We start from the raw sequence: 72,089 nt of genomic DNA, 5'->3' as shown, positions 1-72,089 counted from the left end.
ACTCCTGTATGAATCGTCCAGTGATTCATTTGTTCCCAAACCCCTCCTTAGCGTGAAGCTAATCTGCGCTGATTGGACCGATGACAGTCTGTTGCGATTGGTCGACTGCCTTCAGTCAGAGTGAAAAGCCAAACAGCTAATCAGCAATATAAAAGTAATCAGAGTTCATACACGCTCGATAGTGTAGGCGTGGATTTTAGCTGCCAGTGGGTGAATGTAAATACAGACAATGGACTTGAAAATACAGACGACTAACTATTTTATTGAGCAAAAACTCCAAAAACTGTCGAGGAGATCTCCTAGCTTGTTTCACTCTGCTCTTTTCACAGACACACACATACCTCCGGACGACAGCCCACGCGCACACACACTACCCTCGTCCACGGAGCTCCATAAACAAAGCAGCACGCGTCGCGTTTTTAACGTGACTTTGCACGCGATAAGAGAATATAGCCAGTTAACCTGATACAGTACACGCGGTTACAAGTAACAAATCACAACTAAATACATTTGCAAGCTAGAGTCAACGAGGCAACAACTTTAATCGCACGTACTTACACTTGAGAAATGGAGGAAGAAACCCATCCTAATATGTCCAGCAGTAAGTTACTCTTTACTGATCCTTCCTTTAACAAACACCGTTGAAGTATTCTTTGTAGCATGTAGTTTCCAGAAGTTTCCAGTAGTTTCCAACTGCTTGGCTATAATGCTGATGTTTCATCTGTGGGTAGAGACTCGATATAATATCCATCTGCAGTGTGACTTCAATCAACTGGCATGTTTGTGTGCGTGTGTTTGTGGGTGTGTGTGTGTGTGTCAGGGTTTCTGCGTCAGAGGACGGGGCCTCAGGTTTGAAATCTCCCGGGTTAGCGCGTGCACGTGAATAACTTGGTTTCTTTCGTACGTCATGGCGAAACACCTAATGACTCTGTATCAAGGCGACTGGTTTGAAGCACTATGAGTCGACTCTTTTATAGATGAATCAACCGTTTTAAACACTGTACTCTTACAGATTTAAGCCTTAGCTGGATACTTCACTTCACTTAGAGCTGTGTTACACACTACATGGAGGGGGATTTTCAAAAACCCATAATATGGGCTCTTTAACAGCTGTTTAACTGTCAGCTTATGATTTGAATCCAATGCAGAAGAAAGTAGTTCCTCATACAAAAGGGTTTTTGAGACTCACCATGTTTGATTTAGTTTTTATATACACAATTATGCAGTCAAACTGTTGTATAACTGTTGCAGCCTTGTGCCAACGCACGCCTCCCACCAGTGCCGATATACAGCCATATCGCACTGCTACTCGTGTGATATTGCTCATATATATATATATATATATATATATATATATATATATATATATATATATATATATATATATATATATATATATTCATTAATCTATGGTGGTATAGCAGATGTACTGTTTAAAAGCAAATCTGGTACTGTACATTGTACTTTTTTTGTTGATATTCACCAAAAATATTATCTATATTCACTGAGAATTGGATAAAAATATTCATTTTCAAAATGAGATGTACTCATTTATGCTAATAAGCACTGCAATTCATAAATAAATATGTAAAAGTAAATACATTTATGCGTGTGTATTTATAGAGAGATTAAATAGCCTATTTTTAATAGTATTAACTCATCTTGTAGTTACCACAGATTCAATGTCAAAACTAATTTCAATCATATTTGTTTTGTTATCACAGACCTCCCCTTTGACCCCTGCTATAAATTTACTGTACTGGACGATCCGCTGAGATCCACGGGCAATCCATTTCTCTCTGAAAATTCATGTGACTCTTCTATCAGCTGGTTCGGCTGGTATCGTCTCTTCATTAATGGTCAGAGTGTTCAGATGCCAGACACATGTGTTGATATATGGAGTTGTGGCGCAAGTAACCCAATGTGGCTGAGCGGAGGACATCCAACAGTTCAGGATGGAGTAGTCACTCGAAGTGTTTGTGGTTCCTTTAGCTTCGACTGCTGCTTTTACAAGTCCAATCCTATTAAAGTCAAAGCCTGTCCGGGAGGTTATTATGTCTATGAGTTAGTTAAGCCGTTGACCTGCAGTTTGGGCTACTGTGCAGGTAAGCAGATTTTGTATTTGATCATACATGTTTGTGCAATGCCAAACTGCACCATACCTCTATGTGTGAGACAGCTTTTTAGTAAATCAGAGGCAGTTCTCTATAATCCTCTAAAAAAAGTGCTTTTATAAAACATAGATTGTCATGTGTGTTTATTTGCTCTTTTCAAAACCTTCAAAAATGGAAGTTAACTCTATTGCCGAAATGGACAAGAGTCAGTTTTTCAATGGATTTGAATTTGGTGAGGCTTGGGAATATTAATCTAATGTTGTGTTTCAATACAAAGCAATACAGCAGCAAAATCCATTTACTTAAACTTTAGACGTAATGCTCAAATGGTCAGTGTCTGTAGGGAGTGTGTTCACTCAAAACAATCCAAAAAATCAAAACAGTCATCAAATACGCCTTAAACACACAAAAAAAAAAAGTATATTTTGTCTTGGATTTAAAGTCTGGTTTAAATGTATGACACATCTGTATAAATTGTGTGTTTAAACTTGTACAATTAATTAATATATATATATATATATATATATATATATTTATATATATATATATATATATATATATATATATATATATATATATATATATATATATATGAAAATGGAGGTCTTATTTTAAAGTGGGAAAGGAGGTCTTTTTATATATTTCTGTCAATACAGAATAAAACTAAAGTTGAATAATAAAATAAAATGAATTATTTAAAAAAAAAAAAAAAAAAAAAAATATATATATATATATATATATATATATATATATATATATATATATATATATATATATATATATATATATATATATATAATCTCTACCAAGCAGGGTAACACTTAATAATAGCTACACAATATAAATAATTTATTAAGCATTAGCAAATAGTATATTCATTATCTGTTAAGCATTAACTCTACATTAATAAGTGTTAAGCAGTTTATAACTGCAGCTACAAATGCTCTATTCTTGACTTACAAACATATTTAAAATGTGCTTAATAATTGCGCTTTCATACTTTGTTAATGTTTTATTTTTCATTACTAAATTAAGTATCGCATTATTTACAAACCATTTTTATTTACGAGTAGTTAAGGGTTTTTAGGATAATTTAGATTGGGTTAGTAAATGATTAATAAACTATTGAAATAAATGTTTATATGTTTTATTATTCAGGCACATATTAATAGTTAACTTGTATGTTAATAAATGCTTTATTAACTCAACTTCATCAAGTTTTGTGACCTAATCTAAAGTGAGGACTATTCATGCTTTATAAATCCCTTATAAATGACAAATAAAGGCTCAGTTATATTCTAAACAGGAAAAATGACATTATTCATTCCAATTCATTTAAAGATACACAAATGAAACTGTACTTCAAATGAAAAATAAATCTTTGCAATCTTCTCTAAAATAAAATCACCGTAGAGTTTAAACATTAAATCTTATTATATTGTTAAATTATTATATAGTTGGTGTTTGATCCAGTTTTATGACGTATTTTGACACTTCTGTTATTTGGCAATGTTTAAACTTTACAGTAATTTTATTTTTTTTTTGAAAAGATTGCAAAGATTTATTGTTCATTTAATTCTGAGCCTTTAATTGTCATTTATAAGGGATTTATAAATCATAAATAGTCCTCACTTTAGATTAGGTCACAAAACTGCATGAAGTTGAGTTAATAAAGCATTTATTAACATATTAGATAACTATAAATATATGCCTGAATAATAAGAATTTTAAATGTTGCTTTCAATAGTTTATTAATCATTTACTTACTCATTCTGAATGATCCTAAAAACCCTCAACTACTCTTAAATGCAACTGGTTTGTAAATAATGCAATACTTAATTTAGCAATGAAAAATAAATCATTAACTAAGTATGGAAATACAATTATTAACCACATTATATAGGTGCTTATAAGTCAAGAATAGAGCATTTGCAGCTGCAGTTATAAACTGCTTACTAACACTTATTAGAGTTAATGCTTAACAAATAATGAATTCACTAGATGCTAATGCTTAGTAAATGATTCATAGTGTGTAGTTATTATAAAGTGTTACCGGACGTTTCAACCAATGTGCATATGTGGTGCTGTGGTTTAACTTGTATCGCGACAATAATAAAGGCCAAGGTATGTTTCTCACAATACAGTCTATGGTAACTTACATTTCTATGGCAACTTCACGCACGTAAATTCAATCATTCATAAGTGGCGTTGGCAAAAAGAAAATAATCAGTAAATTGTCCTTTCTTCATGCATTGTGATGCTTCGGTTTATTTTTGAGTTGTGCAAGGACAAAAATACACCCCACTTGCCTCTTAAAAAATGCATTTGATTAAAAAAAAATACAAAATCTGAAATGGCTCTTTGCCGAAAAAAGGGTTCTGACCCTATAAGCCAATGTAATGCGTATGCCTAATTTGTTTATGCATGTATTTTAACACCTGTAATTCACTGAGAGCATTTTGTGTGTCTATTCTCTGAGCCCATAGCTATGACAGTGTTGTGATTTGATGTCACCTCCAATAAGAAATATATTAAAATGCTCTTTAAAATTAAAATTTAAAATAGCACCTTATTTTGCTTTTAACCTAATATAAGCCTTTGCAAAAATGCATGCAAAGCTACATGGAAAGGGAAATCAGTGAAGGGTGTTGTCACGTTCAAATAAATGTTCGGATAGATCCAATAGCGAGTGAACAAAGGAATTTATTAGACACAGTCAAACTCAAAAACAGGTGCAACAAAAGAGTGCGGTGCTAAGGCTAGGGGAACAGGACAGGAATCAAACAGGAAATCAGGCTCTAGCAGAAACTCCTCACGGTCCTGAGCACAGACAGAAAGACACACATGAGCACACGTAACGAACTGACAATGAACATTAAACACGTAGCACTTAAATAGTCACGATGATGTATATCAGCTGGCGAAAAATCAATCCAGCAAAGTGACGTAAGGCCACGTGACCAAAACAATACACGTGGGCCACAAAAGCAAAACAAACCCACATGATCACACAGACATTCCGGAAGAGCGCACAAACCTGCAACCGTGACAGGTGTTGTATTTTTGTTATAGATTTGATATTTCTCAACGAGAGTTTCGTATTCTACTTTGTTTCTTCATGAATATTTTTAAAAGCATATAAAGATTAGTTATGTAGTGAATAAATATTTTACTGTCACATCTTTCACCACCAGAGGTGACCATTGTCCCGCTACTAATCAAATCAAACATAAGTTTCCTAAATCTGTGAAATGTAAACATACATGTAAAGAGTAAAAGTTTTCTGTGTAATCTCTTAGCAGGAACAGGAATTTTCTACACATTAATTTCAGGAGCAGGATACTCAACAAATCCTCTTTCCGATGATGGAAGCTCTCCTGTTATTCCACTGCTGAGTCCATTTCAGTTCTTTAGCCGCACATACCAGCAGATTTACGTAAGAATTTGATTATGTTGTGTTTTTAATTGTAAATGTGATTTTTGGATGCTTTAAAAACTCATCTGTGAAGATTAAAATCTCTGGTTGTGATTTTGACAGTATTTCCCATGTTTCAGGTTAATAATAATGGCTTCCTCACATTCAGCCAGGCTTCTTCACAGTATGTTCCCGACTCATTTCCAGCTAATGGAAGTCAAGATATAATTGCTGGACTCTGGACTGACCTTGATAACAGCAAATTAGGAGTCGTGTCTTATAATCAATACACCAGTGGAAGTGTTCTCACTCGTGCCACTCAGGATATCAACAATTATTTCCCAAATCTGAACTTCACTGCTTCTTGGGTCTTTGTTGCAACATGGAATAAAGTGTCTTACTACAGCTTGATCAGCACAGTAAGTTTCATACATCTGAACTGTAACTGTGATAAATGAATGAAAAAAGCCCATAAAAGGGGTACAGGGCAAATCTACTCTTTTTCTTTTTGGCTTTGTGACTGTTCATCAAGACGACGACAAGGTTTGTTTGAGCCCGGGTCGACCATGGCTCATTATTATATTTATTTACACTGTAATCTCGGCTCAGTCGGCTGTGTATTTTAAACATTGCGGCTCTTTTGTTTCCATTCTGGCTTGTTGCGTAAGCGAATGACATTTTTCTCTAAACCAATAGCGTTCAGCTGAGAGTCTAGCTCCGCCTTTTGGGACCCTTTTTCGCATTTGGTACCATTTCGAAAGGGTGCCAAAAAAGTGGTACGGTATGGTTCAGTACGCCTTTTGACAGTGGAAACGGCCACAAAAGCGTACCAAACCGTACCATACCCCTCAGTGGACACGGGCCATTAGTATTTGAATGATTCTTTTGCATAGTGTAGATATTGTAATGTCTAAGTGATGACCAAAGAGGTGATTCTGCTCACATTTTAACATTATAAGGCTGAAGAGAAATGAAATGCCATCAGGCTACCGAGATCTATCAGTATTTCTATGTTGCAACCAGGGTTTCACAAAATTAACCCCCCAAAAAAAGTCGTTGTGTGATTCTCCCCCATTCGTGACATAAAAACAAAACCACAAAACAAACTAGTGCCATCAAGTGTCCAACATAGGGCATTGCGACAGGTGTGACATTAATAATTAATTTTACTGTTGTTTTAAATTTAAGAAAAACACTTTTTTTCTCCCCCTAAAGATAACTTTAGATAGTAGAACGTCAACCGTCAATTTCTTTGCTCTTTACTTAAAATTCCCATCAATCTGAAATTCCAAATCTCTGAAATAATGCAAACGTATATTCTAATGGGCACTATCCTTATAAATAAACCAACCCAGGCTCATTGTGGAAACGTAGTCCCGCGGGCATTTCTGGAGACCGTGGAATACGTCCCGGCGGGTACGCACGGCTGCAGTTTTTGTTTTCGCAAATGCGCGAGAGGCCGATGTTGCACGATTTTTCGCACCTCAGACGCTTCTCGCGAGTGAGGTTCGCACCCGCGCTGTTCTCGCGTGAACCCACCGGAGGCCGCTGTCCAACTGACTGGATGATTGACTGCGGGACCGGCCAATCGGCCGACTCGTCCTCCTCCTTCCCCGAACCCAACCAATTTTACCGATCGACCCGCCCGCCCCCTCGCTTCCCTAAACCCGAGCAACAGTTCACAAAAGCCGTCCAAAAAAATAAAAGCCCTGATTTGTTTTTATTCCACCGTGTTTTCGGATTTCGCCACGTTCTCACCCGGTCACGAAACTCGTTCACTTAATTTTTGGGATTCTGTTTTTGTCTTACCTGATTGCTGGAACCGCTCTTCCCCGGACTCGAAACCGGTCGCCGTGGTCGACCCCTCTCCGCATCTCAAGCCTGCCGACGTACACGCTGAGCTGAGTGCACAAACGGGTTGCAGCGAGGAAGCCCTCCACAAGGAGGTAAGGCAAGCGCGAAAGGGAACAGCGTCACACTGCTCCGCAGCGTTCGCTTGAAAAAATAAATAAACGCGACCGTACGTACCCCCCCGGACGTATTCCGCTGTCTCCAGAAACGTCTGCGGGACTACGTTTTCAGAATGAGCTTGGGTTAAAATAAACTGCATGTTTGCAAGCTAAACGACTACATTCTCATCTCACAAGTACATTATGTTGTCCAACGGCAGCAATTGTCCAACTGTAGTGCATTTAGTCCTCTGCTTGGCATTCATGTGGGCAGATAAACACACAAGCGTGAAGAGGCTGCAGGAGTGCTGATATTACAGAATATTGCACGGCTATCAGCCAATCAGATTCGAGAACTAGACAGAACTGTTGTATAATATATTTTGTACAATGTTGTAAGATGCTGAATGCCTTTGTGCAAATCTTTGAATGAGTGCTCTGAAGTGAAATAAAGGATTCTTGTGTTCATTTAGAGAGAATGCATTAGGGAACAATGGACACTGCATAGGGACACTTCAGTCAGAAAACAGTCATTTAACTAGCTGGTTATCTAAATCAGCCGAGTTAAACAAGAGAAACATGCAAAATATGCAGATCAGTGGGGTGTGAGGACCAGGATTGAGCATTGATATAGGGGGGAAACAAATACTCTGGATGTCACTAGCTATGTTTCCATCCAAAAATGCGAATAAACTTTATGCGCAAAACTGGATTATCGCATAAAAGTTGTGCGAATGAAGCATTGTTTCCATCCAACGAGTCAAAGCTTAACAAAATCGTCACTTCCTGATTAACTGGTGCCAAATATCAACAGTAAAAACTGCATTTGCTGCAGTGGGAGAAGCTGCATAAATATTTTCTAAATGAATGCGCCTCAGAAGACAATCCTGACAAGCAGTGAGCGCGCAGTGGCGTTTGAAGGTGTCACAGGCGCTCTTGATTCTGGAGGTCATTAATAATATAATAACAATAATACTGAAATGGTAAGGCGTTTTATAATGACCAAAACAACATTTCAGATGTTTTATATTGTGCTCAGCCTGACGTTTTATCCATTCACACACATTTTAAGTATCACATGATCTCTTTTAACAAAATCACATGACCTTTTTTAATGCGCATGCTGGAGTTTGTGCCGTAAAAGTGTTTCCATCGCAGTTTATGCGCATCTTTTCTTATCAAAGAAAAAGTTTATCCTACCCAGTTAGGCACATAAGTTTTTTATGCGCATTTTCAAAATTTATGCACATCATGGCGTTTCCATCAACTTTTTTTTTATGCACATATGAAAAAAAATAGGTGGAAGGAAACATAGCTAATGATACAGATTTTCAGCTTTCTTTGTGTGCAGAAGAAGAAAGAAACTCATAAATGTTTAAAACAAGTGACAGGTTGAGCAAATGATGACAGTTTGAATTTAAACTATCACTTTAAGTTGATTTGTATTTTTCAGGAATCATCATTTCAAGTGGTTTTGATTTCAGGCGGTAATTATTCATTTGTCCTGATGAATTATGGGGACATTGCTGAAACAGGACATCCAGTGAAGGTAAAAGAAACACGTTTTTGTTTGCTACTCTTTAATACACACTTATATGAATAATATTAAATAATGTTCAGTACATTTAATATTATAATTATAATTTTAGGCTGGTTATGACACAGTCAACTCTACAAACTACTTTGTGATTCCTGGATCAGACAGTGGAAGCTCCATCTCAAATCTCAAGACCTCCAGTAATGTGAATGTTACAGGCAGATGGGCCTTCAGGGTGGACAGTGGACCAAGAAACATCATCTTGAAAAGTAACAGTTTAATCTTTCATATATGTTTTGACAATACATAAGACCATGGTTTTGTTTTGTCAAATAATAAAAATGAGTATTTTGTGTGTTTCCCTTCAGACACTGTTGCTGGAATTCAAGTGAGTTTTTCCTCAGTTTTGGACCTCACACAGAGTGGAAACGTTCAATTTGTTTTACAGCGAGTAAGTCATATCTACTACAAATACTCATACTTTAATATATTATTTATTGATTATTTGTTTAATGTATGATATGTGTGTTCATGTCCATTGTTTCAGGTCAATCAGGAGCTGGTCAAATATGGTTTGCCAAACAACACAGTGCTGAAATTAAGAAAACTGCTGAGGATATATCCGTAAATAGGCTCCTTTAAAAAGGAGACCATTTAAAAATAAATTTATATATATTATTATTTATATATATAAATCCCGTATTTCAGACCAGTCTCCCGCAAAACATCCTGTTTTTATTTCCTTCTAGAAAAACTCCCGTAATTTCACCTACCCCTCTCTTTGGTACAGTCTGTAAAGTAAACTAAACACCCCCGGGTTGCCAACTTTGGTACAGTACCTGATCGAAGCGGCCGCCCAAAACCCGCTGCATCCTGTTTTCAACCTCACCCCCGGAACATCTCCCCCCTATATATATATTCATTCATTTTCTTTCAGCTTTGTCCCTTTATTCATTAGGGGTTGCTACAGCAGAATAAGCCGCCAACTATTCCACTATATGTTTTACACAGCAGATGCCCTTCCAGCTGCAACCTAGTACTGGGAAACACCTATACACTCTCACATTCAAACTCATACACTATGTCTAATTTAAGAGAGAATTAGCAAACTCCACACAGAAACCTTCTTGCTGTGAGTCGACAGTGCTAACCACTGAGCCACTGTGCCTCCCTATACTGTATGTATATATATATATATATATATATATATATATATATATATATATATATATATATATATATATATATATTTTTTTTTTTTTCTTTCATCAAGTATCCCAAATTCTGTTCCAACGATGATGCTATTGCTATTTTTTATATTTATATTATATTATATTATATATTACACAAACAACCATAAATGTGATCCTTTAGTAAATGTCACTGATTTGATTTTTTCTGTTTTCATAAAATGCATTATTGAATCTAAGCTACAGAAGCAGAAACTAATCTTTAAAATCATCTTTGCTGAAAATAAATCTGTCTCATTAAAACAAAGTCAAGTCCTCTTTATTGAAAATATTTTCTCTCTCTCTCTCTCTCTCTCTCTCTCTCTCTCTCTCTCTCTCTCTCTCTCTCTCTCTCTTTCAAATTCAAATTCAAATTCAAAGAGCTTTATTGGCATGACTAAAACAAATCACAATGTTGCCAAAGGAATAACAAAACACAGAACATTCATATAGATAAAAGAAATATAAGTAATAATAAACAAACACATATATATATTGCTCAAAAACAATAAAGAGAACACTTGGCGTTACATTGTGTTGTTCAAGTGTTCCTATTATTTTTTAGCAGTTTTATAGGAATTTAATAAGCTATATTATATTTTTGCTATTGAATTGATTGAATTTAATTATTTTATCTACTTAAGAGACTTTAAGTTGAGACGACACATAAACAGTTTATACATTTGTATATTTTTTCACTTTATATTAAAAATACGAATTAAATAATGGGTAATTTAACACTATTCACCTTATTCTACTTGTACGAGCGGGCACAGCCATCTGAATCTTTTTGGCTCGAGACCTCTGGTTCCATTCTCTTCCATTCATTTGTATACGTCTTGTTCTGCTGCTTGATGTAGCAAACCGATATTTTCTTATGATGCTATTCTTCTTTGCATAATCATGGAAAAACTTGTTTGTAGACCAAATAGTTTGATCGTTTTCTTATGCTTGTTATCCCTAGTGATCTCTCCTATATGAAACTGAATCAGAAGTTCTAAACCAATCGCAAAATCGAACGCACTTTAGCATTGAAGAATAAGATCAACATTGTACCTTAAAAGTTATTTTGCTGTATTTCTGTCATTTAAAGGGACATTTATAACATTATTATTCACATGATCCTTCAGAATTTATTCATAAATGCTGATTTTTTTATTGTTATTATTTTCGCTTGAATTTTACTTACATTTTACTGTCATTTACAATTGAAGTCAGACTTATTAGACTGATTTTTTTTCTTCATTTTTAAATATTTCCCAAATGATGTTTATCAGAGCAAGGACATTTTCACAGTATGTCTGATAATATTTTTTCTTCTGGAGAAAGTCTTTTTTGTTTTATTTTGGCTAGAATAAAAGGAATTTTATAAAGCTTTTTACCCCATTTTAAGGTCAAAATTATTAGCCCCATTAAGCTATATTTTTTCAGATAGTGTACAGAACAAACCATCGTTATACGATAACTTGCTTAATTACCCTAACTTGCCTAGTTAACCTAATTAACCATAGTTAACCCTTTAAATGTCACTTTAAGCTGTATAGAAGTGTCTTGAAAAATATCTAGTAAAATATTATTTAGTCATCATGGCAAAGATAAAATAAATCAGTTGTTAGAAATAAGTTATTACAGTTTTTTTTTGATTGTTTACACACAATTTTAAAAACCGGGTTCTTTTTTTCAAAATACAATTACAATTATTCAAACACCACAAATGCAAAATGACACACTACAGTCAAAACATACACATTTCAGTCAAAACATACACACATATGTGTGAAAATGCTACTAGTTTTCATTTTACCAACACAATTCTCAATGATCAGACACTATTGCAGACAGTTTCACGCTGCTGTGATAAATAAAAAACACATTTGTAAAAAAAAAACTGATTTTAGGAAATAGCATGTGCTAGATTTTTTGGCAGACATTGATATGTAAAGTTTCATTTTGATGACAAACAAAATAATTACAAACCCACAACATGCCTCCTGATTAGTTTAAGATATAGGGAGAATGTACACAAATAGGCCTACTATAAACCTAACAAGCACTGCACAACACTGATGCTACAAACTGAATATTTCAAGTATTTATAAAAAAATAATAAAAAAGTATTTCTGTTGAGATTTGGTTGAACTCTTTGTCCAGCATCCATCAGTGTCAGTCCATGATTTCTAATGTGGTCAATTTTTTTTTTTTGAGTGTAAACAATTATAAAAAAAAACTGTAAAACTATTGTGTTTAGAAATGTGTTGAAAAATTTTTCTTTAAGTTAAACAGAAATTGAGGGAAAAAAATTATCAGGGAGGCTAATAATTCTGACTTCAACTGTATATAAATGTTTCCTGTTTCAGAAAGTATTATGAGATAATTAGTATCCTCAGACATCCAGAGAAAGGATGAAATGACTTGCATTTCATTAAAAATATTGAATGTTCCAACATTTTATCACATTTTACTGTGCAGTCTATAGTGAAAAATACACACTGCATGTACAGTATATTACAATTAATTCTAAGATTAAGAAATAAAGTTTAATAATGAAATATAATTTTATATAAAATGTTGGTTTTATTTATTTTTAAATAGCTGAAAATAACATTTGTACTCTTTGGATTAAGATATTTTATTCCAGAAACATTTATAATAGAGCATTAAGTTTTAATAATGCGCTCTGATCACAGGAGAAGGTCTTGCACATTCTGCTGTATATCTCTGATGTCATCACCATGAGATTATCTCAAGCTTCATCACATCTTCTGGTATTTTTTATTGTCCTAGCACTGGGTAATACCTTTAAATGATACATTTTATTAGTCTTCATATCACAAGCCAAAAAATATGCATGTGTCTTTCTGAATTTAACCGTCTTCCTTTTTTATTAGTCAGACCACAAACAACCGGAAAGCCACTGGCAGGTAATTACACAAATTTACATTAATAGTTGGTTGCAACAGGCTCATTGTGAAAATATACCCCTGTATACATACCTGGAGAGTGCTCATTATGTTGCCAGAGCTATGTATGGCTGCATTTTGTCTTTCAAACAAACGCTACAGGGTGGTATCATGCTGCCCACAGGTTCTGTTTCTTTTCGCGATACCAGCTGACTTCTTACCTCAGTGTGGACGGCTTTTCTGTTGTTACCAGTTTGCCTAGTACAGGGGTGGCAAACCCTGTTCCTGGAGGCCACCCTCCTGCAGATTTCAGTTGCAACCCATATCAAACACACCTGCCTGTAATTATCATGTGGTGTTCAGGTCCTAATTAATTGGTTCAGGTGTGTTTGATATGGGTAGCAACTGAAATCTGCAGGAATTTGGCTCTCCAGGAACAGGGTTGGCCCCTGGCCTAGTAGCTTGCCGTGTACGTCAACATACTTGAGATGCAGAGAGGAATTGACAGTGATGACTGGGTTTGAGTCCTTTGAATAACGTTTCTAGGAAGTGGGTAAAATAAAAACAGTAAAAGGCAAAAGGTAAAACAAACAAGCAAATAACAGGGTGAGAATGTGGTAAAATCTGAAACTGGGGTAAAAATCAGGCTGCCATGAGGGCTTTTCGTTTTCTGGATTGCTTTTGAAAACTCTATTATTGGGTTAAGGGAAGGGGGTGGGTGGGCATATCGGTCAGTCAGTAAGTCAGTCAGTCAGTCAGTCAGTCAGTCAGTTGACAGTGGCCTCTGGTGGATTTATGTGAATACAGCTGCCATAAATGGCACTTGCTGTAAAAATTTGAGATCTGAAAAAGCATACACAGCAGCCTCTGGTGGATTTACAAAAACAATAACTGCTAAAAAAAAAAAAAAAAAAAAAAAAAAAAAAACGTAGCTCCTGCAACGTATTTTGCATTCTTCAGAAATGTATATGTGGTACGTTCCAATAATGAGCCTGGGTTGGTTGATTAATTTGTTAACTTATTAATTTAACAACTCGTTAATGTGCTTTTACTCATGTAATATTCTAGGTTAAATTGTATGCGTGTACTATTTTCACTTGTTTGCACACAATCATCATAATTGTTCATTCTAAAAGTCCATTTCCCTTAAATTTAATGAATAAATTTCTCTGAGTGATCACAATTGATGAAAAGTTTAAACTTAAAAAAGATTTTAAATGTGTATTAGTAAATAAAATATAAACAAATATTCAATCGAGTCACCTTTACAGCGTTTGGCTTAAAGATAAATCTTTTTCCCACGGTTTCACAAACTAGGTTTAAGGCTAGTCAAGATTAAATTGCGTGTTTGAGCTGTCTCAACTCGAAATAACTTTCAGTGAGATGTCTTAAAATATATTAGTGTCATTTTTTTTTATCCTGGTGCACACTGGTAATATATTTTTCCAAGGCCATTTTTATAAATTTGGCTTAAATAGCCTGATTTCACTAATGCCTAGTCCTGACCTAATCTAAGCCCTGATTATGAAACTGGGCCTTTATGTTTACGTTAATGTAATGCACAATAGTGATTTATAATAAATATTATTAAGGACTTACATTTATTTGTGGATCATCAGTGTGGTATAAGCACTGGGACTTTTAATTTTTGTAAGCCAAGCGTTTCTTGTGATCTGTCATGCCGTTACAAATTTACAGCATTTAAGATCTGAATTTATTTATTTATATATATATATATATATATATAGGTGTTTAGACACTTGTGCAATTCATTCATTCTTCATTCATGTTATACATTATCATTTTATACTCTTATAATTTGTTTAGGGGCAACTCAGTGGCACAGTAGGTAGTGCTGTCGCCTCACAGCAAGAAGGGTTGCAGGTTCAAGCCTTGGCTGGGTCAGTTGGTGTTTCTGTGTGGAGTTTTCATGTTCTCCCTGCGTTCATGTGGGTTTCCTCCAGGTTCTCCAGTTTCACCCACAGTCCAAAGACTAAGTTGTGAATAGTGTATGAGTGTGTATGGATGTTTCCCAGAGATGGGTTGCAGCTGGAAGGGCATCTACTGTGTAAAACATGTGCTGGATAAGTAGGTGGTTCATTCCGCTGTGGCGACCCTGGATTATTAAAGGGACTATGCTGAAAAGAAAATTAATGAATGAAAGAATTAATTTTATTGTCACATCCACATGGTTTCACCACCAGAGGTCACCATTGTACGGCTATAATCAAAGCTAAAATCAAACATAAGCTTCCTAAATCTGTAAATCAAAAGGAGTCCATGTGTAATCTCTTGGCAGGATCAGGAATCTTCTACCCATTCGGTTCAGCAGCAGGGGAGGAAAATCCTGCTCTTGATGATGGAGGCTCCTCTGTTATTCCACTGCTGAGTCCATTTCTGTTCTTTGGCCGCACATACCAGCAGATTTATGTAAGATTTTGATTACATTATGTTTCTAAGTGTAAATCTGATTTTTGGATTCTTTATAAACTTAAAAATGGTGGTTGTGATTTTAATTGTATTTCTCATGTTTCAGGTTAATAATAATGGATTCCTCACCTTTAAGCAGCCATCTTCACAGTCTGCTCCCAACTCATTTCCAGCTAATGGAAGTCAAGATGTAATTGCTGGACTCTGGACTGACCTTGATAACAGTAAGACAGGTGTCATCTCTTACCATCAATACACTAATGGAAGTGTTCTCACTCGCGCCACTCAGGAAATCAACAATTATTTCCCAAATCTAAACTTCACTGCTTCTTGGGTCTTTGTTGCAACATGGGATAAAGTGTCTTACTACAGCTTGATCAGCACAGTAAGTTTCATACTTCTCAAAAGTATCTGTGATTTAATGAAATGTGCAAGTTTCTATTGGCATTAACATAATATTGCAAATGAAGTGACGAGTAAATAATACAAATAATTAATGATTTGAAAGCTAACTTCTTCCACCATTTATTTACATCTGCAGCTGACCGTCAGAACCGCAGAAAACATTGCCAATCACAAACATTATTTCAGTATTTGAATGATTTTCTTTCATAATATAGAGTATTGTATTGTCTAACTGATGACAAAACAGATGATTTTACTCACATTACCTATTTTATAAAGATTTCTTCAGCTGTTGTATTAAAGAGCCCCTAGTATGATTTATAAAATGTCATATATTGCTTTTGGGTATCTCTAATAACAGGCTGATTTGCAAACAAGGTCAAAACACTTTTATTGTCTTATAATATGCATTTATTTTTGCATAAGTATCTCAACGACTCCTATTTGATTTGATTAATGATTTATTCGTTCCAAACCCCTCTTTTGCATGAAGCAGTGGTTGGTCTGATGACCCAGTCTGTTGTGATTGGTCGACTGCATTCAGCACAAGACAGAAAGAAATGCCCACCGTGTTCTTGAAATAGCCCGAATACAGAGTATATGTTTGAGGCCAAAATTAAACACCAGCATATCGCTCTATTGTTAACCATAACCCAAAGTATTAACAATGACAGACATTTAGTATTAACCCACACAGTGGCAAATGTTGAATTATTTTGAAAATTGACTAGACAATTTTACCAGACAATAATCTGCTCCTTAACACCAACAAGACCAAGGAGCTCATTGCAGTCTTCAGGAAGGGACGAACAGGTTCACATGATCCCATCCACATCAATGGGATGACCGTTGAGCCTGTCTCATCTTTCAAGTTCCTGGGGACCCAGATCTCAAAAGACCTTTCCTGGACCACCAACACCTCCAGCCTGGTCAAGAAGGCTCACCAGCGCCTATTCTTCTTAAGGCAACTTAAAGGTTCAGGACACCCTGGAGAACTTTTTTTTTTTTTTTTATATTAACAGATTTGAGTGTGTTGAGCATCAGTCAAGACAATGTTAGCACCTGTCAGCTTTAATTGTGGGGAAAACTGGATAATTTTGAGCTTTTGTCAGCTAATTTCAGCTTCCAGGTTTAAAATGATTTTTGGGGCGGGATCAAAATTGGGCGACGTAGCACAGTACTGCAAGTGCAATGATGACGCGTCGGTTTCTCATTATTATTCATAGTGGAGTTTTCTTATCCTATGAGAAGTTCCGGCATCTTAATTATTCATGAGACCTGCCAGACCTACCAGAGTCAAGCCCGAGCTGTGAGACACGACACGGACTCACGGCACGGGCACACAGTATTTAGCCGTTCATGAAGGCTCATATGCGTTTGTTTCCATGATCCACGCGGTTTGTTGCATGTTTTCCCCCGCGATCTTGTCAGGGCCGATCATACAGCAAAGCTGTGTGTGCTGCTAGCATTTTTGTCAGGAGAGCAGCACGAGAATTGGAGAATGGCGGACGCTGTCTTTTATCAGGAGTTCATTCACATTCAGACACATCGCCGTGCTGCTGTGTTTGCCTAAATCCTTCAGATTACCAGCAGGGCTAACGGTTAAAATAGACAGGTCAGGAGACCTGCTGCACTGAGTCTGCTGGATACGGGGATTGAGGGAGGAGTCCTCATTTATAGGGTTTACATGAACACACTTATCTTTATAATAATATAAATTGTGGTTATGTGTATATGAAATTACGAATAACAAATGTAGCAGGGCATAAATTCACTGTTCATTTTTTTGCATTTTAACTTTGTAAACTATGAACTCATGCGTCTCCTCACGGTTTGTCTCATTTTGTGAGCTAGCTTCGTTCGCTCACGTTCTCCCCTGCTGGCCACGCCCACTCCTGCCCGATGCTCGCGGAGCTCCACGCCCATTAATCATGCATCTTTTGAAAAAAATCTGAAGTAGACTTTAACCGAAAGTGGGGGGTGTCATGGCCCTTTAAGAAGAACCAGCTTTCATCAGCCGTCCTGGTGAACTACTACCGCTGCACAATAGAAAGCATCCTGACCAACTGCGTCACAGTCTGGTATGAAAGCTGCTCTGCTGCTGACCGTAGGACACTGCAGCGGGTGGTGAAAACTGTCCAACGCATCACAGGGACCACACTGCCAGCCATTAAGGACATCCAGAGGAAACACTGTCTGCGCCAAGCACGCAGTATTCTTAAGGACACCCTTCACCCCGCTCACAGACTGTTTTCTCTCCTGGCACTTCTGGCTCCCCCGGACAAAAAACCAGCAGACTGAGGAACAGTCCCACTTTCACCACAGTGATATGTGACCATTAGCCCCATAAAGATTTAACCTGAGAAATGCATTACAAGCCGCATGGAGTGATTACAAGATACAACACACAATTAAACAAATATTGCAAACTACAGAAAACGAGGCAACCATTTTAATCACACTTACAGCTTGTAATCTGGAAGAAGAAGAGAACAGTCCATATATGAACTATGTATTGACAATGTTCTTGTCAAGGTCTGACAAAGTCCCATACATTAACAGTCTTTTCTGATCCTTTATTTAATAACAAACAGCCAAGTAGGTTATTGTATCAATCATCAGAAAAATGACAGCAACAAACAAAGCACAAGTTCGGCTATACCGTGGCATTGTTGTAGAATTGAACTTTAATAATTTATTCCCCAAAGTCGCATCTCTGGTCATCTGTTAATGATAGTAATTTTCAGTCATGATCAATCCCATGATCCCCCATGCTCCACTAGTGTTTGAAGTGAAGGTGCGGGTTAATGTTTTACCAGATCCTGCACTTCATATTTGGCTAGGTTTTGTATCAACGTAGATACGAGCAGGCAAAAAACTAGTACAAAAGAGTTAAGTTGACTCTTTCTTTTGAGAATCATTCAGCATTTAGTTTGTGCTAGCTTTTGCAGCTGGACATTGGGTGAACATTAGCCAGTGGGGGAGTGTCTTTTGTCTCATTAAGTGTGAATTACTTAGGAACATTGTCACTCCCATGCACACAGCTGAGATGATCCAAAATAGACTTTACAAAAAAAAATAATAATTTAGGGCCTCAACAACGACACGATTACATCGATAAAAATTTATTATTAACAGAGTTGTTAAGGAATTTCATAATCGACTCGTCGGGACGTTTGATTATTGAAAAAACATTTTAGTTCAGTGCAAAGTGAACACGGTCTCTCTCGCACACTAATACAGAGTTCGGCGCCTCATAGACAGGGATGAAAAGGAGGAAGGGAGTTCAACAGCAGGGTACATCCCTACAGAATCCTACTTTTGTTTAATTCTGAAGTGAAGACCGTAAAGTCCCTGGGGCTGGTGTTTTTACTCGTTATCCAGCTTGACAAGTGTGACAAGTTAGCATTAGCTCATTTACCCTTAGAGTGGCAACAGAAAAATTCAAACTGAGCTTTGACGTGTTCGCTGGCACTGAGCCAGAGAAAGACGTGTCATAATATCACAGTTATGTTTTAGAAATGTTAATACACACAGGTAAAACAATACATTTAGAGTTTGTAAAACACACAAGGAAGTCTAACATGCCATTCAAATATAATTTGCTGATGTGTTTCATTCATATCAGATACACATTGTGAAAGTAACAATAAAGTTGATTCTATTCTTCTCTAAGTTCACCAGCCACTTGCAAGTATTTTGGTAGTAACTGATGAATTTACATGCTGAATCCTGCGTGTTTAGTCCTGCGACCACAAGTAAACATGGTGACGACGCCCATAGATCACAATCACTTACAGGTTATTGTGAATTTGTAATATCAGGTAGATAACATGATGAGCAAACATTAATATTTTGACATAAAACAGAAAAAATCTAAATAAAAGGTATACATCTGGCATAGAGCGTTATTGTGGCTGCGGTGTGTCAAGTGACAAACATAACGCGTCGCAACGGAAACATTAAGGATGAACCTTTTAAAATAAAGGTTGCCTAAATAAATAAATAAATAAATAAATAAATAAATAAATAAATAAATAAATAAATAAATAAATAAAACTCCTGGTTCTCCAGAATCTTTTAAACTCAACAGTGAAAGAGTTAATAACAGAAGTAAAGGAGCAGTGGTGTGGTTTCTTTGCCCTTTGCATTGCAAGAATAAAGACACATTTTTATTCACTCGCCTTTTTTGGAGAATTACATTTTTCCATTTGCCGTCACGTATAGCTGCTCTGATAAAAAGCTTTTCTTACTTGGTAATTTCATCTTGATTCCAGTCTAAATATCTAAAAAATCTTAAATAAAGAACAGACAAGATAAATGGCACGAGAAGATTAAGTGATGCCTAATTTCTGTTTGAGATTATATCTCATTAAGATTATTTTTCTTACCATATTGCCAAAATTTTTTGCTTGTTTTAAGTAAACAATTACTTTATTTTGAGTTTTTTTTTTTTTTTTTTTTTTGGATATTTGGATTGAAAAACAAGACAAATCTTCCTAGTGTTTCTTAGTTTTTGTATTTTATTATTATTATTATTATTATTATTATTATTATTATTATTATTATTATTATTATTATTATTATTATTATTATTATAACAGCTCAGGGATGATCTTTTTTTGAATAAAGGGTTGGAAATTATTGCTTTTCTTTTTTTTTTTTTATTCATTGATTAATCAAAGAAATAATCAAAAGATTAATTAATTATTAAAATAATAGTTTGTTGTACCCCTAAAATCATTGTAATGTTTTCATTAAATGAGGGAACAAAATTATTTTACATATTCTAGCCCACAGTTTAGTTACTTAAAAGTCTTTTTCTAGCCCATTCAGTGTGTTTTTTGGACCTATTTTCTTTCTCCAAAACCTTCTAACCATGCATTATATATATATATATATATATATATATATATATATATATATATATATATATATATATATATATATATATATATATATATATATATATATATATATATATATATATATATATATACACACACACACACACATATATATATATATATATATATATATATATATATATATATATATATATATATATATATATATATATATATATATATATACATTTATTTATTTATTTATTTCTAAAAAAACACACAAGCATGTACATCATTATTTCTCACATATTATTGAAGCACACTTTGCTGGTTTGTTATGTAGCTGAAATGAGCACAAATGTCAGTGCAAGTCAAAACATCCCAGGGGCCCCAAAATCAATTCAGACTCACAGGGTTAAACATAAGCTAAATGTTTTCATTCACTTGGAAGGATGCATGGTAGGTCATTTTCAAAAACCTCTTTAAATTTACACAGAAATGTTTTTTTTCTCCCCCCAAGAACTTATTATGCGCTCTCTGTCACCATCTTATAGCACAACCCCAACCATTAATCCCTTTGCTCTTTGCTCAAAATGACAGGCTGCCAAAACACTAAAAAATTCCATCTCTGAAATTATGCAAACATATTTTATAATAAGCGCTATATCCTTATAAATAAACGGCATAGTTGCAATCTTAACTACATTCACACCTAAAAAAAAATACATTATGTTGTTCAATAGCTGCAATATTTGTCCAACTGTTGTGAGTTTAATCCCCTGTTTGGTATTCATTTTTGGGCAGAGTAATGCACTATGGTGTTCAACCAATCAGATACGAGAAAAACAGAACTGTTGCATAATATAATATGTTTTACAATGTTGTAAGATGCTGAATGCCTTTGTGCAAATCCGTGAATGAGTACAGAGAACAATGAAAGAGAAGGCATAGGGGAACAATGCACACTACATACAGTAGCGACATTTCAGTCAGTCTTTTTACCAGCTGGTTATCTAAATCAGACAAATACTCTGGATGTCATTGATTACACACTTTCTGCTTTGTTCACAGGAAGAAAGAAACTCATAAATGTTTAAAACAAGTGACAGGTTGAGTAAATGATGACATTTGAATTTGAAATGTCACTAAGTTGATTTGTATTTTTCAGGAATCAACATTTCAAGTGGTTTTAATCTCAGGCAGTAACTATTCATTTATCCTGATGAACTATGGTGACATTGCTGAAACAGGACATCCAGTAGAGGTAAAAGGAACTTGTTTTCTGTCATGAGAATAACAAGTTTCTGTTTGCTACTCTTTAATAGTATACATACTTTCTGTATATGAATAATGTTGAATAATGTTCAATACATTAAACATTATAATTATACTTTTAGGCTGGTTTTGACACTGTAAACTCCACAAATTACTTTGTGATTCCTGGATCAGACACTGGAAGCTCCATCTCAAACCTTAACACCTCCAGTAATGTCAATGTCACAGGCCGATGGGCCTTCAGGGTGGACAGTGGACCAAGAAATATCATCTTGAAAAGTAAAAGTTTAATCTTTCATATATGTTTTGACAATACATAACCCAATGTAATGGTTTTGTTTTGTCAAATAATAAAAATAAGTATTTTGTGAGTTTCCCTTCAGACACTGTTGCTGGAATTCAAGTGAGTTTTTCCTCAGTTTTGGACCTCACACAAAGTGGAAATGTTCAATTTGTTTTACAGCAAGTAAGTCATATCTACTACAAATATTCATACTTTAATACATTATTTATTGAGGATTTGTTGAAAGTATGATCTGATCTGTCTATTCATGTCCATTGTTTCAGGTCAAATAGGAGCTGGTCAATCATGGTCTACCAAACAACAAAGTGCTGAAATTAAAAAAACAGCTGAGGATAAATCCATAAATAGTAAACAATATTAATTATATATATATATATATATATATATATATATATATATATATATATATATATATATTATAGTGATGTGAGATACCACTGATTTCCTATCCGATCAGATATCAAGTAAAATGAAGGCGAGTATCGGTGATACCGATCTGATTCCGATATTGCCCAAAAATGACTGTCTGGGAAATTTAAGTAACAAGTAGTGTACTTAAAAGTGTCACTTTATACTAAATACAAACCATATTACAGGTTATTCCTGTTTATTGTTTATTGACGAAGAATTATCATACAAAAAGCCAACTCACATATTTATTGACAGCATCTGAGCATGCATTTAAATAAAACACATTTATTAAACAGGTATATTTATTAAAATTATATTTTAGTCTCCAAGCATAGTTAGAAATTGAAAGATAAAACAATTAAATTCAAGTAAAATATTGCAGAAAAAAATTACAACCTAAAAAATTTTTTAAAAAAAATCTATTTTCTTTTAGCTTCTCTTAATTTTTCTAAATTTGTATTAAATATTTTTCTATGATATATACATTTGAGAGTACTCATTTTTGGAACAATATGGTAAGTTATTTTGTTAGATGAGCTCAGGATTTGGCTTCAGCACTAACTAATCTAATGTATATGCAAAATATATATTATTGTATAGCTTCCTATTAAAATATGAATTTAAAAGAGAGATTTGTGAAGGGTGTACTTATATATGCTGAGCACTGTATACAGAATATACCTTTTGTCTTTCATCAAATATCCCAAATTTTATTCCACTGATGATGCAAAATTGTCATTTTTTATTAATATGCTCATATACTAAATATTACACAATCATAAAATTGGTCCTTTAATAAATGTCACTGATTCTATTTTCCTGTTTTCATAATGTGTTATTGAATCTAAGCTACAGAAGCCAAAACTAATGTTCAAAATCATCTTTGCTGAAAATAAATCTGTCTCATTCAACCTTATTAAAACCATAACCTGTATGATAACGTGTTTAATTTGATTTGCTTTGACGGAAAGAGTCTGAAAAGCATCAATGTCATTCTCAGTTGGAATTTCTATGTGGAGTTTGCATGTTTTCCCTGTGTTCGCGTGGGTTTCCTCTGGGTGCTCCGGTTTCCCCCACAATCCAAAGACATGAACTGGGTAGGCTAAAATGTGCGTAGTGTATGTGTGTGAAAGACTGTGTATGGATGTTTCCCAGTGATGGGTTGTAGCTAAGTTGGCAGTTCATTCTGCTATGGCGATTCCAGATTAATAAAGGGACTAAGCCAAAAAGAAAATGTGTGAATGAAATGAAAATGATGATATTAAAACAGTAATCAGATTAAATAACATGCCTTACCTGTAGTTCCCAACAGTCAATGCATGACACAAGCCCAATATCATCAAGATTCATTCATTGATAATTGGAAGAAAGGGATCTTCCAAAACAAATCAAGATCCCTGGTGCTTCACAATAATGGATGAGTGCAGATATCGCACGAAGATTACCAACAGAGCCTCTAGAACCTGCCCCATGTTTGATTATCAATGCAAACCAAGTGCTGTCATTCATGGGAACAAGACAATTCATCATGCGTTTCTGGCTCTTTGTTGAATCCTAAGAATTAATGCAGTTCTGAAAGGACGTTCAACCAGTGAAGTGTCAACCCATACTCACCCTAAAGGTGTCAAAATCTGAAGCATGATCCAGCACCTTGAGCGTCAGTATGAGGACACCAAAGATGCCCCTAGGTGTCACTAAACTGATGCAAAAATTTCCCATTGCTTTCATTGGTTACCTCAGGCATCATACAGAGACGCTTTCAGCCTCGTTTTGCATGATGGTACCTGATAATGTAATGGTGAACACTTGTGTCATTATTCTGGAAAAATTCTGCTGATATGTTCTTTCTTTACATCCTCATTCTTTGCAATCTTTCTAAGAACTGTTTGTTCCTTAATTCTACAAATTATTAGTTGTTCTAACTTCCTCATTCCATTCCATATGGTTAAACATATGTTTTGTAATGTAAAATATGTGAATTGTCTAGAAATTGTACAAAAACATTTAATAGTTTTTCTATTTATTTATTTATTTATTCATTCATTCATTTCTTTTATTTTCGACTTTGTCAATCTGGGGTCACCTCAGTGGAATGAACCGCCAACTTATCCAGCATATGCTCTTCCAGCCACAACCCCATCACTGGAAAACATCCATACACTCACATACACTATGGACATTTTAGCGTACCCAATTGACCTACAGTGCATGTTTTTGGACTGAAGGAAACCGGAGCACTCTTACAATACAATATAAAAAAAACCTGCAATGCATTTTAAATTATATTATATAATACAGTTTATTATGTATAATCACTGTAATTTATTTATTTTTTTATTTAAATTTTTGTAATAATACTATATTAGGCACCTATAGGGTCTGAGTAATGTCATTTCCATTCTCTGTATGTCCTGACTGTACACGTGGTTGAATTGATAATAAACCTGACTTTGACTTTGATATTATTGAACCTCAAAATAATTAAAAATTGAAAATCTATTTTAATTTATCCAGTGAATCAGATAATACTTCAATTCCCCATTTTTATGAAACAACTGAGACTGATCTCTTTAAAGGTTTTTGTTTTGTCTGATGGAGTTTAGGTTCCCCATCAATGTTGCCTTTGGCTTGCTTTATCTGGGAATTTAACAATTAATATTTAGAAATAGCATTGATTTCACAGCTGTAAAGCTGGCGGGAGTGTTTGAACAATCAAAAGAGAACCAAACTTGAACTAGAGTAAGCTAATTAATTGTATTGTTATTTGTTTTATGACTAAAGTTGTGTTGTTGGATCTATATTAAAGTCTGTAAACATTGGAGTTATTAAAAGGTTTTGTATGTGTATATTTGTTAACATTTTATTTTGATAGTTTATTTGAGTATTGGCAGACTGTCTGCTTAAACATTCAACAGACATTTAACTGACTATAAAAAAACTTTACAAGAACATGTCAACTTACACTAACCCTAACCCTAACCTAACAGTCTACTTTTAGTCTAATGAGAATTAGTTGGCATGTAGATGAAATGTAGTTTAACGTCAACAAACGGATCATCAAAATAAAGTGTGATCAAACACTATATATACAGTTAACGTCAGAATTATTAGCCCCCTTTTGATTTTTTTTTCTTTTTTAAATATTTCCCAAATGGTATTTAAAAGATCAATTAATTTTCACAGTATGTCTGATAATATTTTTTATTCTGGAAAAAAAGTCTTATTTGTTTTATTTAGACTAGAATGAAAGCAGTTTTGAATTTTTTAAAAACTATTTTTGGGACAAAATTATTAGCCCCTTTAAGCTATTTTTTTCTCTCGATAGTCTAGAGAACAAACCATCATTATAGAATAACTTGCCTAATTACCCTAACCTGCCTAGTTCACCTAATTAATCTAGTCAAGCCTTTAAATGTCACTTTAAGCTGTATAGAAGTGTCTTGAAAAATATCAAGTAAAATATTATTTACTGTCATCATGGCAAAGATAAAATAAATCAGTTATTAGAAATGAGTTATTAAAACTATTATGCTTAGAAATGTGTTGAAACAATCTTCTCTCCATTAAACAGAAATTGGGGAAAAAATAAACAGAGGTGATAATAATTCAGGGGGGCTAATAATTCTGACTTCAACTGTATATATATATATATATATATATATATATATATATATATATATATATATATATATAAATGTGTGTATGCATGTATGTATGTATTTGTGTACGTGTGGAAACATATGATTAGACTGTTATGACCTTTCGGTCATATTCATCTAGAAACTGTATTAAGGCATTAAGAAAACACTGTATTTTGCATTGAGTTTTAGGAATGTAACGGTGATTGTGTGGATGTGTATAAGCTGTAATGTGAATCTAGAAGTGACTTGAAATTGAAAAAAAAAGGCTTGATTGACAAAAAAATAAAAACGACAAACCATTGGGTTATACATTTCCCTCTTTTCCACTATCTTAGAAGAAAGAATTGACCTTATAAATGATTCAGGAAAATGTGTAGACATCATAGCTTTTCATCTCCTCACACTTATTTGCCAAAGTTGGCAAATAAGTTGGTTATTGTTATTACCTTGATAATAGAAAATATGAGCTAGGCATCATGTATGACCGTTGCCAAAGTGAGATATATGAGCTATATAGGAGACATATAGGAGACTATATAATGTATGTACATATAGGGCTTATATGTGGATATAAAGAAGCAATACAGTATACATATTTGGCCTGTATATGCACATATATGCACCTCAATTTTGCCTATATGTGGCATACACACACACACACACACACACACACACACACACATATATGTATATATATATGTGCATATAAGTTCTTTCCATGTGGGGTCACTCAACAGGAATTGTTTTGTCAGCGTTTGTCTCACACACAGATACTTAGGTGATGAACAGTTTTAGTAACAAAGTAATTGTGGTAAATTGATTTTGTAACCTTTTTTAACTGTTGGTTAAAATCAAAAATAATAAATAGGTTAAAGTGCATGAAGTACATTTTCATTGCAGCGAGGAAGACTGTATGTGTTCAGACATTCACAGACATAAACATAATCATAGACATTAGATAAACTCCTAATGTGTGAACTCAGAGTTTATTTAAATTATAAATAAATAGTTATGTTATAGTCTTTGTCTTTTGTGTTGGGTTAGTGTGTGCGTGAGAAAGAGAGAGAATTACTGACATTGAAAGCTTCTTTTCTGGTTCTCTTCCATTCCTGGGAATCTTCATGGAAACTTTTACCCTCGAGCAAAACCATACCTAGAAGAACAAATAACTGTTTTTGTTGCATTTATCCTGTTTACGTTTTCTTATAGAGTTGCTGTTTCATATGGTGGATGTATAAAACCCAGCTATATGGAAAAAAAAAAAAAGTCATTTTTTCACTTATGGGCAACAAAATGAACCATATACTGTATATGGATTCAGCGTAAATGAGTACACCGTCTTTTGAAAATCAATATTTGTATACATTTTTCAGTGAGTATAGCCAATGTGTTCCAGCGCAGCACAACATTGCTTCATTAATGTTATCTTGATTTTGTCCTGTTTATAAAATTTTCCAGCATTAAATTAATTTTGGTGTATTAATTTTTGGATGGTGATCTTACTTTTTGTTGTTGTTGTTAAATTAGTTTCAGTTTTAGCTTACTGACTAACCTGTCTCTAATCTGTCTAATATGTATATGCACAAATATAATATAATATAATATAATATAATATAATATAATATAATATAATATAATATAATATAATATAATATAATATAATAAAGCATCCTATTGAAAATATTCATTTAAAATAGAGATCTGTGAGGACTCTTACTACTTTATGCTGAGGACTATGCGGTGGTGTAATGGTTAGCATCATCACCTAGCAGCAAGAAGGTTGCTGGTTTGACCACTGGCTAGGCCAGTTGGCATTACTTTGTGAAATTTGTATAATGTCCTCATGTTGGCGTGGGTTGCTCCCGTTTCCACCACAGTCCAAAGGCATGCGCTATAGGTGAATTGAATAAACTAAATTGGCAACAGTGTATGAGTGTGTGTGTGTGTGAGAATGAGACTGTAATATAGGTTGCAGCTGGAAGGGCATCCACTGCATAAAACATATGCTGGATAAGTCAGTGGTTCATTCCATTGTGGTGACCCCTGATAAATAAGGGATTAAGCCAAAGGAAAAGGAATAAATAAAAAGAAATTATATATATATATATATATATATATATATATATATATATATATATATATATATATATATATATATATAGTAGATTAATATTGATAATACTAATATTAATATTAATATTGATAATACAATAAACCACGTCAAGTAAATACTAAAATAAATGCTTAAATATCTTGTTATTTATTGATTATTGTTATTGATTATTTTTATAATGAATGTCTATGCTGCATATTACTTATTCTAGTTTTGTTTACCTGTCAACAAAAGCAGCTGTCAGAGCTTTTACATGTTGTGATATAATCTTCTTAATATCTAAATGCTGGTTGACAACTTAAGACAAGCATACCTGGATGTGTTTCCCCACCTACCTGATTACAGAGCAGCGACACTTTAAAACCTGTGAAACTCCCTGATAACCCACAGTATCAAGTCTGTGGTAAGTACAAACCTATTCTATAATCTTGCTTTATACGCTTTATCTTGATTTTATATATAGAATGAATTGGAATAAAAACATGCAAAACAAAAAGTTTAATGCTTTAAGGATTTTTCAAAACCAAAACACATTATACAATAAATAACTATGTGTAATATTCTTATTTTTTCCTCCATAAATCATTCTAATATGCTGTTTCTTTGGTGCTACAATATAATCTTTACTCTCATTTTTAAATCAATTTTAAATGTTAAACGCTCTGTGCGGTAATTGTTCGTTTTGCCTTTTATATATGTTTTTTACCTGTTTTGGACTTCCTCCCATACCTATCCAACACCACCAGTTGTGCGGAGATTGGTCTTTGATTTAAACAATGGATAGTTTTACCAATTAACAAAATTTGCAAACATTACAGAATTTGTATTTGCTGTAACAAGCATGCTATCAAAGTGTACTTGACTAATGGAATGAAAAGTTCCTTAAAATGGTACATTACTTTATATTGTTGTGCAAATTAAAATGCGTGTTTACAAGCAAGCATACAGGTTTAAATTGTTGAGAATATCCCTATGGATTTTAATCATCTAATTTTTTTAAATAAAGAATTTTATCAAGATTAATGAAACAATTTTATTCATTCATTTGTTGACACATTTGTTTGGAATTTCCAGCTCAAATACAAATATTATATTCAATATTCAAAATCAAATACTGGTACATTAGTGCAAGAAGAATTTAAAACACGGTAAAGTACATGCTGTTCAAAAAGCTTAGTTTTGACAGCTCTAAATCATCTGCCTGAGGGTAAGCATGTGAAAAGATGTCAAACCAGATGTGTGAAATATCTAGGTAAAACACAAATTTAACTTTGTAATAATGCATGGAGCTAATAATAATAATAATAATGCTCTCTGATTACAGGAGAAAACCCACATCATCATCATGAGATTGTTTCTGGTTTTACCTCATCTGCTGGTGTTTCTATCAGTGTTTTCTTTGAGTAAGGTTTTGCTGAACATTTGTTTGCTTGATCAGTCCTAATGTGACAAAGCTATTCAAAATACACAGATGTATTTCTGGATTTAACGATCACTCTCTCTTTAACAGCCAGAACACAAACATCTGCTCCATCAACATATGCAGCTACAACACCGGCAGGTAAGTGTAAACTGAGCAAACTTTAGGACTATTAAACCATTATTGACAGTTTTGACAGTTCTTTTTAGCACACAGCGGCAAAAATAACTACTGTATTAAACACGTCACCGTTTTTCTCAGAAAACATATTTTTAGAGGTGCTGTTGACTTGAAATGTTCCTCGTTTGTTGATAGCATAAATATATGCAAAGAAAACAAATCTAATTAGTTTACAAATGAAGTTATGTGTACTAAAATGAAATAAGAGACAGGGAAAACGTATTGAACACATGAAGAAAGGGAGATGTAGAAAGGCAGTGAAAGCCCAGACAGCAGCTGAAATCTCTGTTGTTCTTCAGCAACCCTGACCTTTATCAGTGTAAATGAATATCAGCTGCTTTAGTTGAACATCTACATTAGCATAAGAATAAAGATAAAACCAGGGTGGACATTACAGCAAGACGATGATCCAAAACACATCCAATGGAACTAACAAGTGCTTTCAGAGAAAGAAAATCAAGCTGTATAATAGCCCATCCAGCCACCTGACTTGAATCCAATAGAGAATACAAAATTAGATTTGATAGATGAGACCCACAGAATCATCCAGATTTTTACACTGTTGAAGTCTGTGAAAACATCACACCTGAGCAATGCATGTGACTTCTCCATATGAGAGGCTGCCATCACCAAAAAAAAAAAAAAAAAAAGCCTTTTATATTAAGTATTAGGGTTTTCACACCTGCCTTATTTAGTTCAATTAAATTGCACTAGAGTTCGTTTTCCCTCTTGGTGCAGTTCGTTTGGGCAAGTGTGAATGTAGCAATCATACTGGATTGCGCACCAAAAGCAGACCAAAAAAGCATACCAGGACCTGCTTGAAGAGGTCCTTCACCGTTTGCAATACATTAAAACATAGCCACAGCCGCGATTCATTCTCGAAATGTATAGTTTTTCTATAACTACTAATCTACTAATGCAAACTAACAATGCTTTAAAGAATTTGGGGCTTTAAATGCTTAAGTACTTTTAAAAGGGCTTCTTTTGGTAACTTTTTTTTTACTTTGAGTGATATTTACAACAGATACTTTCACTCTACAGTACTTGTCTTGTACTACATTTTTGGGCAAGTAGTGGTACTTTTACTTGATTATGATTTTCCAGTACTCTTTCCACCAATGGTTTTCAGGCAACACAATTGTATCTTTTTGAAAACACTTTGCAAAGTATATAAAATTGAAAATGCTGTTTTCATGCCGCAGTGTGAACAGTGAAAACAAAGGCTTTAAAAAAATTATGAATTTTTAATCATGTGATTAATTCAGCTAAAACATGGAAGGACACTGTACAGCAGTCATTTTGATGCTTCCCATTTAGATTGTAAACAACTGAGTTTTTTTTTTTTTCATCAGCAGTTACACAAACAACTCCACCACCAACACCAACTCCTCCTCAAACAAAAGCTCCAACAACACCACTGACAGCTACAACTTCTCCAAAAACACCAACAATAACTCCTCCAAGAACAACTGTAACAACATCTCCGACATCACCACTGCCAGGTAATTATGGGTCTCTTAATTAAGGCTGTGTTCATACTAATACATTTCATTTTAAAACTATTTTTTCCACTCTATTTTGGCCTTATGTTCATCTGTAACAACTGTATCTTTTTGTAAACGCCCTACTGGATTAGTTTGAAAATGTTGTTTTCGTGGTGCATGTGAACTTTAAACACAAAGGCTTTCATAAATGATGATGTATTTTTTTTTTTTTTATTTGTGACCAATTCTGTTAAGTGAAGTTTTCTAAACTAATTTCGATAGGAGCATGTGTTAAGATTGATTATGGCTGGCTTATCATCAGTAATCAGTAGGCCCACCCGGAATCTGCGCGCACAGAATTCCACAGATTTTTAGCATATCAATAATTTTGTTCATTTACATGAGTAAATGTGTGTAAATCTATATTTATTTAGTTTTTTACTTAATTTCAGTAATATTATTGACTAATGTAAAAATGTTCATCTGATTTATGTCACTGTTGTGTAGAGGAAAGGAGTGAGGACCCAAATGCAAGGAAATAATGGGTATTTATTAATAAAAATAAAAGCAAAACAACAAAACAAACTACCCTGAGGAGAAAAATATTAATAAAACAAATAAACAAACAAACTAGACTCGGCAGGCTGGCAAACTGGAGAACAGGACAAGACAGGAAACGACAACATATGACGACGAACTGGCACAGGAGAGCAGACATGAAGAGATTATAAGCAGAAGTAAATTGACACAAACAGGGGCCTGTTTCAGTAAGGAGGTTCAAACAACTCAGAGTTTAAACTTGAACTCTGAGTTGATTTACCGAGAGATTAAAAACTCAGAATTTTCGGTTTCAGAATAGCGCATCTGAGTCAATCAACTTTGAGTAGACCAACTCAGAGTTAAGCGCGCACACTGCGACTATAAAAAGGCATTATCAATGGAGCGCAGATATTACGAGTGACCATGGCAACATCTTAAAAAAAGAGATCACCATTTCTTTCTCCAGCTGAACTTGATGTGATCATGCAACGTGAAAGCAAATATGAGTATATATTTTTAAAAAGAAGCAGCCATCAGTGAAACAGAGACAGTTAGCATGGGAAAACAGCTCCTCAAGTTAATGCGTAATTTTACATTTAAAATATTTAAGTATAATATAATAAGTAATGTACTGTGTGATGTTTATACATTTTTCTAAACTTTTATTCACGTTTATCAGTTTTAATAGATTTAACAGTGCACTTGTGTGTCTGCCTTTTTTATTGACCAAGTGATAGAGGTTGATAAAACATTTAGAAGGTAAGCAGTACTAAAAATAATATTTAGAAAGAATACTAATCCCATTAATCTAGTTACAATACAAGGCCAGTGAATTTAAGCTAATTATTTATTGTTCTGTGTGTGACTAAAAGGTAGGTAATATCTATGTTTCCATCCAAATATATTACATAAATTTATGTGCAAAATTGGAATATTGTATAAAAGATGTGAATAAAGCAGCGTTCCCATTCAACGAGTCAAAGAGAACAAAATCGTCACTTCCTGATTAACTGGCACCAAATATCAACAGTAAAAACAGAATTTACTGTGGTAGAAGAAGCTGCGTCAATTATTTGTTTAATAAATGAAGCACACTGAACTGAACTGAAGCACACAACAAAAGCACGTGACCCCAATGTAAACAGAGCCACATGCTTTGACAACAGACGCAAGACACAAGCACATGATAGATGAACACCTTACCGTGCGCTCACACGTATGCAACGTGCATGCTTCATCTCAGCGTCTACAAAAACCGAAACCAACTAGACGGAGATGATGGGAATGAAACAGCTTGATGCTGAGAGAACAAAACACAAACATGAGTAAAAGCGTGCGTCCGAGACACGCAGAGCCCACCCATGACTGTGCACACACAGAGACACACACAATAACAGAAACAGGACAAGACAGAGCTAGTGTCCGGACTCGGCCACCAAAACAAGAATTTACAAGACCAGAGTGACAGAACCCTGACAATTTATGTACAATGCTGTTTGTAAAGTAATATTTTCTGTCTTTTACTAGATATATTATATGGCAAACTTGCTTTATTTACCAAATTAAGTGAATCTAATTGGATTTGCATTTTAAACATTAAATAAAACTTAAAAATATATTATTTTTATTTCATATATTAAGGTTTTAGTTCTGATACTTCCAAAATAATTCAGCAGAAATCCAAAGTCCTTTATCAAAATTCCCTGCAGAAATAGCAAAAAACGTCCGCAGATTCCGTCTGGCCCTAGTAATAAGTAATAATCCAATCAGAATGATCCAAGCTTACAATAAAAAGACTGATTTCACCCTACTGCCTTATCTTCATTTTCGGAAGAATCCCCCCCTTCCACCCCATCTCCTCATTTTCCTCCCTTTACCAGGAGGAGCTCTCGAGACCTGAAAAAAAAACCTGAAATGTTTGTTTTTTTTCTTCTGTCAGCACCACAAATCTTTTACCCGTTCGGTTCGGCAGCAGGAGACTCAATAAATCCTGCTGCTGATGATGGAGGCTCCTCTGTTATTCCACTGTTGAGTCCATTTCTGTACTTTGGCCGCACATACCAGCAGATTTACGTAAGAATCTGATTCAACTTTGTTTATCAGTTATGGATGCTGTTTAAAGTTCTCTGTGATCAGTAAAACATGCTACTTTGATTTGTTGATTTTTCCGGCAGGTTAATAACAATGGAGACCTCACATTCAGCCAGAATTTAGAACAATATGTTCCCTACGTATTTCCAGGTAATGGAAGTCAAGATATAATTGCTGGACTATGGACTGACCTTGATAACCGTGAGAGAGGAGTCGTCTCTTATAATCAATACACTAATGGAAGTGTTCTCACTCGCGCCACTCAGGATATCAACAATTATTTCCCATATCTGACTTTCAACGCTTCTTGGGTTTTTGTTGCAACGTGGGATAAAGTTGCTTACTATCCCGTTACAGACACAGTAAGATTAACACACTTCAGAAATCTTAATGTTTTGACTATGTATGATTTAAATAATGATAATGACTGTACAAATGCTAATAAATAACTAACCTTGTTCCTTTTAGAAAACATCTTTTCAAATGGTCTTAATTTCTGACAGTAGTAATTCATTTGTCCTGATGAATTATGGTGACATTGCTGTAGCGGGACAACAAGTGGAGGTAAAAGAAAGTCTATTGAGAACACAGTGTTTCTATTCTCCAATGCATAAAAGTGCAGTATATAGGCAACTCTATGAATACAGCAGACATCAATACTGTTTTATGTACTGTTTAGGCTGGTTATGACACCATAAACTCCACAAATTACTTTGTGATTCCTGGATCAAACAACGGGATCTCCATCTCAAATCTCCAGAACTCCAGTAATGTCAATGATCCAGGCCGATGGGTTTTCAGGGTGGACGGTGGACCAGAGACAAACAAAGGTAACTGTTTAACTGTATATTAAATGTCCTGGCATGACTATCTTGTCAACAGAGTCATAGAATTTCTGGAATATCATGGAAATTTACTGTAAAAGGTCTACTCCAGACATTGAAAGACAAATGTTTTGTCATGCAATATCAGGGATTTTTACTTGTCGCTTTGAATTTTAGTTTCTATGTATTAAAATGGAAGTTCATGTATTTTTTAAATTGCACTGTTTCACACCTGGGCGACGCAGTGGCGCAGTAGGTAGTGCTGTCGCCTCACAGCAAGAAGGTTGCTGGGTTGCTAGTTCGAGCCTCGGCTCAGTTGTCGTTTCTATGTGGAGTTTGCATGTTCTCTCTGCGTTCGCGTTGGTTTCCTTCGGGTGCTCCGGTTTTCCCCACAGTCCAAAGACATGCGGTACAGGTGAATTGGGTAGGCTAAATTGTCCGTAGTGTATGTGTGCATGTGTGTGTGGATGTTTCCCAGAGATGGGTATCCGCTGCGTAAAAATGTGCTGGATAAGTTGGCGGTTCATTCTGCTGTGGCGACCCCGGATTAATAAAGGGACTAAGCCGACAAGAAGATGAATGAATATATGTTTCACACCTAATGTTATGCTTAGCATATTTTCAGCTCCATTTTCTTCTGTTAATGCTGATCAACTGGCAACCTCAAATACAGTAACCATACCTGTTAAGGTTAACATGTGAGTATAATACACATTTTAAAGCTTTGGCTTCAAAATGATCACTTAAAGAGCCCATATTATGGGTTTTTGAAAATTCCCCTCCATGTAGTGTGTAACACAGCTCTAAGTGAAGTGAAGTATCCAGCTAAGGCTTAAATCTGTAAGAGTACAGTGTTTAAAACGGTTGATTCATCTAAAAAAAGAGTCGACTCATGGTGCTTCAAACGAGTCGCCTTGATACCGAGTCATTAGGTGTTTCGCCATGACGTACGAACGAAACCAAGTTATTCACTTGCACGCGCAAACCCGGGAGATTTCAAACCTGCGGCCCCGCCCTCTGACGCAGAAACCCAGACACACACACACACACCCACAAACACACGCACACAAACATGCCGGTCGATTGAAGTCACACTGCAGATGGACATTATCGATTCTCTACCCAAAGATGAAACCTCAGCATTATAACCAAGCAGTTGGAAACTACTGGAAACTTCTGGAAGCTACATGCTACAAAGAATACTTCATCTGCGTTTGTTAAAGGAAGGATCAGTAAAGAGTAAGTTAACTTACTGATGGACGTCAGGATGGGTTTCTTCCTCCATTTCTCAAGTGTAAGTATGTGCGATTAAAGTTGCCTCGTTGACTCTAGCTTGCTAATGTATTTAGTTGTGATTTGTTACTTGTAACCGAGTGTACTGTATCAGGTTAACTGGCTATATTCTCCTATCGCGTGCAAAGTCACGATAAAAACGCGACGCGTGCTGCTTTGTTTACGGAGCTCCGTGGTAGAGGTCTGCATTTAAAACCGTTACCGACCGCTCCCGCGATTTATTCGGAAATTTATTCCCGCGCCGCAGAAATCTGATAATAAATAATTATCAGTAATAATAAAAAATAAATAATTATCAGTAATAAATTTCCGAATAAATCGCGGGAGCAGTCGGTAACGGGTTTAATTTGGGACGGGAGCGGGCTGTCTTGCAATATCGCGGATATTGCTATGCGAATTAGAAAGAGAGAGAGCTTTGCCTGTGTGTCTGCTTGGTGCTTGTGTGTGTTAGTGCGCACGCGCGCGTATGAGAGAGAGAGAGAGAGCTTTGTCTGTGTGTGTGTGTGTTTATACAGAAAGCTTGGCTGTCTGGACTGTATAGCTGGGTGATTTTTGGTTTTGTTCTCCTCTGATCGGGCGCGGCGGGCAGAAAACGGGGTGGGTCGGGCACCGGGACAATAAATTCTTAATATAAGCAGGAGCGGTTGGGTTCAGGCTAAAACCTGGCGGGTGCGGGCGGAAGCGGGAGCGTTGTCGTCCGGAGGTGTGTGTTTTTGTGTGTGTGTGGCAGCTAAAATCCACACCTACACTATCGAGCGTGTATGAACTGTGATTACTTTTATATTGCTGATTAGCTGTTGGGCATTTCATTCTCTGACTGAAGGCAGTCGACCAATCGTGACAGACTGTCATCAGTCCAATCAGCGCAGATTAGCTTCGCGCTAAGGAGGGGTTTGGGAACAAATGAATCACTGGACGATTCATACAGGAGTCGCTGGGATAATTAGGTAAAAATAAATGCTGATTATAAGACCATGAAAGTGTTTTTTGACCTTGCATGCATATTAGACTGTTGTTGGAGACCCTTACAACCAAGATATGACCCTATTTCATGTATAATATGGGCTCTTTAAAAGCACACAGTTGTTGTGAGTGTACACAACAAAAAGTAGACACATAACAGATTTGATTGATGTATTGATCTTATCTGTATGATCAAAACTGAAAGTTTAATTTAAGTTAATTTCAGCAGTTTGACAACACCAAAGGTCAAAACGCGTATACGCGGTTTTCGACCCCAGAGGTATAAAAATAATAGACCACAGAAAAGCAACATTAAGTGTAAAGTTTTTTTTAAACTGCTTTAAAGCAATGAAATATGGGAGCTCTTCTTTTTTTCAAAATCTGTGGTAAATTATCCATTGTTGTTCTAATAGAGCTATTAATGTCATGCAAAATATTATTCAATCTAAAACCATTTCAATATGAATTAAAGCTGCCTATTTTTCTGTTCTGTAAATTTATAGATGTCATGGAAATTCCTCTTTTTACTCTGTGAACATGAGAAAAAAGTCAGGTGTATGAGCCTATTTGTTCAGATTCAATAATCAATGTTATATGATGCATTTTACTTTCGAATAGGTCAGACTTTACAATAGGTTCATTAGTTAATGTTAAGTAATGCATTTACTAACATGAACAATACATTTAATACAGTATTTATTTATGTTAGTTAACGTTAGTTAATGAAAATACAGTAGTTCATTGTTAGTTCATGTTAACTCATGGTGCATTAACTAATGTTAACAAGCATGGACTTGGATGTTAATAATGCATTAGTAAATGTTCAATTATGATTAATAAATGCTGTACATGTGTTGTTCATGATTAGTTCATGTTAGTAAATGCATTAACTAATGAACCTTATTGTAAAGTGTTACCTTTGAATATTTTTGTTTTGAATTGTTTGCATTTGGGAACTTGCATTATTCATATGTGTTGTTCAGATGGATATTCTGTGCCTTTTCTATTGAGGATATGTATGCTAAAAATTGTGTGCGGGCTCTTTATGAATTGCGTTTGTTAAGTCTGACGGCAGTCTTTAGAATACAGCGGAGTCACACAGTTCTCTTTACTTTTTAAATTTTTTCATGTATCTCTGAGTTAAGATTAAAAGACGACCTCTGACATGAATCGGACTATATAGTTTCTTGGACACGAAGCGAGTAAGAATAAAACTGAAAGCAAGATGCACACTCACATCAGGGAATTTAATATTTGGATTTTAACCTTGTGTCAAGTTTCATTTTAAAACTTACTCTGTTAGACTACGCTTAAAACTAACATACATATAGAAATTTAACAAATAATTATCATACTGAGTGTGTTTTTCTCTTGTCTGTGTTTGTTTCTGTTTAGAAAATGTTGTTGGACTTCAAGCAGACCTTGTCTCATTTTTGGACCTAACAGAAAGTGCAAACATGCAGATTGTTTTGCAGCAAGTAAGATGCAAACATAACTACAGTATGTGTACAAAAAGCTGTGCTGAAAGACAATGATGAAGTTTGACCTGTCTGTTCATCTTTGTTACAGATCAAGCAGGAGCTGGTCAAGAAAGGTCTTCCTAGCAACATAAACCTGGAGTTAAGAAAAATAAAAAAGATTAATCCATAGAGTCCATCAAAATTTTTTTTTAAATAAACAAAACCAAATGTCCAGTGGTGGTAATGATGCTTTCATATAAAAGATATACAAAACAGACACAAAATAGCATAAATGTAACATATATAAGATAATGTAAGATAAGATAATGTATGTAAGATAATGCTGTTTTGTAATAATCTCTGATCTATATTATTTTTTCTTATGTCATACATATTTATATATGATATATATTATATGTATACATGGGCAAAGCAGTGGCGCAGTAGGTAGTGCTGTCGCCTTACAGCAAGAAGGTCACTGGGTTGCTGGTTCTATCCTTGGCTCAGTTGGCATTTCTGTGTGGAGTTTGCATGTTCTCACTGCGTTTGTGTGGGTTTCCTCCTGGTGCTCCGGTTTCCCCCACAGTCCAAAGACATGCGGTACAGGTGAATTGGGTAGGCTAAATTGTCCGTAGTGTATGAGTGTGTGAGTGAATGTGTGTGTGGATGTTTCCCAGAAATGGGTTGCGGTTGGAAGGGCATCCGCTGCGTAAAAACTTGCTGGATAAGTTGGCGGTTTATTCCGCTGTGACGACCACAGAATTATAAAGGGACTAAGCCGACAAGAAAATGCATGAATGAATGTATTATATGTATACTTAATCATGCTGTTATGAAATATGGGTTAAATACTTTTAAGGGAAATTTAATGAAAGTAAAACTATAAGAATAAAGACACAATGCACACTTTCAGAATACAGACCTGTTGTTTTTGAAGGTTTAGTTTGTGGTAAAAATCAGGAGAGCTGCATGTGAAAAACAAATACTATGGACGTCAATGGTTGCAGGTTTCCAGCTTTCTCCAAAATATATTTTGTTTTCAACGGTGAAGGGAAGAGAGAGCAAATGATGATTTTTATTTTATTTTTTTTCATTTTGGTGTAAATGATACATTTAGTTATTATAATCAGCAGATTACTTCCTTAAAAACATTGTTTTATAGAATCACTTGTATTGTATATCTGTGTATTTTTTCAGGACATAATGTACTAATGTGCAGATTTTGTATGGATGTTTTTGAATATTAATTATTATCAAATATGCACTACAACTAAACATGATATCTGCATATATTTACATTCATGCATTTGGCAATCGTTTGATTTTATTTAAGTTCAAATGCAAATAAAATGTATATATTCCTAATACTTCATTTTTTATGTATTGAATTAGGAATTAATATTAGTTTGAGTAGTATGTTGTGCATGTCCAGTGGTGGAAAGAGTTCTGAAAAATCATACTTAAGTACAAGTACCATTACTTGTCTACATTTTTAGTGCAAGTAGAAAAAAAAGTATCTGTTGTAATTATTATTTAAAGTATGAGTAAAAAGCAGCCCTTTCAAAGTACTCAAGAGTAGTGAGTAGTGGCTATTACTCTGTAAGAAGCTGATGCATTTATATGTAATTTGTGGATGTGTGTAAACGCAACATTCTGTAGTGCATTTAGTTATTAACCAGCAGGCACACAATGCCATAAGACATCTATACTAGGTTAGATGTAGGTAAGGACAGCATTTTTTTGATGTCCAATAATGACGTCAAATGACATTGATATTTGGTTGATTTTAGGTTGTGTTGGAAAGTGACCAACATCCATTATTGTGCCAACATTTTAAACCAATTCTTCAGGGATGGCAACCAAAATGCAACGTCTGATAGACCATAGTGGTAATGTCCACACAACGTCAAGCTGTAACATCATAAGAAGTTGCTTTTAGGTCGACCCTAGGACATTGGCGTCGACCTGACGTTGGGTTCTGATGTCAACTCAATTTTCATTTCCAAAAGAAATGCAAAGTCCCCACAACATTGGGGTACAACATCAATCTGACGTCATGTTAATGTCCTGCGCCTGTGTCTTTAAGACCCTTTCAGTCATCATACAGTAAACATCCGTCATCTTCTCATCAGTGACACCATCTAAACTAGGGGTCACCAAACTTGTTTCTGTAGGGCCGGTATCCTGCAGATTTTAGGTCGAACCCTAATCAAACACACCTGAACAACCTAATTAAGGTCTTACTAAGTATACTTGAAACATCCAGGCAGGTGTGTTGAGGCAAGTTGGAGCTAAACCCTGCAGGAACACTGGCCCTTCAGGACCAAGATTGGTGACCCCTGATCTAAACAGTCTCTGGGTCAATGCGTGTAAAGAATTTAAACATTTTCTCTTGGACACATTTAATGCTTCCAAACAGTTTGATGCAATTATAAATCGCCTATGTCTTGAGGTAATTCATTATGGTAGATTTACCTTCTAGGTGTGATTTGGACAAGAAACATAGGAATGATTTTTCTAATCCCCCTAGACAAGAAATAAACAAAGTAGTGACTGCCGGTTGAAGGAAAGTAGTGGAGTAAAAGTACTGATACAGCACTAAAAATGTACTCAAGGCAAAGTAAGGGTGCTTTCACACCTGCCTTATTTAGTTCGATTGAATCGCACTAGAGTTAGTTTTCCCTTTTGGTGTGGTTCGTTTGGGCAGGTGAGAATGCAGCAATCGTACTCGAGTGCGCATCAAAAGACTAAATAAGCGTACTGAGACCTGCTTGAAGAGGTGGTCTCGGTACGCTTTCAAACGAACCCTGGATCGGTTCGTTTGTGGTGAGAATATGATCCGTACTAAAACAGGTCCAACCACAAAAAGTATTGCGCCTTTTGGACTAATTCAGCTGCCGTAGGCCGATGCACTGTGCATTATGGGATATGGAGGAAAAATATTTATTGACAGCGCTTTACCAGCAGAGAGAGAGAGGGGAAAACACTACCTGATGGATTGTTGGTAATATTTCCGCAAGATGACCATGTCGCAGTTTAGCTAAATTAATTCACGCCTCCTCCCGAAGTGACAAGTGATGCATTAAAACCCTGTTTTCCATCCGTGGCCACGCTTCATTACCGAAATGTATAGTTTGTCTAAAGCAGGGATAAAATCAGTCAGTGCAGTCGTCCCTCCAGAGTAAAAAGCGACATTTTGTGTCTGCCAGTTTTGTTTACCTGCGGGAGTTCATTGGAATTTTCCCGCATGTGAATTCTGACCAATCAATAAGCAGTTTAGGAAATATGTTCAACAACATCTGGCCAATGAGAGATGTGGATTTTGTCAGATGACTGTATTTTGGTTCGTTTCAACTGGTTCGGACCAAAGCCAGCAGTGTAGTGTGAAAACAACCCAAAGATGGCAGAAGATGCAACATTGTATCATTTATTGCCCTTGGTCCGGACCAAGTAAAGCGAATTATAGATGTGAAAGCACCCTAAAAGTACACCTTACCTACTTACGTAGAAAATTACAATTCCTGAGAAAAACTACTCAATTGCTCAATTTGAGTATTTGTAATTTGTTACTTCACACCACTGTGCATGTCTTAGTTCACATCGCATCTCCATTCACCAGCACAGTCACCATGATCAGCTCTGAGGACTACCTTTCCCAGAATTCCACTCCCTCCACTTTCACATTTTACTCCACCATTGTCTGTTCTCGATTCCTCACCTCCTTTTCTAACCTTTATACTACATGCCAGGGGTCCTATTTGACTAATCTAAAGGGTTTGTAGTAAATTAGCATGAAGAATCACACTCAAGGCAGGAGAGCAGTACAGCCAACTTTTTGCAACGCTTTATCCAAATATCAGGATACACAACTCAGTTTCACATCACAGCATTGGTTGTATAGCATTTCCAACCACTGCTTAAGATCCCCATCTAGTGTTCAACCTAAAGAACTAGCATAGATCTCAATCCACCACACTTCTTCCTTCTTTAAAGAAAAACAATCACTCCCAGCCAAAAAATAAAAAAAATAAAAATGCATTAAAATTGGACCACAGGCTGCTCATAACTGAAGAATAAAGATCGAGTATGCTCTTGGGAGCTGTAAGTGAGTGTTTTTGCAAATCTACTCTGCATGTCTTCAAGCCTGTCTAGTTCTTGTCAATACAGTATATGACAGTGGACCTGTATCCCTGTCAACCACTGCGAGAACTCGTTGCAACCTGTAGGCATAATGTGCCACATTAGATCTTTGCTGTTGTAATGCTCTTCTTTCTGTTTCACTTGCTTTCTTTGTACTTTGGTTGCCAGATCTGGTAGAAGCAAACCAATAAAACATTGTCTGTTCAGAAGAAGACAATCCTGTCGTAGTCTGGGGAGTAATCTTACAGTGTAACTAAATCGGAACCTACTCAATCTTATCTAAAAAAAAAAGTTTGTCCTCACATTTTCTTGAGACCATTTTTAAAAGCTAAGCATTTGAGGAAGTGAGCAGTTCTGGTATGTCGATTTCCATTCATATCATGAATGCAGCAAAATCCACACTTGTACAATAAGATCTGTTGTTTGATAACATCTGAGGCATACACTGAAAATCTTAACTTTTATGTAATGAACTGAGAGGTGGCTATACAGGTAGATGTTTGGTAAATATCTATGCATTTTAAATGAGAGTTCACAACAATCAGAAACATCTTCCATTGAAATGGACCCACAGAATCCTCTAATAGAAACACTACCCTAGTAGTAGTAGTAGTAGTAAAAAATTCTGGCCCAGATTTGGCATAAATCTGGCACAGCAGGCATTCATCCGGCACTGGCATACAGCATGTGGGCCAAACATGGCCCGGGTTTGGCAGAGGTGGCACCGTTTTTAAGGCGGCACACAAGATTTGGGCCAGATGAAAAACGTAGTATTTGGCCCAGATTTAAAAATTTGATAAGTGGGCCATGTGAGTTTGGCCAGTCTTGACCCACATTTAAAATACACTAAAATCATTTTTGAGTAAAGAAAAAAAATTATTTTCAATCAGGTCACTTTGAGAAAAAGCGTGCCCATAGTGTGCCTAAAGCGCATCACTCCATGGGATTATCAATTTCATTGCAATCGTGACACACCAACCTATCTGGCCCAGTTCAGGCCCAGTTATGAGTTATTAACTTGGCTGAGAATTGGCCCAGATATGGTCCGTGTTTGGCCCTTGTCTGGAAGCCAGATTTGGTCCAGTCATGTACCGTAATTCACTGCGGCATGTGGGCCAAGCAAAACCTGACTGTGTGGGCCAGAGCTGGGCCAGAGAAATTTTGCTATGTGGGTATGTAATAGAAACACCTGTGTAATAGAAACACTTTGTAAAATAACTTGTAAAAATATCCATTCAAGAAGAATTAACAAACTCTGAAAAGTCTTAAAATGTATAACACCTACTTTGAGCTGTATAACCATGGTATAGACAGAGGCATTTACAAGCTTGGTCCGTCTCTGTATTTGCAGAGACGTGTAATAGAAACACCTTGTAAAATAACTTGTAAAAATAAGCTATTTGCTATGCTATAAGTAATGAACTGAGAGGTGGCTATACAGGTACATGTTTGGTAAATGTCTATCCATTTTAAATGAGAGTTCACAACAATCAGAAACATCTTCCCTTGAAATGGACCCACGGAATCCTCTAATAGAAACACTATGCATTAGTAACACCAGTGTAATAGAAACACTTTGTAAAATAACTTGTAAAAATAAGCTATTTGCTATGCTATAAGTAATGAACTGGGAGGTGGCTATACAGGTACATGTTTGGTAAATGTCTATCCATTTTAAATGAGAGTTTACAACAATCAAAAACATCGTCCCATGAAATGGACCAACAAAATCCTCATGTATTTGGGACCAGGGAATAGTTGGCCATTCTCATACATATTTCACACAACTGAGCCTCCCTTTCCACATCTTTAATCATAATTGGTGAGAAATATAAAATAGAAATTAGATCTGGTTAAGCCTTTATTTTTTAATACACCCATATTCCGTGGCTGCTAGAGTAGTTTTAATAACATCTCAAACGCTCCGCAACTCTCACTCCCCACAACACACAGCCATCCTTGACACTTAGCTGTGTTCTTCTCTGATGAAACTCAGGATCTAGCAGACAGGTGTCAAATTTAGTTCCTGGAGGGTCACAGCTCAGCACAGTTTAGTTCCAACACTAATCAGAGACCTGATCAAACTAATTGATCCTCGATTGGTCTCATGCAATCATGAAATGCGATTTCTCAGATCAGAGTTCCCCAAGCTTGAACTTTGCAACACACAAGCTTGCATTTCTGGTGAGCCACATTGGCATGGATATGAATGGAAGCCTGTACGCTTATTTCACGCGGCCGCCATTTTAAAGAACCAAAGCGAGGCTGCGGTGGGAAGAAACCCGGAAGTATAGGACCAGCACTGTAAACATTGCAGTAACATGCTGTGTACTATAAACTTCCAGCGATATTTCAAAATGCAGAAAAGTGTGGCTTAAGTGTGTTGAAGCAAGGTTAGAACTAAACTTTGCAGGGTTGCAGCCCTTCAGGAACACATGACACCCATGACATCTTGTATTTGTGGCTATCCATTCAAGAAGAATTAACAAACTCTGAAAAGTCTTAAAATGTATAAAGCCTACTTTGAGGTGTATAACCATGGTATAGACAGAGGCTTTCACAAGCATGGTCCACCTCTGTATTTGCAGGGAGTCCATTTGGGGTATGGGCTTCTTTCTATTCCAAAATGTGTGATCCATGCAGATAGTAAAATATCTCCCATAGCTACATCTATTTTTGGAACTTCTGTTAGACAAAAACTGCTGTAAGCTCACTTGTCATCATCAAACCATTGCCCTATTTCCTTTTCCTTAATACCTCATGCGATACAAACTCTCACGCATTGTTTTATCTTCATTTCTAAAATGTGCTGACCTTAACTGTGCATGAGGAAGGCTGGACAGCTCAGTTGGTTGAAAAAATTGATTTTTGTTTACATAAATCACATTATTATAATACCTTCCTCCCCAGCTTGGCACAAACAGCTCGGCTTGTTTCCGGGTTTGATGAAAACCACAACCCTCTGCTGATTGAACATGAGACAGAGAAACGCAAAAGTTACCGTCCAAAAACTATACAATAGGGTAGGGCTGGGCGATATTGCAAAAAAAAAAAAAACATATATACATCACGATATCATGTTTCATATTATTCGATATTGATAATTATTGAATATTTTTAACAATATATTTAGAAATACTCTGATTTTTTTTTATTTACCATCTTTATTTTAACTTACCAGCATTATTAAGGCAAATAGTTTTATAGCCAAAAAAAAAAAAATTGTTAAATGAAATGTCTGATATCTTTATAATAAAATAAAAATAAGTGACAAGAGAGTCTTAAACTTGATAAATAAAATGTTACAAGTGTGTGCAGTGGTAAAGTGTAAATATTGAACAATCAAACCAAACTTTAAGGTGTAAATATTTATGATACAGTAAACCTCAAACTCTGTAAATAGCACAAAGTATGATAATCAAATATGAGCTTTCAAGTAAAGGAACTAACCATCGTTATTGAAATACATATTGCAATACAAATTGTGAAGTTGAATGACTATATTACCCCCGTGCTAAAAACTCTTTCAGATGGAGAGCTAGTGGCTGGGATGCACAAGAAAAGAAACCAAAAAGCTACTCTGGCGACATCATTTTTTTTATTTACAATCTCATCACTGCTGCTATGCAGAACTTATTTACAGGTGCTGTACCAATATCAATATTTATTGACATATTTAAAAGTTACTGTAGTTCAATTTCAAAGCAGCATTTTTGTCAGACCTGCTCCTATAGTCAGGCTTGACGTTTTTATCCTTAAATCTAAAGCTTGGGTGATAACCAAAGTATAAACAATAATTTATAATTTAAATGTCCAAGTCTAATTAACAGCACTAGACGTTTTTAAACTCTTCCTAATGAAACACACCTGAATCACCAGAACATTAGAAGAGACTCCAGAATCTGAAAGTAACAAGTTAAAAAGTGGGAGGAGACTTTCAAAATATTTTCTATTGTTGTGCCTCAGGGAACAGGTTTGGAAAACACTTGAACAGGCACTTAAAACCAGTGTTACCTGCTAACCCACAGCAGTAAGACTGAGGTAAGTAAAAACTTCTCATCTACTGTGTGTGTGTGTGTGTATATATATATATATATATATATATACATACAAACAAACACGTATATACACACACATACATACCAGTAAAATTTTTGAGTCTGCAGGGTTTTTAAATGTTTTAAAATAAGCTTCTCCTGCTTACCAAGGCTTCCTTTACTTCATCAAAAATACAGTAAAAATTGTAAAATAGTGAAGTGCTGTTGCTTTATAGAATAACTGTTTCAAAGTAGTTCATTTTTTAAAAAATAATTTATTCCAGTGGTTTTAAAGATGAATTTTCAGCGTGATTAATCTAGTGTTCAGAATCACATGATCATTCAGAAATTATTCAAATAGTTATTATTAATATCATTTTTATTATTAATACTTATTATTAATACTTACAATAATCATTTTTATAATTAATGATACTAATAATAATATTAATGGTAATAGTAATAACAATAATAACAATAATGACTGGAGTATTAATTTCATTTAAAACTACAAAAAATACGAAAACAGTTATTTACAATTTTAATAAATATTTTATATCTATATATATATTATATTTTATAAATATTTAATAAATGCTGCCTTGATGAACAGAATAATTTTCTTACAAATTTTTTCAAAACTCAAACCCAAAACTTTTGACCTGTGGGGGAAACCGGAGCACCTAGAGGAAACCCACGCAAACGCAGGGAGAACATGCAAACTCCACACAGAAACGCCAACTAAGCCAGCCGAGGCTCAAACCAGCGACCCAGCAACCTTCTTGCTGTGAGGCAGCAGCACTACCTACTGTGCAACTTTTATATATATATATATATATAAAAAACAGTATATGTGGCAATAAATTTCCTCAAAATACTGTATGTTTGTATCACAATTTAAGGTACAGTAAAATATAGCATGTATATACTGTACATATAGTATGTATTTACAACATGTGCATTTTAATAAGTCCTAAGATTATAAAATAAATTTGAATAATCAAATATAATTTAGTGTAAAATGTTTTTTTAATTGGCTGAGAGTAACATCTTAAAAAAGGGATTTTATTCCAGAAACACAGCTTTAACTTTGTATAAACATGCATGAAGCTTTAATAATGCTCTCCTGTTTACAGGAGAGAGACTCGTACATTCTGCTGTTATCTCTGACGTCATCATCATGAGATTATCTCTGCTTTTACCGCATCTGCTGGTGTTCTTTTCAGTCCTGGCACTCAGTAAGGTTTTGTTTACCATTTGTTTAACTGATCATCGTAATTGTATGCAAAGGTAATACAATTGGGCTGAATATAACTGTATTTCTATACTTTTAATAGTCAGAACACAAACAACTGCAAAGCCACTGGCAGGTATGTACTACATATTTTTTTTTTTATGTAATTTTAACTTGTTTGCACTCTAATTATTATTCATCATTGAGATAAGTATCATAGTACGCATCAATGAATAAAGTTTTTACTATAAATATGTAAAAAAAAAAAAAATGTTTCATCTAAACCAAATAAATGGCAACAGTTTGTTGTAACTGTAATTATTATAAATGTCTAAATTTGAACAAATCACCAGTTTATTATATTTTCAAACAGTATATGTGGTATGTTGTTTTTGTTTTATGTTATTTCCGTTAGGAAAAAAAAATACATTTTCTTTGTTATCAATGTTGTTACAGTAGTAATTGTAAAAGTCAATTTCTTAAAAATGTAATTATAGGATTTCCATGAACATTTCAAAATTATGCAAGTTTCAACTTAAGATCAGGTACTGAAAAACATGAACAAATAATTAATAAATGATTTTTAAATACGTTATTGAAATAAAATAATACACTGCCAGAGAGAACTTAAAGCATTGTAACTTAAGAAAACGTACAAATAGAAAGAAGATCTAAAAAACACACTGCAAATCCTCACAACACAAGCACAAATAGAAAAACGAGCTGCAAATACTCACAATGCAAACACAAAAAATGTGCTTCAAATCCTTACAACGCTAAAACAAATAGAAAAATGTGCTGCAAAAATGCATGGCAAATCCCCATAATGCAAGCACAAAGAGGAAATTGTGCTGCAAATCCTCACAACACAAACACAAAGAGGAAATTGTGCTGCAAATCCTCACAGTGCAAACTAAAATAGAAAAAACGCACTTCAAATCCCCACAACATAAACACAAATAGAGAAATTCACTGCAAATCCTAACAATGTTAACACAAATTTTAAAAATGTGCTTCAAATCCTTACATCGCTAATACAAGATAAAAAAATGCACAGCAAATATTTACAACACAAACACAAATGGAAAAATGCTCACAACTAAACACAAAAAGAAAAAACGCGGTGCAAATCCTTACAACACAAACACGAATAGAAATAGGTGTTGCAAATGCTTAGAATATAAACAGAAAAACATGCTACAGTCCTCGCAACACGAACACAAATATTAAATTCGCTGCAAATCCTTACAACACAAACACAAATAGAAAAGCATGCTGCAAATCACTGATCGTCAGTAGTGTCTTTGGCTGCTTTACTTTTGTATAATATGTGTTGTATATAATAGATTTAATAATTTTTTTTCACAGACCCCCCTTTTGACCCCTGCTATAACTACACTGTGCTGGATGATTCATGGAGATCCACCAAGAATATACATACCAGGTCTGATCCATATAAAACAATGTGCGACTATTTTGTCCACTGGCTCGGCTGGTATCGTCTCTTCATTAATGGTCAGAGTGTTCAGATGGCAGACACATGTGTTGATATGTGGAGTTGTGGTACTATTGTCCCATTGTGGCTGAATGGGACACATCCAACAGTTGAGGATGGAGTGGTCACTCGAGATGTCTGTGGTACTGCTGACAATAACTGCTGTCTTTTCCAGTCGAATCCCATTAAAGTCAAAGCTTGTCCAGGAGGTTATTATGTCTATGGGTTAGATGAATGGGCCATTGGCTGTTATGTGGCATATTGTGCAGGTAAGCATATTTTGCATTTGCCAACGCATGCATTTTGTAATGTCTGTTTTTTTTTTTTTACTATCTATACATTTTTGGTACACAGTGAAGGTAAATGCATTGCACAAATTTAATAAGAAATATGTATTTATACATTTTTGCAGATGGTAGGAACATTACTGCCACTCCAGTGACAAGCTCAGCTGGTAATGTAGTTTGCTTTTCTGAATGATGGTTATGGTGGGTCATTAAAAGCATGTATGTATTAGGTGAATGTATATATATATATATATATATATATTATACTGTTGAAGTCAGAATTATTAGCCCCCTTTGAATTATTTTTTCTTTTTTAAATATTTCCCAAATGATGTTTAACAGTGCAAAATTTTCACAGAATGTCTGATAATGTTTTTTCTTCTGGAGAAAGTCTTGTTTGTTTTATTTCGACAAGAATAAAAGCAGTGTTTAATTTTTTTAAACAAAATTATTCGCATCTTTAGGCTTTTTTTTTTTTTTGATAGTCTACAGTTACCCTAACCTGCCTAGTTAACCTAGTTACCCTGGTTAAGCCTTTAAATGTCACTTTAAGCTGTATAGAAGTGTCTTGAAAAATATCTGGTAAAATAGTATTTATTGTCATCATGGCAAAAATAAAATAAATCAGTTATAAGAAATGAGATAATAAAAATTTTGTGTAGAAATGTGTTGATAAAATCTTGTTAAAGATGCTGTTGTTAAACAGAAATTGGGGAAAAATAAACAGGGGGGCTAATAATTCTGACTTCAACTATATATAGTTCCAGACCTTTTACTTTTTGAGTGCCTTTTTTTCTTTTTAAAAAAAGATATTTATAAGCTGGAGAAATCTGCTGCTAATGACATGCATACAGGAAAAACAAATACTTTTGCAGCCAATGTGTCACTGGTTTCTAGTTTTCTTTAAAATATATATTTGTGTTTAGCAGAAGAAAGCAACTTGATTTTAAGCTGAGTCAACTCAAAAATCTCTGCAGCCAGTTGCCTTAAAATTTAAAGTTGCGTCAACTTTTTTTTTTTTATATACAGTGTTTATATTGTAAAATTAAAGAACACCTATAATGAAAATCATCTTTTATAAGCTGTTTGGAAAGAACTGTGTATAGGTATAGTGTTTTCACAGTCATATTGGGGTGACATATTAAATCTGGAAAAGGGGGTAAACTTGGTGCACTTTAAATAACAAAAATAAAACACTTAAAAAATAAATAATTTAACAGTTTGTATTAATTTATAGCTTTAAACTTAATAATATAACAAATATATGTTTGTGTCAGTATTAATGTATGGGTTGTGTATATTGTGTCTCACAATAAATAAGTCAGTTTAAAATTTGTGGCAATTACTGGAAAATGTAAATGGCTTGCACATCTGATGCAACAGAAGTGAAAACCATAACCTGCTATAATGTACAGTTGAAACCAGAAATTAATACACACTGTATAAAAAGACACATAATCATTTTTTAAAAAGTCAGATGTTAATGTGACTAAATTTTTCTCTTTTAGGTAAGTTAGGATTATCACATTTATTTCTGTGCAGCTTAATAGCAGAATAATGAGAGAGATATTTTTGAGAAATTGTTATAACTTTTCTTGAAAGTCAAGTTTACATACAATAAGATTATTCTGCCTCTGACAAAGCTCAGATGATGGTGTCAAGGTTTTGGGAGTTTCTGATTGGGTAATTGATAACACTTGAGTTCATTGGGGGCACAACAGTAGAATAGTATTTAAGGAAAACCTCAAACACACTGCTTCCTTGTATGTCACTGATGAACTTTTGTGTATTACAAACTAGATAAAAAGAATGCACTCTGTACGCTCACAGTGACAACATGGGAAAATCAACAAGCCAGACTCAACAAAAAAGACAGATTACAATTTGCTAAATTACACTGGGAAAAATAATACATTTTGGAGACATGTCCTTTGGTCTGATGGAACTAAGATTGAACTGTTTGTCCATAATGACCAGTGTAACATTTGGAGGACAAAGGGGAAAGCTTACAAGCATAGGAACACCATCCCAAGTGTGAAGTATGGGGGCGGCAGCATCATGTTGTGGGCTGTTTTGCTGCAGGAGGGACTGGTCCACTTCACAACATAGATGGCATCAAGAAGAAAGAACATTATGTAGAAATACTGAAGCAACATCTCAAGACATCAGCTAGGAAATTAAAACTTGGCCACAAATGGGTCTTCCAAACAGACCATGACCCCAAGCATACTGCCAAATTAGTTCAAATTTGCTTTAGGGACAACAGAGTGAATATTTTGGAGAGGCCATCACAAAGCCCTGATCTCAATCCTCAAGAAAATTTGTGTGCAGAGTTGAAAAAGCTTGTGCGAGCAAGACTACAAATCTGACTTAGTTACACTAATTCTGTCAGAGGGAATGGGCCAAAATTCCTGCTAACTATTGTGAGAAGCTTGTGGAAGGATGCCCAAAACATTTGACCAAAGTTTTACAGTGTAAAGCAAAGCTAAAAAAAATACCAAGGAAATGTGTGTACATTTTTGACTGTCTAGAAATTATTAAAAATAAATAAATAAAACTCTCATTATTCTGGCATTTAGCAAATGTAAATAATCCTAATGGACCTTAAATAGTAAAGTTTAGTAGGATTTACCATCAGACATTTTTTTTTTAATTATTATGTTCTTTTTTTTTTAGACTGTACATAAACATCTGGTTTCAACTGTATATCTAGGCTTGATGGTTAAATATTTTAGGCACATTCTCATGAGGTTAAACAGTAATGGATATGTGCTTTTTTTAACACATGGCAGCACCAGGAATCTTCTACTCTTTCGGTTCAGCAGCAGGAGACACAATAAATCCTGCTGATGATGATGGATTTTCCTCTGCTATTACACTGTTAAGTCCATTTCAGTTCTTTGGCCACACACACCAGCAGATTTGTGTAAGAATTTAAATACATTGTGTTTCTAAGTCAAATGTGTGTCATGGACACTTTATGAACTAATGATCTGTAAAACATCTTGCTGTGAAAGTATTTCCCATGTTTCAGGTTAATAATAATGGACACCTCATATTCAGCCAGACTTTACAAACGTTTGTTCCCTACTTATTTCCTGATTATGGAAATGAAGATATAATTGCTGGACTCTGGACTGATCTTGATAACCGTGAGAGAGGAGTCATTTCTTATCATCAATACAGTAATGGAAGTGTTCTCACTCGCGCCACTCAGGATATCAACAATTATTTCCCAAATCTGAGCTTCACTGCTTCTTGGGTTTTTGTTGCAACATGGGAAAAAGTGGCTTTGTGTGCTTTAAGCAACACAGTAAGTTTGATAGACTTCTGAAATGTGAATGTTTACACCTGAATCATGATTAATTTTAAAGCAATTTTATTGTCAATCTTTTCAGGAAACATCATTTCAAGTGGTTTTAATTTCCGGCAGTAATTATTCATTTATTCTGATGAATTATGGTGACATTGCTGCAACAGGACATCCAGTAGAGGTAAACTGAACTTTCTGTATAGAGAACAAAATGTTTCAATTCACTAATATTCCACTTGTTAGGTGTGACGTCATGCGAAGCAGCTTTTGGGTCCAAGCACTCTATCAAACTTCATGGAGAGGCTTAATGGTAATAATACATGTTTACAAAGTGCTGCAATACCTTCCAAAGTCATAAGGTTGCAGTATAAATAACCATCCTAAATATTGGATGGTCAGAAAGTGATTAATCTTTTTTATAAATTGTTAAAATGCTGTCTGCGATGCAGCAAAATCACTTTACTGTATTATATGATTAAAAGGTGGTTATAAACACATGCTCTCAATTCAACTGAGTAGCGGCTTGGACCCGGAAACAGTACTCCATGTCACCACTTACCAAACGCATTGGGAACTGTTTACATGAGTATGGGTTTATATACTTTTAGGCTGGTTATGACACGATAAACTCCACAAACTACTTTGTGATTCCTGGATCAGATAGTGGAAGCTCCATCACAAACCTCAACACCTCTAGTAATGTCAATGTTCCAGGCAGATGGGCCTTCAGGGTGGACGGTGGATCACAGTCAAACACCAGTAAACTTCCAGTTCCAGTTCACACACTAGTATATATATATATATATATATATATATATATATATATATATATATATATATATATATATATATATATATATATATATATATATATATATATATGCACACACACACAACCGTTCTGTCTGGTTCTCAAATCTGATTGGCTGAAAGCCGTGCAATATTCTGCATTACAGAACTTCTACAGCCTTTTTACCCTTTGTGTATTACTCCACACACATACAGCCAGCAAAAAGCAGACAATACAGATCTAACTGTTTTAACAGATGTTTAACTGTCAGCTTATGATTTGAATCCAATGTGGAAGAAAGTAGTTCCTCATACAAAAGGGTTTTTAAGACTCTCCATGTTTGATTTAGTTTTTATATAAACAATTATGCCGTCAAACTGTTGTATAAACACAATATCACACTCGAAGCAGTGCAATATGGCTGTATATCGGCACTAGTGGGGGCACTAACCAGTGCCGATATACAGCCATATCGCACTGCTACGAGTGTGATATTGCTCATATATAAGTCTTTTTAACTATATGTGATACAAATACATAGTAATTAATTTCATTAATTTTCTTTGCATTATCACAGATCTTCCCTTTGACCCATGCTTTAAATATACAGTACTGGACGATCCTTGGAGAACCACAGACAATCGAGAACCTATCGAAATTGGATGTGACTCTTTAATCAGCTGGTTCGGCTGGTATCGTCTCTTCATTAATGGTCACAGTGTTCAGATGCCAGACACATGTGTTAATATGAATAGTTGTGGCACTAATATCCCACTGTGGCTGAGTGGAGGACATCCAACAGTTGAGGATGGAGTGGTCACTCGAGATGTCTGCGGTTCCTTTGACAATATCTGCTGCCTTTACCCATCCAATCCTATTAAAGTAAAAGCCTGTCCAGGAGGTTATTATGTCTATAAGTTAGTTAAGCCTGTTGGCTGCAAATTGGGCTACTGTGCAGGTAAGCATACCATATTTTGCATTTAACCATGTATCTGTGCAATGCTTAAACTGCACGATACATCTATGTTTACAGAGCATTTTGTGAATCAGAGGCTGCTCTCTATAATCCTTCAAAGACTTGTGCCATATACAAGATATATGTGTGTGTTTATTTGGTATCTTTAAAACTACTCAGGGAAGTTAAAGTGGATATATACTGCAAAAAAAGACAATAGTCAGTTTTTAAATGGATGTGAATGAGAAGAGGGTTGTGAGTATAATGTTATAATGCAGCAGCAAAATCCATTCACTTAATGCTAAAACGCCTCTGTATGTGATGTGTCAGTAGCAAGCATGTTTAGATCTAACATGCAAAGAGGAGGCCTTTATATATATATATATATATATATATATATATATATATATATATATATATATATATATATATATATATTTTTTTTTTTTTTTTTTTTTTTTGTCACCACAGAATAAAATGCTTTTTTTTTCAGCACAGAAAAAGATAAAAGTAAAATGTATAATCTCTACAGTATTTCTCGATTCATTTGCAATTTGAGCGGGAAGAGGTGACCAGGATGTGACACTGACCTTACTGGACCTGGTGTATAAACATCTGGAAATGAGTAGTAATCGTGCTAGGCTATTATTTGCAGATTTCTCTTCGGCATTTAATACAATTCGGCCAGATTTGTTGGTTCACAAGCTGAGGATGAATTTTAGTGTGGATGCACAGATGACTGCATGGTTACTGGATTTCCTCACTAGAAGGTCTTAGAGGGTAAGGGTTAACAGTATTCTGCCAGATCCCATTATTATACAGTGCATCCGGAAAGTATTTATAGCGCTTCACTTTTTCCACATATTTTAGGCTAGCTAATCAAGCTCTTACTAGGCTTTGGAAACATTCTTGCAGATGTGTTGAGGCAAGTTAGAGCTAAAATCTGCAGGACACCGGCCCACTAGGGCCGAGTTTGGACACCCCTGCAATTCCCCATAATGACAATGTAAAAAAAGAGGTTTTGAAATTGTTGCAAATTTATTAAAAATAAAAAACCTGAAAAATTGGTGTTGTAGCTATTTTCAGATCACTCCAGAGATGTTCAATAGGATTTAGGTCTGGGCTCTGGCTGGGCCACTCAAAGACATTCACTGAGTTGTTGTGAAGCCACTCCATTGATATGTTGGTGGTGTGCTTTGGGTCATTGTCCTGCTGGAAGATGAACTGTCGCCCCAGTCTGAGGTCAAGAGCACTCTGAAGCAGGTTTTCATTCAGATGTCTCTGTACATTGCTGCATTCATCTTTCCCTCTATCCTGACTAGTCTTCCAGTTCCTGCTGCTAAAAACATCCCCACAGTATGCCTTTGGTATTAGCCTGGTGATGAGCGGCGCCGGTTTTCTCCAAATGTAACGCCTGGCATTCACTCCAAAGAGTTCAGTTTTAGTCTCATCAGACCAGAGAATTTTGCTTCTTATGGTCTGAGAGTCCTTCAGATGCCTTTTGGCAAATTCCAGGTGGGGAGTGGCTTCTGTCTGGCCACTCTACCATATAGGCCTGATTGGTGGATTGCTGCATAGATGGTTGTCTTTCTGCAAGGCTTTCCTCTCTCTCCAAGAACGCTGGAGCTCAGAGAGAGTGACCATCAGGTTATTGATCACCTCCCTGACTGAGACCCTTCTCCTCCGATCACTCAGCTTAGATGACCGGCCAGCTCTAGGAAGAGTCCTGGTGGTTCCAAACATCTTCCACTTATGGATGATGGTGGTCACTGCTCATTGGAACTTTCAGAGCAGCAGAAATTTGTCTCTAACCTTCCCCAGCCGGAGCATTTTACCCCGAGCATTTTACCAACAACAGGCGCTATATCATAATCACGCCCTCACAAAAGCAAGCTCCTGATTGGTTAACGCTGGGCGAATGTCCACTGAAGTTCAGATTTTTTAACTCGAGCGATTCATGCGAAATACGCGACACATGCATTAAGTACAACACTATCGCACTGCAGGGTGTGTTTAAACCTTATAAACATTTGTTATGTAGCAGTGAAAAGGATGGTTCACCCCCCCCCACCCCCCCCCCCCCCCACAGTTTTTATCTTCTATTGAACATTTTCTGTTGAACACAATTGAATATTTTTTGTGAAAAGCAAAAAATCAAAAACAAAAAACAATAAAAAAACAAGAGGGGTCTGGATGCAGTTGCAATCTGAGCTATATGCAATGGGGCTCACCTAACCCCACCCCTAATCCTACCCCTAATAGTGACATCACTAGCTCCATTAAGTGCATTGTGTCTGGCTATGCATCACTGAGAGATGCAATCTCAGCTTGCTTCATAAAAACTTAATCCAGATTGAAAAATCCTATAACTATTGACCTCCATAGTAGGAAAAACAAATGCTATGGAAGTCAATGGTTACAGGTATTCAGCTTTCTTTAAAATATCTTCTTTTGTGTTCAACAGAAGAAAGAAACTCAGTTGGGTTTAGGACAAGTGAAGCCTATGTAAATGATGAATTGTCACTTTTGCCTGAACTATCCCTTAAAAATGTTACTGTCACATCACATCCACATGGTTTCACCACCAGAGGTCACCATTGTCCCGCTACTAATCAAAGCTACAGTCAAACATGAGCTTCCTAAATCTGGTAAATGTAAACAGTAAAAAGAATCTACTTGTAATCTCTTTGCAGGATCAGGAATCTTCTACACATTTGGTTCAGAAGGAGGAGACTCGATAAATCCTGCTGTTGATGATGGAAGCTCCTCTGTTATTCCACTGTTGAGTCCGTTTCAGTTCTTTGGCCACACATACCAGCAGATTTATGTAAGACTCCATTATGAGAGTCCATATGAGAGTCCATTATGTTTCCATGTGTTAATCTGATTTTTGGAAGCTTTATAAACTCATCTATTAACTTAAAAATTGTGGCTGTGATTTTAACAGTATTTCTCCTGTTTCAGGTTAATAATAATGGATTTCTCACATTCAGCCAGGCCTCTTCACAGTTTGCTCCCTACTCATTTCCAGCTTATGGAAGTCAAGATATTATTGCTGGACTCTGGACTGACCTTGATAACAGTAAACGAGGAGTCGTCTCTTATCATCAATACACTAATGGAAGTGTTCTCACTCGCGCCACTCAGGATATCAACACTTATTTCCCAAATCTGAACTTCACTGCTTCTTGGGTTTTTGTTGCAACGTGGAATAAAATGTCTTACTACAGCTTGATCAGCACAGTGAGTTTCATACTTCTGAACTGATTTAATTAGATGTGTCAGTTTCACTCTGTTGGCAGTAACACATTATGACAGGGAAAGTAATACAAATTATTAATTAATAATTAGTCTTTTATGAATGCAATATTTAATACTATAAAACAGTAATTTTACTAAACATTAGTAAAACACTGTTAAAGTTGATTTTTTTTCCTTTCAGGAAACATCGTTTCAGGTGGTTTTAATTTCAGGCAGTAATTATTCATTTATATTGATGAATTATGGTGACATTGCTGAAACAGGACATCCAGTGGAGGTAAAAAAAAAAAAAAAACTGACACTTTTTTTTCAAAATCAAATTAAAATAAAACATACTGTATGTCCGAAACTGATAAAAACACTATTTTGAGGAAATTGTTGAATAATATAATTACAATTTTGAAGTTACTTCACCATGATTAGATCCTTGCATGTGTTCTAGCGACTGGCTGTCTGCATTAAGTGCAACTTAATTTCCATGATAGCTTCGAAGTTTTTACCTGTTAGTGTTCAGACGGCAGAGAGATCCTACGTTGTATTGCCAAAACAAGTGGGAGGAGAAGAATTGTTTGGGTACACAGGTTGTCAGTGTTGGGTTTATAAATGTGCTGCAAGGAAGATTTTGTTTTCATTTCCCATCTGGAAATGGTGAAATCCGGATTTGCCGCTCATCTCCTTTTAAAAAAGACACTGCTCCAGTTGGTGTTGATTGTCTTGTCTCTACAGCTTTGCTAAGTGTGTGATTAATGTTCTTTGTCTGTGTTTATTCTGAGGTAAGAATAGTTCATATCGTTAGCAGTACTATTTCAGTTTTTAAAGTCATACCTTAGTCAAAATCATTTCTAAGGTACTGTTTACAGTACATGGCAAGGCAGTGGCGCAGTAGGTAGTGCTGTCGCCTCGCAGCAAGAAGGTCGCTGGTTCAAACCTCATCTCAGTTGGCGTTTCTGTGTGGAGTTTGCATGTTCTCCCTGCCTTCGCGTGGGTTTCCCCTGGGTGCTCCGGTTTCCCCCACAGTCCAAAGACAAGCAGTACAGGTGAATTGGGTAGGCTAAATTGTCTGTAGTGTATGAGTGTGTGTGTAAATGTATGTGTGGATGTTTCCCAGACATGGGTTAATGCTGGAAGGGCAATCGCTGCGTAAAAACTTGCTGAATAAGTTGGCGGTTCATTCCGCTGTGGTGACCACAGATTAATAAAGGGACTAAGCCTACAAGAAAATGAATGAATGAATGAATGAATGTTTACAGTACGTTAATATCACTACAATATTATGGACTGAAACATCTGCTGTAAATTCTGCTTTCCGAATGTAAACATGTAAACAAATCAGTTAAACTCTTACCGTTGTGTAGAATTTTTGCCGCATTTTGTGACAGAATAGTCTTTACACACACGACTTTCTGACACTACCTACAGAGTGCATCCAAATTAGCAACACAATCTCACAGCAATTCGTAACTTTTTGATTTAGTGGCTAATTCGTATCAATTTGTACGATCTAGTTCGTACAATTTCGTACGATTTGCTCATCCCCCAATGACGGTTGGGTTTAGGGGTGGGGTTAGGTGCCACACCTCCTTTTTAAAATCGTACAGTTTCGTACCACTGAACTCGTATGAATTCGAACAAATTAGCCAATAAAATGGCAAAATGTAAAATACTTACGTTTTCTTGTATGATCAGGCTGAAATTACAGAGGAATGCAGAGGGTTTTTTTTTTCCATTTGCTGTGCGGTATCAAACTTTCCAATATAACTACACTTAGCAGTTCCTGGCATCCAACTTAAACTTTGTCCTATGCTGCCTGTCCTGACCACTCACTGGTGGAAGAGATATTGTATCTCAATGGGACATTCCTGGTTAAATAAGAGAATTAAAAAAAATGACTTTACTTAATTTAAATGTAAATTACGCATGTCTTATATGTGATCTTGCATCTTAAATTGCATCGTTCAGTCATGAAGTGGAAATCTCCATGCATTTTGTGTTCTTACACTTCTTTATTAAAGGGCACAGATAAATAAAAAAATATATATGCATATGCACAGACTACAGTTTTCATTTTAAAACTACTGAAATGAATGAATAAATTAATTAATAGGTAATCTTTATTACCCATTAGTAAGATAAATTATGGAAACAAATAATTTAGCACATCATTCAAAATCTAAGCACTTTTCACATCTTGAAAATGATTAAAATTCAAGCATATTCCAGGATTTCCAGCACCTGTGTAGGAATAGGCTTTAACCCACAGCGGTTCGAACCGTAGTTCATGCCGAGCGAATAAAAAGTGATCAGCATGATGGTAAAAACTGTACATTTCTAGTCAAACCATTCCTCTGCAATCTCATACCAAAAACGGAAATAAGAGCAGTATTAATAGCTTAAAATGTGAAAGAGCATTGATATTATGTGATTGTATTACATTGCAATATGGAGTAATTAAGTGTTGATTTTAAATCAAAAACAATTCTCAAACACTTGAAAATGAGATGATTTAATGACAATAATTCTATATGGTTACAACTGATTTAATTACAAAATAACTGCTTAGAATGATAAAATATGAAATGATAAAATATATGATAATAATTGTACTCAGCTTTAATGTAAAATTAAAGTTACCAGGGGTAGAGGGAGAGACAAAGAGAGCAGGCCCAGAAGTTGTCCTAATTGCAGTAGAGTCAGAGAAGATAGACTCCAGAGGAGGAGAGGAGCAGACCAGGAAAAGACAGGCCAGGAAAGGATACAGAGCGGAGTTTTACACCTATTATGTATCTTTCTTGACCATGTGACTAAAGCCCAAATGCTGAGACATTCAAACTGACCAATCAACATGTGACCACATCATAAAACCCCAAAAGTCCACACACCAGGCTCTGATAATCAGTATCTGCCCTTAGAGTCAGTATGGACCTTCTTGAGTCAAATAGAAATGTTTTGTCATATAAACAAATGCATATGATAGTTTAGCCTCTTACACCTGTAAGAACCCTACTGTATGTAATGAGCAAAAGTTTCTGTTCACTACTGTTTTATAGTATACATACTTTGTTAACACTGTTTAAATGAATAATGATCTGAAGAAGTGTAATATTCTGAATATACTTTTAGGCTCTTAGGTTCTTTAGGTTTACAATCAAAAAAAGAATTAAAGAACCTGGGTGTTATTTTCAATTGTGATCTTAATTTTAAATCTCGTATTAATCAAGTTACAAAAACATGTTTTTATCATTTAAGAAATGTTGCCAAAATTCGTTCTTTCCTATCTTTTGATGATGCCAAGAAATTAATTCATGCTTTTATTTTTTATTTTCTCTCGGCTTGATTATTGCAATGCTATCTATACTGGTCTACCTAAGGGTTCTACAATGAAGTTGCAATTGATACAAAATGCAGCAGCCAGAGTTTTAATAAAATTAAAGAAACGAGAGCACATTACACCAGTATTAATAGAATTACACTGGTTGCCTGTGCACCAAAGGATAGATTTTAAGATTCTTTTATTAGTTTTAAAGCACTACACAATATGACACCTTCCTACATTGCCGACTGTTTAACAAAATATAATCCAAACCGTTTACTACGCTCTTCTAGTGCTGGACTTTTAGAATTTTATCCTGTAAACCTGATGCGATCTGGCAGCACTTCTTTTAGCCATTATGCTCCAAAAATTTGGAACTGTCTCCCCCTTGAAGTGAAAGAATCCCCTAGTATTCATGTTTTTAAAAACCGTGTTAGACACATCTTTTTAAAATTGCGTATGATTAAACAAGTTTGTTAGGTGTACGCATTTTATCTATTTTGTTGTAGGTTTATGTATGTAATGTATGGTGTGTGCCTGCATATGTAAGGACTATTGTGTGTGTGATCATGTGGATATATACTTACATTTTGTGTACATGAATGCTTTTATTTCAGTATATGTGATAAGTTTTTGTGGTCTATTTTAATGCTTTTGTTGTTGTTTGTGAGGCACTTTGAGTTGCATGTATGTTGGAAAAGTGCTACACAAATAAAGTTATTATTATTATTATTATTATTATTATTATTAGGCTGGTTATGACACGATACACTCCACAAACTACTTTGTGATTCCTGGATCAAACAGTGGGAGCTCAATCTCAAGCCTCAAGAACTCCAGTAATGTCAATGTTACAGGCCGATGGGCCTTCAGGGTGGACAGTGGACCAAGAAACATCATCTTGAAAAGTAAAAGTTTGATCTTTCAGCTATGATTTAATATCCTTCATGTAAGGTTTTCGTTTGAGTAATAAATATTTTATTTGTGTTTCCCTTCAGACACTGTTGCTGGAATTCAAGTGAGTTTTTCCTCATATTTAGACCTCACACAGAGTGGAAACGTTCAATTTGTTTTACAGCGAGTAAGTCATATCTACTACAAATATGTATACTTAAAAATAGTACTCATTTATGATTTGTTAAAAGTATGACCTATCTGTTCAACTTTGTTTCAGGTTAATCAGGAGCTGGTCAAATATGGTCTGCAAAACAACACAGTGCTGAAATTAAGAAAACTGCTGAGTATATATCCGTAAATAGGCTTCTTTAAAAAAGGATTTAGTTAATTAGATTAACTAGGCAGGTTAGGGCAATTAGGCAAGTTATTGTATAACGATGGTTTGTTTTGTTGACTATCAGAAAAAAAATGCTTAAAATGGCTAATAATTACGTCCTTAAATAGGTTTTTTAAAAAATTAAAACCTGCTTTTATTCTAGCCTAAATAAAACCAATAGGACTTTCTCCAGAAAAATTATATATATTATCAGACATTCTGTGAAAGTTTCCTTGCTCTGTTAAACATCATTTGGGAAATATTTGTTAAAAAAGAAAAAAAATCAAAGGGGGACTAATAATTCTGACTTTGACTGTATATATGCTCAACATAAATAAGTATACCCTATTTGAAAACGAATTTTTTTTTATGAAATTCTTAGTAAATATGTCATTTATTTTGGTGCATTTGAAGAAAACAGATTTAATAAGTAAACATAATTATTAAAATAGTATTTTAGTCACCGAACATCTTTAGAAATAGAAACTTTATACATTTAAATTTATGCATAATATAAAAAAGAAAAAGAAAAGAAAAAAAATCATTACAAAAGTTTTGTTTCTTTTGAATTTAGCTTTTTTTATTTATTTTTTTACATTTTTATATATTTATCATTAACAGATTGGTGTACTAATTTTGTTATCATTTGTTATCAAGTTATTTTGTTAGATTAGCTCCAGCTTTGGCTTTAGTACTGATTAATCTAATGTATTTGCACAAATATAATATTGTATAGCTTTTGATAGAACATAATAATTTAAATGAGTGTAATGTGAAGGGTGTACTTATATTAATACTACAGTGGACACAAACATATACGTGATCCTTTAGTAAATGTCAGAAATGACATTTTTTCTGTTTTCATAATGTGTGTTATTGAATCTAAGCTGCTGAACCATCTTTTAAACCATGATTAGGGAAAATAATAGTCTAATTTAAACTCATTAAAACCATAATGTATAGTTTAAATTGCTTTGACTAAAATTGTCTAAAAATCTTTAACGATTATCTTCTATCTATGAAATCATTAAAGCATGTATATCTGAATTTAATAGACATAATAAGTTGTTGTTTGACAATAATAAAGTCAAGTCCCCTATAAATGAATATATGTATATCTCTTGTATTATTGAAAAATATGAAGCCTTTTTGTGCCAAAAAGGAAGTGTAAACCTCAGGCTGGAGAGAATGGAGGACACTTACTGTACATCTTGAGGTGCTCGTAGAGCTACAGCTCAAACAAAACTTTCCTGGATTGCATGAAGAATAAGATGCAAAAAATATCAGCACATTTCAGCGATGCATTTGACAAGTTTTATCAACCTTAAGAAATGCTGATTGGAAGTACAGTTTTTACGTTCTACACATCAGCTGCAGGGACGGATTGGCCATCTGGCAATTCTGGTAAATGTCAGAAGGTCTGGACCATTTTTTAAATGTGGGCCGGTCAGTTTTTACATATATATATATATATATATATATATATATATATATATATATATATATATATATATATATAGGGCCCTATCATACACCCGGCAATAGTCTTTTGGTAGTTTCAGCTTAGCGCAAGAGTCGTTTTGAGGCGTTGCGCTACGCTGTTTAAATAGTAAATGCATTAGCGCTCTTTTTTGCGCCCATAGGCGTTCTGGTCTAAAAAGGAAGGCGTTCTGAGGCGGACCGCTAGCGCGTTGCTATTTTGAGAATCTATTATAGATTTTTCATTAGACCAAAACTAACCCGGTCTAAACTCCGGCGGAGAGTTGCGCCTCGCTTACGCACTGCTTAATACGCACAATATTAACAATATTGCAATAGAGCAATAGGCAAATATCTTTATATATGAAAAAATGTAAATATTAAGGATATATATAGGATATAATAAGAATAGATATAAGATATAAATATAAAGGATTAAAATATTACAAAACATATTATTTTCTAGCCTACATAAATATGAAAAACCACTGCTTTTATGTCTTCTTCATCTCGGGAGGCTTTTTCAGTTCATTCATAACAATTTGCTATTGTATAATGTTATTATTATGAGCAGTATAAGTACAATATATTTGTTTTATTAAAAACAAGCTTAGATTTGTCCACCTGTCAGGTTTTAGACCATATGGGGCACAGCATGTGTTTTAGGATATAACTCAGGTTTTTGAGCACATTTTGCTATTATTATTCATTTATTCGTTTGCTGGAAATTAGAGCTGAATTTAGAAATAGTTTTGAAACGAATATTTGCTTTTAACAAACAAAAGTATTTATTTATAGACTAATTGATGTCTGTGCGTAAAGGTTTCCCTATCCAAGAGCGAAAGTGTAAGTGATCCATTATCTCTCATTCTTACGCAGTAGATGCTCTGTTTAACAGTTTTCTTTTAAAAAACTGTTAACTGTGAACTGTTTGCTTGTGAAATGCTCATTTTTTCCACTTAGACTTACTTTGCGTCCTGTAAATAGCGAATGCGCTCTTGGCGCGACGCAGCTGGCTCTTAAAGGGAATGGGAGATGAGACTCTAATTGGTTTATTCTCAAAACACACCTATAACTCATGAAGAAAATAAACTCAACCCTTTTAGAACATGCGCCGCGGCGCAGGGCAGATTTCCCGTCCCTAAATTAGCAAAAACGCGTCCTGACACGCCCTGAAAGCATTTGCGCTCTGCGTTTTGCGCTCTGCGCATGGACCGTCAAAATAGAGCCCATAGTGTTTTTATCTGCAGGCAGCTTTTATCTCTTGCAAAATGTGAATATTATTGTGATGATGATAATAGTAGTAATAATAATAAATGTTAAGCATTAGGCCCAATCAGTGATGGCTGACTGGTTTCGAGATGGACCGACCCAATCAGAGGTTACACGGACCATATCAAAATCTGGAAAGAATGTCAAACAAACAGTGTGCAACACAAGCTAATTTTCAGAGATGGACTGTTAAAAAGGAAAGGCGGTGCCGAAAAGCTCAGAGAAAGCAAAAAAAAAAATAAAAAATGGCTCTAAAATCAGACACTGCCAAATGCAGAATATTTACTGAAATATTCTTGAATGGGCCAATGCAGTGGCACAGTGGGTAGAGCTGTCACCTCACAGCAAGAAGGTAGCTAGTTCATATCTCAGCTGGGCCAGTAGGCATTTCTGTGTGGAGTTTGCATGTTCTCTCCGTGTTGGCATGGGTTTCCTCTGGGTGTTCTGGTTTCCCACTGAAATGCAAACACACGCGTGTGTGTATGGGTGTTTCCCAATGATAGGTTGCAGCTAGGAGGGGATACGCTGCATAAAACATATCCTGGATAAGTTGGCAGTTCATTCCACTCTGGTGACCCTAATAAAGGGACTAATCTAAAAAGAAAATGAATTAATGAAATAAATATATGTATAAATTTGTTATAAACGGCTTGTTTTTGTTCCAGTCACACACGTTAAATGCTTAAATATCTATTACATATGTTACTGTACAAATGTGCATGTCCATGGGTGGGGCTGTGCTGGTGTGGTAATGTGGTCTGGTGTGGCTACAGTGCCAGAGCTGACTTTTCGTCCCAGTTCACCCCTAATCCGCTGTTACTCCTAATTTCTCTCAACACATATACAGAAGAGCTGACAGTCATAAAATGAAAAAAAGACTAATAATCTTGGGGAAAAAACACAATCCATTACTTTACTTGTTACTTAAAAAAGTAATCTGATTACATAACTTGCGCAACTTGTAATGTGTTACCCCCGACACTGGTGCTAACAGATCACTATTTCCAAACATGCATTAAATGAGCTCAAGATCAGTAAATCAGGGCCTCGTTTTGTTTTGTGAGATAAAGTAAGTTATTATGTGGCTGGCCATATGTTCTGGTGTATATCCCGTCTTGGGGTAAACTACTTTGTATAACTGTGCTTGATAATTCACAGTCAACTGCTACTGTCAAATTGCATTCCTAAAAAAGTAACTAGCTGCATAAGAAATGCCATTCATGTGGACTTGTCAAATGCACCTTCAAATATGTAAATGCTCCATACTGCGTCACTGAACTGGAAGAAGAAGAAAAAAGATGCGTAAGAATTACTGATGCCATTCCAATGAAAACATTTTCCTAGAAATGTATTGCCCACAAGCAAATTGCCTAAAGAAGTGTTAAAAACCAAAGTAAGAAAAATCTTCCCGTGCTTGCGTGGGTTTCCCCCAGGTTCTCCGGTTTCCTCCCACATTCCAAAATCATGCACTACAAGTAAATCTAAATTAAGCACTACAGCCAAACTCTCATCCAGCAGCATATCTCTTCATAGCAATAATTTCCTGTCATCAGCTGTTATCAAAAAAGGAGGGGTTCTCGAGACATATCTGAGCTCAGAGCTCCCCTCTCGCCCTGCTAAACGGGAGTGAGCTCAGGGCTCTCTCCCAGGACAGCATGCCAAACTTGCTTATAATCAATCATCAGCTGAACTCCTGAAATGTACATACTATCACTTAATGAATAGGGGACAAAGCAGAGTGACATCACGGCTCCAAAATATTTAGCTTATATCTAATCAAGGAAAACAGACACAGTGTTTGTTTTAACGGCACAAACCAAATCAAGCACAAGCAACCTGTGCTTATTTGAAGTCATTTGAGCAACATGGGGCTGAAAAGTGATGTAACACGGTCAAAAAAAGTAATGCTTAAAATCTCAGACCCCAAACCAGCACAAACGTTCGTTTTTGCAGCACAAATCAGCACAAACGTAGTACAAACAAATGGCATAGTATTGGGGATTATTTATTCTTATGGTGTGCCAACTTCACGGAGGTCAGAAGACAACAGCATGCAAATCAAGGCAAAGGCAGATTCAGCATGACTAGTGTAGTGTAGCATGACTCTCTTATGGTTTTATTGTAATACATTTAAAATAATATACATTTTTTTTAAAAGCTACAATGCATTAGTAAATACGGTTGAAGTAATTTTTGCTATTTATTTACAAATATTATTAAATAAATTAGGCAATTACCCATGGCAACTTTAATGTATTACAGTTCTGTGATACATTAAAGTGACAGAGATGTGATATTTAAAGGGGCCGTTGCAGCATATCAGTTACATTCCTACATAAAACATGCTTTCGAGCATGAAAATGTTGCACACTTCTTATCAAATTCATTTAACATGGAAGATCAGGTTGCACATGGTGTGACTTTGCTCCACTTAATTATCCAATGTGTTCATATGTCTGAAATATCCTGAAGCAGCAATACCAGCCTGATCTCACGAGAAAACGTAAGTATTTTACGTTTTGGCAGTTTAGTGGCTAATTCAGTTCAGTTCGAGTTCAGTCGTAAGAAAATGTACGATTTTAAAAAGGAGGCGTGGCACCTAACCCCACCCCTAAACCCAACCGTCATTAGGGGATACGCAAATCGTACTAAAATGTACGAATTAGATCGTACGAATTTGTACGAATTAGTCACTAAATGAAAAAGTTACGAATTGCCGTGAAATTGTGTTGGCAATACTGTTTTGTACCGTCGCATGAGATTCACGCTTTTTTAAAGATATATATATATATATATAACATTAATGCGCATCAGTAACTCACCAGTAACATTTAATGCATGTTCCAGTATGAAAACATTGTAAATAATTGAAAATCCGGCGACCGCAATAATCAAACCCTTGGGAACAAACTGTGGTCGGAACCAAAGTTCATGGGTCTGTGTTCTCTGAACTCCTCTCAAGCGGTGGACTTCTACATTCTTATTGCATGCCATCGAACTGCGTCATAGCTCATACCATAAAGTTGACTTGATTTCAACTCTCCTCGACACCCACACCGGAGAAGACATGCTGCGCAGCTCCTAGTCGTTTATCACTGCTTATCGCCGCTGGCTCTCATTGAAAATACATTGTATTTAAACTATTCAAGTACAATGTAAAAACATGCGACTATACAATACTCACATTGTAACTCATTATTATGTTCAGTATAAGGACATCCTAGTTAAGGCCACTTAATATACTATAAAGTGGGACCACATTTTTTTGCAATGTAGATACCCTTCTGAGAGGGTCTCAAGAAAGTGGTATGGTACAGTTTGCTGTTTTGGTGCTTCTGGCAGTGGAAATGGAATTAAATGTGTTTTATACCTTATCATACCATACCTTACCATACCATACCATGGAAACCAGGCATTATTGTGTTTTTCTAAGCCACCAATGCATGCCAAAACTATAAGTCATGTGATGCCCAGATACTCAAAAAAACCTTATTAGGTTTGTCAAGCCAATATTCCACACTTTCACCGTGTTAGTAAATATTATCTGTAGGGAAGTATTGTAAAGTAAAATGGGAAGTGAGGATGTGGCATCAGCAGTTTAGCACTGAAGGTCATTTAATATTTGCTGTATGATGCGTCTCTGTTGTTGGCTATAATGTAAAGTAAATGCACTTGTCTCTGCATCTCAAGCAACTTGACAACAACAACACTACACTTACACAAATACTTTCCCATTGTTCTGTGCTTTAACATTTAATCTACTGTACACTTCCTTGAGAGGTATTATGCATGCCAATGACGTCATTCAGGGATTTCTGTTACAGGTATTTATATTGACATGACATGGTGGCATTTTTGTCAATGTTAATTGCCAATTTATTTATTTGTGCACTTTGATAACATTTATGCTATCTTGAATACAGCTGGGGCTCATGACGAATGCTATAGGTGACCTATTATTTAAAAGCAGAATATAATCTGTTAAGTCTTAATATTATATATATTATTAACATATATATATATATATATATATATATATATATATATATATATATATATATATATATGTTAATGGTTTTAATTTATAGTATTAAAATTTAGTAATTTTTGGTTATTTATAAAGAAATGTATCGGTACTAGCACTGAAAGTCATTTAATATTTGCTGTATGATGTGTCTCTGTTGTTGGCTGTAATGTGAAGTAAATGCACTCTTAGCTGATGAAATGTTGGCAACTTGACAACAACAACACTACACCTACACAAATACCTCCCCATTGTTCTGTGCTTTAACATTTAATCTACTGTACACTTCCTTGAGAGGTATTATGCATGCCAATGACGTCATTCAGGGATTTCTCATACAGGTATGTATTTATATTGACATGACATGGTGGCATTTTTGTCAATGTTAGTTGCCAATTTATTTATTTTATTTGATTTTGTGTATAATTGCAAGATTGTTAAACTCTCAACAATGTCAACAATACGATTAGTTTCTGTTTGGGATTTCCGCTCACTGCTTCCGTTCAACAAACCTGCAAAAGGAATAAACACTGATTCGTGTATTATTTGTATTTATCCACATACAATTTAAAATAGATTGAGAAGAACAACATTTTAGAAGGTTGAAAACAAGGACAACTTTTAAAAGTTAGTTTAGTTTCTCAAACAATATCAGGATAATAATACATTTTAAAAGTTGTAAAAGGTGTACAAATATATATTATTAAAGCAATATAATGATGAAGGTAATTAAAAAAGGATAAAATGAGAAAGGTATTTTTTTATAAAATGAGAAAGGTATGATGAAATTTTAATTAATGGCTGTTTGCAATATTTTTTTTTTTTTTTTTGGTCTATGTTGGTACAAATGGATTTAAACATATAATATGTCAAAGAAGCCAAACGTATAAAATATGTACCATGTAAAATGAAGAGATAAGTAAAAGAAGAAATAAGGTTAAGTAATAGACGAATGATGTATGTGGTAAAGGGGAGGGGAAAATAATAAGCTTGTGCTTCTGCATTTTCAACCATGTTGAAATTTATTTTTTGTTAATGGTATTTTATGTATGATATTTCTGTTAGTAAATAAATACATCAAATCAAATCAATCCAAATCAAAATGGATGTTAAATCTGAACTTAGTAGTTTCCATTGACTGCTGTTTTGTGAATTAGTCAAAGTAATCTCATCTGCTTTTGTTCTGGTCTTCTTCCTGAAACAGTGTGGTATTTTGACAATTTGAAAGTCAATGAAGATCATTCTAAAAACAGCACATTTGTCATACTGGCTCCAATAGGCTGGCTCGATGTTACTATCTTAAAATCTAAATGTTACATGATAACATAATGTAAACGAAGGTTATAGGCACAACTACACATTTTCAATTCTCTTTCTAATCAAACAAAATAGTTCAGATAAGGGACACGTCCAAAAAATGCACTGTTGGTGTGTCTATAGGTTAGGGTTGGGAATGCTGCCGTAAACACGAGCATTTAAAACCAGTGAAACTTCCTGACAACCCACAGTAGTGAGACTGAGGTAAGAGAATAGCTTTATTCTACATTGTATAGATTATTTGTTCTGTAATGCATGTGTGTGTAATTATGATTATACCATTAAATATGTGCTGTTCTACATTTTATATTTTAATTGAATGAATTGTAATAATATTTTTTTTAACTTTCTTTAAGTACTATAAATTGAGGCGACACGTATAAAAAATACATAAATATGTATACATTGCTTTTTACCTTATATAATAAATTAAGAAATAAAAAAGTGGGATAATGTATTCAATTCAATTCAGCTTTATTTGTATAGCGCTTTTACAATGTAGATTGTGTCAAAGCAGCTTCACATAAATGGTCATAGTAACATTTTCAATATTGTAACATTTTCAATATTGTATTTTAGCAATGATTGGGCTTTATTTTTATTATTAAATATACATTTTCAGCATTATTACACTTCAGTCTTCAGTGTCACATGATTCTTTGGAAATTATTCTAATGTAAAGATTTGGATGTTACTTGTTATTAGTTTCTCCATGGTTTTACATAGATTTTACAGTCATTTTTGTCAAACTGAATTTGCTGTTCCTCAGGTCTTCAGACATTCAGGGGTACGTTTCCGAAAACCATCGTTAGCCAAGGTCGCAATTTGAGTTACAACAATAGTTTGTTGACGTGGCGTTTCCCAAATTCGTCGTTCCAATGAACATTGGCAAACTGCCTTGCAAACTTGTACACCTGCAACTACACCTCTGGAGCTGTAGTTAGAAGCATAGTTCCTGGCTGTGTTCTATTCCCATTTATCCCTCTTATGCGCTATTCATTTAGAACATTCTAACATTTAAACTTGGAATAATATTAAAAAGAAAAAGCATTAAAATCATCACTCTTAGGTATAATT

General features: G+C 35.1%; 5 protein-coding genes and 1 long non-coding RNA gene across 8 annotated transcripts in view; all 6 read left to right on the top strand.

The window, feature by feature from the left end:
- The window catches only part of LOC141376874 (dendrite extension defective protein 1), a 25,463-nt gene extending 15,813 nt beyond the window's left edge, over positions 1-9,650 (top strand). The window contains exons 9-15 of the mRNA XM_087276910.1: positions 1,725-2,105; positions 5,417-5,550; positions 5,670-5,948; positions 8,932-9,027; positions 9,128-9,284; positions 9,384-9,466; positions 9,563-9,650. Coding sequence (XP_087133036.1) covers positions 1,725-2,105; positions 5,417-5,550; positions 5,670-5,948; positions 8,932-9,027; positions 9,128-9,284; positions 9,384-9,466; positions 9,563-9,643 — 1,211 coding nt within the window. The 3' untranslated portion in view covers positions 9,644-9,650. The remainder of the gene's footprint in view (positions 1-1,724; positions 2,106-5,416; positions 5,551-5,669; positions 5,949-8,931; positions 9,028-9,127; positions 9,285-9,383; positions 9,467-9,562) is intronic.
- A 5,774-nt stretch (positions 9,651-15,424) lies between these two features.
- LOC147841565 (sushi, nidogen and EGF-like domain-containing protein 1) lies at positions 15,425-22,752 on the top strand. Its single transcript, XM_087275466.1, has 7 exons — positions 15,425-15,574; positions 15,681-15,764; positions 15,864-15,959; positions 21,995-22,090; positions 22,224-22,380; positions 22,485-22,567; positions 22,669-22,752. The coding sequence occupies exons 1-7, from the start codon at positions 15,425-15,427 to the stop codon at positions 22,675-22,677; spliced, it is 675 nt and encodes a 224-aa protein (XP_087131592.1). The 3' UTR covers positions 22,678-22,752.
- Positions 22,753-28,879: 6,127 nt separating this feature from the next.
- Positions 28,880-39,027, top strand: LOC103910028 (sushi, nidogen and EGF-like domain-containing protein 1). Of its 3 annotated transcripts, none has more exons than XM_087276946.1 (10): positions 28,880-28,973; positions 29,895-29,973; positions 30,081-30,131; positions 31,526-31,672; positions 34,134-34,267; positions 34,369-34,647; positions 34,754-34,849; positions 34,965-35,115; positions 38,761-38,843; positions 38,935-39,027. In XM_087276946.1, the coding sequence occupies exons 2-10, from the start codon at positions 29,916-29,918 to the stop codon at positions 39,013-39,015; spliced, it is 1,080 nt and encodes a 359-aa protein (XP_087133072.1). In that variant the 5' UTR covers positions 28,880-28,973; positions 29,895-29,915; the 3' UTR covers positions 39,016-39,027. The 3 variants fall into 3 exon arrangements, with proteins under 3 accessions (XP_087133072.1, XP_087133070.1, XP_087133071.1); XM_087276944.1 differs by having other exon boundaries at positions 28,908-28,973; positions 31,523-31,672; XM_087276945.1 differs by lacking the exon at positions 28,880-28,973 and having other exon boundaries at positions 29,872-29,973.
- An 895-nt stretch (positions 39,028-39,922) lies between these two features.
- Positions 39,923-44,492, top strand: LOC147841564 (uncharacterized). Its single transcript, XR_015504698.1, has 3 exons — positions 39,923-41,269; positions 41,308-43,457; positions 44,407-44,492. It is a non-coding gene; the product is annotated as an uncharacterized LOC147841564 (long non-coding RNA).
- A 2,429-nt stretch (positions 44,493-46,921) lies between these two features.
- LOC100148750 (uncharacterized) lies at positions 46,922-64,027 on the top strand. The gene is made up of 16 exons (XM_087276909.1): positions 46,922-47,006; positions 48,139-48,240; positions 48,340-48,372; positions 49,605-50,000; positions 50,144-50,185; positions 52,811-52,944; positions 53,053-53,331; positions 53,417-53,512; positions 53,940-54,090; positions 54,699-55,079; positions 57,770-57,903; positions 58,041-58,319; positions 58,519-58,614; positions 62,399-62,555; positions 62,646-62,728; positions 62,822-64,027. Exons 2-16 carry the CDS (start codon positions 48,183-48,185, stop codon positions 62,900-62,902), a joined length of 2,400 nt encoding a protein of 799 aa, XP_087133035.1. The 5' UTR covers positions 46,922-47,006; positions 48,139-48,182; the 3' UTR covers positions 62,903-64,027.
- Positions 64,028-70,935: 6,908 nt separating this feature from the next.
- si:ch211-127b16.6 overlaps positions 70,936-72,089 on the top strand; it is a gene marked incomplete in the record, with an annotated part of 10,998 nt that continues 9,844 nt past the window's right edge. Inside the window, 1 exon segment of the mRNA NM_001443439.1 lies at positions 70,936-71,216.

This window comes from Danio rerio, chromosome 12 (genome assembly GCF_052040795.2).
Source record: "Danio rerio strain M-AB ecotype USA chromosome 12, GRCz13ab, whole genome shotgun sequence".
In the NCBI taxonomy this organism is placed as follows: Eukaryota; Metazoa; Chordata; class Actinopteri; order Cypriniformes; family Danionidae; genus Danio; species Danio rerio.
Note: the sequence above shows the minus strand (reverse complement) of the source record. Positions and strands in the feature narration are given on the sequence as shown.

Bases quoted from the DNA above. Each gene is read 5' to 3' on its own strand.
- LOC147841565 (XM_087275466.1), top strand. From the start codon at position 15,425: ATGTGTAATCTCTTGGCAGGATCAGGAATCTTCTACCCATTCGGTTCA. The intron at 15,575-15,680 runs GTAAGATTTTGA...CTCATGTTTCAG, and splicing joins GCACATACCAGCAGATTTAT to GTTAATAATAATGGATTCCT. The intron at 22,091-22,223 runs GTAAAAGGAACT...TTATACTTTTAG, and splicing joins AAACAGGACATCCAGTAGAG to GCTGGTTTTGACACTGTAAA.
- LOC103910028 (XM_087276944.1), top strand. From the start codon at position 29,916: ATGAGATTGTTTCTGGTTTTACCTCATCTGCTGGTGTTTCTATCAGTG. The intron at 34,268-34,368 runs GTAAGAATCTGA...TTTTTCCGGCAG, and splicing joins GCACATACCAGCAGATTTAC to GTTAATAACAATGGAGACCT. The intron at 38,844-38,934 runs GTAAGATGCAAA...TCTTTGTTACAG, and splicing joins TGCAGATTGTTTTGCAGCAA to ATCAAGCAGGAGCTGGTCAA.
- LOC100148750 (XM_087276909.1), top strand. From the start codon at position 48,183: ATGAGATTATCTCTGCTTTTACCGCATCTGCTGGTGTTCTTTTCAGTC. The intron at 48,373-49,604 runs GTATGTACTACA...TTTTTTTCACAG, and splicing joins AACTGCAAAGCCACTGGCAG to ACCCCCCTTTTGACCCCTGC. The intron at 50,001-50,143 runs GTAAGCATATTT...ACATTTTTGCAG, and splicing joins TTATGTGGCATATTGTGCAG to ATGGTAGGAACATTACTGCC.